General features: G+C 40.2%; 2 protein-coding genes across 3 annotated transcripts; both read right to left on the bottom strand.

Moving 5' to 3' along the window:
• Nucleotides 1–1,559: 1,559 nt before the first annotated feature.
• On the bottom strand, nt 1,560–47,877 carry LOC110988954 (adenosine deaminase 2-like). The gene is made up of 10 exons (XM_087130764.1): nt 47,786–47,877; nt 44,000–44,086; nt 43,191–43,428; nt 24,444–24,672; nt 22,571–22,784; nt 20,762–20,892; nt 17,582–17,781; nt 16,022–16,179; nt 12,086–12,288; nt 1,560–4,698 (listed from the first exon to the last, which is right to left on the bottom strand). The coding sequence occupies exons 1-10, from the start codon at nt 47,786–47,788 to the stop codon at nt 4,590–4,592; spliced, it is 1,572 nt and encodes a 523-aa protein (XP_086986890.1). The 5' UTR covers nt 47,789–47,877; the 3' UTR covers nt 1,560–4,589.
• Nucleotides 25,501–43,324, bottom strand: LOC147795854 (uncharacterized). 2 transcript variants are annotated; one of them, XM_022252971.2, is made up of 9 exons: nt 43,191–43,324; nt 38,103–39,030; nt 36,669–37,165; nt 35,408–35,730; nt 34,679–34,881; nt 34,226–34,567; nt 32,029–32,187; nt 31,646–31,829; nt 25,501–29,196 (listed from the first exon to the last, which is right to left on the bottom strand). In XM_022252971.2, exons 2-9 carry the CDS (start codon nt 39,018–39,020, stop codon nt 28,907–28,909), a joined length of 2,916 nt encoding a protein of 971 aa, XP_022108663.2. In that variant the 5' UTR covers nt 39,021–39,030; nt 43,191–43,324; the 3' UTR covers nt 25,501–28,906. The 2 variants fall into 2 exon arrangements, with proteins under 2 accessions (XP_022108663.2, XP_086986884.1); XM_087130758.1 differs by having other exon boundaries at nt 38,103–38,808; nt 43,191–43,313.
• Nucleotides 47,878–52,260: the final 4,383 nt, after the last annotated feature.

Consider the following 52,260-nt stretch of genomic DNA (forward strand, 5'->3'; position numbering starts at 1 on the left):
CCGGCCCATGCCAGCAGAGATGGAAGCTGAACTGATTTTACATACCCATTTTTTTTCCAGTGCTGGCCTAGTTACAGTAGATGGTTTGGTGGGCTTTTGGTGCCACATGGGTCGTCCATGAGCTGGTTGGGACATCTGAGAGCCCCAAGAAGATGCACGCCAGTAGTGCTTGTCTCTGTCGGAGATTCCGCCGTAGTATGGCGGACGATCCTTTGCCGATTTGTCTTTGGTGTTTATTATAAGGTGTGTAAAGGCAATATGAAAGTTTAGGTTTCTTCTCCTCCGAGGTCAGTTTTCTGCTGGCCTCGTAGGCTTCAACTACCTGTTTCATGGTATTATTCAGGTTTTTCCTGAACAACATATCAGAGACTTGCGGGAACATAGACCCTGATACATTGGATTGAGCACCTTTTTTAGTTCCTCTCTTTCTTTCATGCTTAGTTCATAAGAGGCATTCCCTGCAAGGGTTATGCCATCTAGGGCAAGTTCTTTGACCTTGTTGACATTTACAGGTTGGCCCAACTTAGCTGTGGTAAGCAGTTCGGTAAGTATGTTGCAGTAAGGGAGCAACCCTTTGACATGTTTCTGAATTTGCTGAAAGATCACATCTTTGGATCTGGCCATGACAGGAATTGTTCCCCACAGTTCACTTTCAATTCTGGGTGCCGTGACGGCGTGGGATATTGCTCTGCAATTTTTTCATATGTCTCTTTTTTGACAGGTAAAGTTACGGCTTTAACCACCCCTTCGGCTATATTCCCGATAATCTCAAGGCCTTTGGCTTCACTATCTGTGTAAATGTCTTTGCTCGGAAGAACATCAAAATCAGCATATGCTGCAGCTTCATTACCTGCCAGAACACTGGTCAGGTCAAACTCTGACCGAGCTGGGTTAAAAGCAGGACCCTTTTGGCTTAGCAATTCTTCCTGGAAGTCATCGTCATATAGGGCTGAAACTTCAAGATGAGGTGAGCCCTCGACAGGGTTGTCCTGGCCAGCGTGCTTCGCACGTCCGGCAGGAAGGACAGCATTTTGCACCAGAGATGTCAGCTTGTCCTGCATGGCACAGAAGCTGATAACTTCTGTATACCCTAAGCATTAGCCTGCAGTCGAGCATCGAAATCTCTGTGAGAACTAGGCTTACTTTGGCCTTGTTGAAGTAACCTGATGTCATCTTCCTCAGAGTCCATCATCATGGCTGCAATGTAGGAGCTCTTTTCACAATGCCTATCACACAAAGAAAAGATGCTGACTCCTTCCAGCATGGGTTTATATACCCATCCTGGGCCACCTCATTTGAATTACCATTGATCCTTTGAACCTATTGTGTGAATCGCATGCCTGACACATGGAAAGAAATGCAAACCCTCTGAAGACTTGTAGGAAGTGTTACATGTGTATGTAATAGAATGCTTGGTTGGCACCAATATAAAGACAATCAATTGGATAGGGAAAGAGTATGGTTGATTTATTTTTGTATTAGATGGAAATATGATAACACACTATTACAGTTAATGCAGGTCTCTTTTTTGCAACTTCACAAATTTTAGACAAAAGACATTTACAGTTTTTCGACTAATTTATTGCTTTATTAAGTACATCTTTCTGTAATCAGTCCTGAAACAATTCTAGAAGTTACTGGTACACAAATCGATGTATGTATACCGTACGTACATAATACAAGAAAACTTTCAGCCTGTGTCTTGCTTACGTACATGTACATGTAGGGCAAAATTGTTATCAGTTCCTTCAAGTTGCAGAAACCAACTACACTTAGTCTATTGCATTTCCAAGCCACCTTTTTCTAATTTCTTCTTTTATATTTAATTGTTGAATCCAAATGGAATATTCTTCCCACTTCACCCATGTGACAGGATTCCGCAACTGAGTCGTAAAAGCAAACTGAGTTACTGGTATGTTTTGATCACAAATTTTGGTATCCTGACAAAACTGGACAATATATATGTACGGGTGAACCATGTTGAAAGTTCCCATTGATTTACAATGTCAAATCTTCAAGATTCTCTTAAAGGCATTTCGCTCAAAGGTTGCTCTGGTGAATTACGACTCATTTTGTTAAGTTGGGTCACATATACATCGACAGTAAAAATCCGTCACCAGCACTTTCCCTTTTTATGAGTGAACGTGTTGAAAGTTTCAGTGTTTCCTTGGTGTCTTGTGCGATGACCATTTTAGACAAAATCTACTGGTAGTGCCACTGGTAGTTATGGATGTAGCCTCCTATTATATGACTGGCAAATGAATTGATTGTCCAACAATAACACTCCTATTATATGACTGGCAAATGAATTGATTGTCCAACAATAACACAAATGTCAAAGGTATTCTTGCTACCAGTACCAGTGGTTCAGTTTCATTTCTAACACAGGCACTTTTATTCAATGTGTTATAAAAGAACAGTTTAACACTTGAGTATATTGAGGCAGGGCTTAATTGCAAAGTATTATACATGTACATGTATGTAAACATTTGATCTGTCTGTCCTTTTTTTGTGTGTATAAATTTCAAGCTCACTACTTATCATTCAATGCCTGTGGACAATTGCCAAAGTATTTCTTCTGTATTTGTAATGGGTACAAATCTTCATTGCAGTGCTTTGCAACTTGCTACACGTGTTGTGACAAACTTGAGAATAAGTCACACACTAAGACATCCATGTATCACATATGGTTCAGTGCTACAGAAACATAGAAACACCACTCCTCTCCCTCCCTTGCCTGCTGTGTATTAATTCGGTTCATTTTCTTGAATGATCAGAACTCACAGTATCCAAAGTGTGAAATGTGAAAATTGCTAGTCTGGACAAGTTGAGAACATTTAACAGAGTTAAGTATATTGTCTGCAGTCATCTTTGACTGCAATTGTTTGCATATGCCGGTGCATTACTTGTGCTAGGGATTTAGAATTTGCATGTACATGTATTCCTCCAAGAATATTTCCTTGCCCCTGACTTGCAACTGCTACCACTACACACAGGGTATTAAGGTTCATTGTAAGTTAAAATAACCAAGTTTATGTTTTTAAAAGTACAAGTATTTACTTGAACCAAAATATTGCAATTTTAAAAAGTTATATACAATTATATAAAAAATTCTCATCCATTTTGCAAACTTTCCCTTGATTAAATACATGTACCTAACCCTATTGCTGGAATAGTATAACAGATAAATACCCACAAAGAAATGCATAATTATGTAGTACTTTTCAGTAGCAGATTGCTATGCTGGAGTACACTGTAAAATAATTAAAGTAGCAAATATTACTTGACATACATGTACTGTACTCTTGACAATGGAATTTTGGGATGAGGTGCGGTGATGACTATTGCTACGTCAACCATAGTTTAATAATGCTATGAACAGAAAGTAAAAATTGATATTATTGCTTAAGAGTTTGACTGTAATGTCTTAAGTATATGAAGCAAACATGTACACAAGAATGTATCCAGTACATTTCAAATATCAAGTAATACTGTTTATTTCTTTAATGATAAGAGTTTTCGGTATAAAAGGTTAAAATTTCAGGACTTTAAAAACACAAACTTTCAGGTAAACACATTTTCTGGGAAGCTGGGGATTATATGTTTAATTAGGCACTTTAAATATGAACTCACTTCACATTTAGGACATACTGGTGGATAATTTTACAAATCTGAAACCTGACCAGCCTCTAAAACAAGGCAAGTAACCACAGACAACACAGTCTCAAATGAGTATTGAGAATAATACTAAAGTGGTAAAATGCTGGGCATTCCACAAAATCAAACAGGTAAATAATTTGACACATCTGTAGATACTATTAATTTTCATTTCAGTGCAACTTAAAAATGCTTAACACCTGTAGATCCCTATTCTGATGACACTATATGTACACTTAGTACAGTATGTGTGCTTTCTTGAGGTGCTGAGTGGACCTGAATTGGGTCCCCACTGTCTCCACAGAAAAGTTTACATGTAAATACAGTGTGACATAATCAGTATGTGTCTATTGCTGCATTGGATGTACTTGTACATGTACATGTACTTTGTATCCTGTACAAACATTTCAATTAAGCAGAGCGTGATAACGTAACTATTGAAAAATTGCATATGATGCTATCGATATTTTGGCAAGGGAAATGGGTTGAATGACATAAATTACCTATTACTTTAAACTTTATGTCACTCTGAAAACTCAGCCTACATCATAATAAACAGTGGCTCCAGCAAGTTTCCAGGATGGGGCTAAATTCAAAACTTGAAATTTTCTCTGGTAAGCAAAACATTTACAGGCAACCACCGATGGGAAAATGCCTGTTTGCAAAAAATGAGCAAAGCAGGTGATTCCACAGAAGGTTGTATGCCTTTTCATGTATTTAGAGGGGGTTCAATAATAAAAGGAAATATCTTGTCCAAATTCATGAAAATCATTGCAACTATGCCCACTTCCACACCCTTTTTATTGCATAAGGATGGAGGATTTAAGTAAACCACAACCATTTTAAATAGCCCTATTGTGAATATATTGCAATGACACCACTCACTGTTTGTCTATGTGCTTCCCTGCTTGTACATTACTCTGCTTCACTTTTCACTTTCTACTTCCTATTTTAGCCAAAATTGTATCCAAGAAAGAATTCCACTTCTTTTGCCACAGAAGCATAGCTTCTTTTTTCTCCATCACTGACATTGCACTGTACCTGCAAATGAAATGTAATAGTTGTTACATTAGTGAACAGAAATTTACTAGTGCAAAAAAGGCAAATATATCAAATGTACATCCAAGATATCACTTGTATGACATAAAAACCAGTTTTAATCTTAGTGCTGTTGCTGTAGAGGGGTGCTGTATGGAGATTGTCTATTTTGACAGACTGGATACCAGCTATTGCCACTCACTATAGGTTCATCGGTGTACAGATTCACCTTTATTAGTTGTCACACTTGTGCTCAAGGCTCATGGTATACAGGCCACAGACATACTACATCCGTGTTCCATGAGTGCGAGCATGATAACGAGATTACATGTATCTTCAAGCAAACTTGACACGCAGTAAAGATGGTAAAGGGCCTTTGCACACTTTACATGACAAAAGAAGACAAAAGTTTCATGTACATGAATACGTGTGCACAGCAAAAGGAGGAACACTGATGTACCACAATTCCGTGATTTTAGTGGAAGTTTATGATTTTAGTGGAAGTTTATCGACAGTCCACTTTACGTACATCATCCTGAAAACAGCCAATAATTAAAAGCATTTAAACACATGACAATCAGCACAGGCAATGCAACACTTCTGAATTTACAGTCATGCAGATGTGCATCTGCCTTTGGTGTAAAAATAGCAGAGTGCGATGAGTCAGAACATGCAGTGTATTACATGGGGTTTGACATGGCCCATGCAACACAGTTATATGCCTTCTATATCTCACGACATAAAGAAAAGAGAACCGGAACATGTGCCCAGTACAAGAACTGACCAAGTACATAAACATGTTTTGAGCTTTACTTGAAAGTTATCACATGTAAATATATTTAGCAACTACATTTGAACGACAAAAAAAAGTGATATTCACTGGATTTTAAAGAGTCAGCAAATCAATCATATGTATTCTTTACATGTGTCTTACATGTCCTTGCCACCTTTTTAAAAACAAAATAAGGGTTAGAGGTCATATTACTTAAGAATCAGAGAGCTTTAAACTTCACGCCCTCCCCCAATAACTTTATCAACTAGACAGATCTGAAACACATGTAGATGTAAGAAATGACATAATACCTCAGACTTTATTTTCATTGATCCATGTAATGTGGTTTATTGCATTACATGTTATCCCTGTGGCAAACTGTACATCGGAGAGACCAAGCGTTGCAAAGTGTGCGCCAACAAACACCCGGCCTTACTGTTGCACAGTACTTTTGCATGCCATCACATACTCTCAGTGACATAAATGTCTGCATCCTGAGGAAAGTGTCAACTGATGTACAGCGTAAGGAACTGGAATCATTTTTTAACTTGGAACGCTGCATCCAGGAAGAATGAACGTGGATTTTTCTGCGTTCATTTAGAACTGAATCTGCTTCCCCTGAAGGAAGTACTCAGTTACCGAAAGCTTGGCAATTACATATTTCAAAGCACTGAAATATTATAATACATACATGTACATGTATATAGGTTTTCCCGGCCAATTTCGGCAAACAAGCAAGTCTCCATTTTTGCCAGTCATAAGATTATAACTTTTAACCCACTTTCACATATTACTACAGTCCATTCAAGATTTATCAAAGTGCAAAGAATTTTTTTTATCTTTGTGGTAACTATTTAACACTGTAAGTTTTCAATTTGGATGTGATGCATGGCTTGTTTGGTGTTGTGAATCTTTCACCATGTCTTCTGCTTTCAACCTACCCCAAACAGTCTCTACATATGCAAATTCCTTTGCATCTGATTTGATTGACTAAAACTTCTGATCAACCGTAGTGCACCCTCTAGTCCCATGATGTATAGTGGAATGGCCACTATGTTTGCCCTTCTTTTTCTTAACGTGATTCTAAACGGACGTGTCCTTTTGGTTGGAGGCAACAATGACAATTTTCTCGGAACTTCCACTTGACCGCTCATGCGTCAAGATGTTTAAAGTTCTCGCTGGTGCAAAACAATGGCGTCCATACCCAAAGCCAGGGAGGACTTTGACAACTTCCTCTCCATCCCTGAGATTCCAACTGAGGCTAAAGGTAAACTTTCTTCCGACGCTCACAAACCTACAGGAAAGTTTCCATTTAAAGACAAGGACAAGTATTCCGTTGAGTCTACCCTTGATAAACTCAACTAATCCTCATGATATGGTCTTTGCTGCACCGTGTTTACGACACTCCAATCCTCTCTGAGTATTTGGCCCGAGCGTGTGACAAAGTTACTCTAGACTTGGCAGCTGTCGCACATCGAGCGCATGATGAGAACGTCAACTCTATCTTTAAGTAGTTCGTTCGGATCTCCATTTTAGCCACTTCTGCACGCAGATCCAACACCTTAGACACCATGAACATACCCTATATGAGGGAGTCAAGTCATGACTTCAAGAACTTCCCCTTTACGGCAAAGACCTTGGAAGTTGGAAGTTAAGCGCATTGACACAACATATAAACTTAGCTTCCGTGAACCTGCACCACTGGCTTCACCTTGCCAATACCGTCCTGATGACCCCCGGGCTCGACCCTTCAGGCCTCTGCGTCAGGGCGATTCTCGTTCCTTTCGCCCCTTTCGTGTACCCAGTTACCAGATGAATCGTGGCTGTCCATCCTTCTCTTGACCTACCAAACCATCCCAGAGGAGCTTCAAGGGAAGAACTACCAAGTTGCGCTACCCCCGACCTCCCGGGGATAGACATCACTGACTATTCAGACCTGTCTCCGCCTGCTGATTCCGGACCTGTCGGTAGGCAAACTCTTCGCAGGGTCTTGGGAGAAAGTCACATCAGATAGCTGGGTGCTCGCGACCATTCATCATGGATATGCCCTCGAATTCACGAGCACCCCTCAGTCTGTACAGATCTATCCTCCGTCAGACTTCAATTCCTACAGACAGAAGCAAATGACAGCCACTGGAGTCCGAGATAGACTCTCTCCTTCGGAAACATACTATCCGCCTGGTTCTCAAATCTCAAGCGAACAGGGGCTTTATTTCAATGTTCTTCCTCACTCCAAAGAAGGAACTCAACAGCTGGTGACCTATTATCAACCTCACACCTCTGAACTGCTTTATCCGCCTGAAGAAATTTCGCATGGGAATCCTTCAGACGGTCACCCAATCTGTTCAGATTCCATGTTGGGTCTCTTCCATAGACTTGAAAGATGCCTACCTTCACATCCCGATTCACCCACGAAGGTACGAATACCTACGCTTCCTATACAACGGGAACCTCTTCGAATTCACAGCTCTCCCCTTCGGCTTCTCCACTTCACCCAAGAGTATTCTTGAGGGTTGTAAAGATTGTCGCCGCTCACCCTCGAAAGGGAGACATCATGCTGTTCCAGTACCTGGACGACTGGCTGATCATCGGCAGATCGTTCAATGAAACAGAGGTTTCTACCCCCTTACTTGCAACGTCACAAATCGCCTGGGCTTCATTCAACCACGAGAAGTCGAATCTCACCCCAATGCAATACCCAACGTATCTAGGGGCATCTATCAACCTTCAACGAGGTATAATCTCACCAACGACTGAATGCATCGACAACCTTCTTGACTGCGTAAAAGTCTTTTCTACCAAGCAGTCGGCTTTGGCCTGCACCTGGCTCCACCTCCGTGGCTTGATGGCCAGTATGATGGACCTCAGTCCCCTCTGCAGGCTGTATATGCATCCACTACAACTTCATCTTTTAGCTCTCAACAAGCCAAAATGGGACTCAATCAATCTTCAGATCCCCATTTCGGACTTCATCTGCCCCCATCTCCAGTGTTGGTTAGTGAAGAGACACCTTTCTCGGAGTTCCTTTCCCAAGGTGACCCCGCAAATAACTATAACCTCGGACGCTTCTCATCTGGGCTGGGAGCCTCCCTACCACCGCTTCAAGCATCGGAAACATGGGAACTCCAGCTCCAAGGGAGTCACATCAATATATTGGAACTTCAGGCCATATTCAACGCACTGAAAGCTTTTTGCCCGAGCATCATTGGCAAACGAGGCTTCATCCGCTCGGACAACTCCACAGTGGTGTCATACATCAATCGCAAGGGAGGCATGCATTCTTCCCACCTATGCCTCCTGACGAGACAGATATTCCTTTGGGCCCAGGATCAAGGCATCGACCTCCAGGTGACCCACATTCCTGGTGTCGACAACTCCATCGCAGATGCTCTATCCCGGGGAAAAGTACATTCCACGGAGAGGACTCTGCACACCAGTATAGTAGAACAGATCTTCGTCAAAGTAAAGAAACTGAACATCTATCTTTTCGCCTCAGCAGAGAATGCCCAACTGCCAGTATTCTGCACCAGATTTTTCCACCCATAAGCCTTGGCAACGAACAATTTTCAAATCAGCTGGGAAGGGATATTGGCCTACACTTTCCCTCCAATATCCCTAATACCGGCAGTTCTCTCCAAGATCGAACGGCAACGCTGTTGTGTCCTCATCGCCCTCTTCTGGCCACGCCAGCCATGGTTTCCGCGTCTGACCAGACTTCTCGTCCGGGTACCGCTGATCCTTCCCGACAGACCGGATCTGCTACATCAGCCAAAGTCGGGCGTGCTTCACCCTCATCCGATATCACTAAACCTCAAGATGTATTTTTGCTTTGGGGAGATGTTATTTTCAAGATGTATTTTTGCGTTGGGGAGATGTTAATTATATATAACGGTTTTGCCCTTGCCCAACGTATATTAATAAGCACTGTATGCTCAGTGCTTGTCCGAGAGCTTGCGAAAAAACCTCACAAGCTTACTCGGGTGGGACTCGAACCCACGACCTCCTGCTTACTAGTGCAGATGTCTTAACCACTCGACCACCGAGCTTGCCGGGGTCAGCTGGCCGGTCCGAGTCAAATGAAGCAGCGGGCACCGCGAACAATTTTCAAGATGCTCAGTGCTTGTCCGAGAGCTTGCGAAAAAACCTCACAAGCTTACTCGGGTGGGACTCGAACCCACGACCTCCTGCTTACTGGTACAGATGTCTTAACCACTCGACCACCAAGCTTGCCAAGGTCGGCTGGTCGGTCCGAGTCAAATGGGTAAGGGCAAAAACCGTTATATTTAATTAACATCTCCCCAACGCAAAAATACATCTTGAAAATAGTTTGCGGTACCTGCTGCTTCATTTGACTCGGACCGGCCAGCCGACCCCGGCTAGCTCGATGGTCGAGTGGTTAAGACATCTGCACTAGTAAGCAGGAGGTTGTGGGTTCGAGTCCCACCCGAGTAAGCTTGTGAGGTTTTTTCGCAAGCTCTCGGACAAGCACTGAGCATACAGTGCTTATTAATATACATTGGGTAAGGGCAAAAACCGTTATATTTAATCACTAAACCTGACCTGTTGGCTATTGTCAAACAGTCCTTCAGAGCAGCAGGACTTTCTGATGAAGCTGCCGAAATGGCCTCAAAGAGTCAACCCCAGTCTACACGCAGCATCTATGACCTCAGATTATGACATTTTACTTCCTGGGGTTCAGAGCGTGGTCTTGCTCCGACTGAAGTTTCTGTGACTACTATAGCTGATTTCTTCATGCACCTGTTCAAATCAGATCTACAGGTTTCAACTATCCGTAACTACTAGTCAGCCATTGCAGCTATACACGATGGCTAGAATGCGTCTGACAATACTGCCCTTAAACATCTACTCTTGGGAATGTTTCTTGAGCATCCCCGACTAGGAGACTAATCTCTTCAACGGACTTGTCAGCTGTTCTACAACTGCTTGCTGGTCCTCCCTTTGAGCCTCTCAGCGACGCATCGTTGATCAACCTATCAGTGAAACTGACATTCCTACTAGCAGTTACTACCTCACGTCATGGCAGTGAACTGAAAGCATTGTCCATCACAGATGGCCACAGTCGATGGGAACCCCATGGTGTTCGTCTCACCCCAAAACTTGGGTTTCCCACCAAGAACTAGTCAGTTTCCTTCAATCCTCCTGACATTTTTGGACCAGACATTACCAAACACACTGGCACTACCGACGACAAACCATGGTGCCCAGTGTGAACTCTTAAATGGTACTTAGCCAAAACCAGAAAACTCAGAGTACAACTTTGCAGCTTTTCATCACTACAATAAAACCTGAACGAGCTGCGACCAGCGACACTATAGCCAGATGGACAGTTTCAGCTATCAAGTTTGGCAACCCAGACTGGCCGAACTCTGAGGGCAATAAAACACTACACCTCATCAGAGCTCATGATATCCCAGCAGTTTCCACATCATGGGCCTGCTTCAGGGGCATACTGATGGAGGAAATATGAAAGGCAGCACGCTGGAATACCCATCCACTTTCACCACATGCTATCTCACCGATGTTCTGCAAAAGGACTCCGCACATGGCAGAGCGGTCTTAACATTAGCCACATCAATGCAGAGGGGTTCCTCATTAAAGTGGCCCACCACTGGAACGTCATAACAACTTCATTACTTGGTGAGTCCGCAATAAATTTTGGATAATTTCATACTCCTCTGGCACATATGTTATGTAGTGAGTCCTTGCCGCACCCCCCACCGGAAAAGGACAAACATGGCGGCCATTCTGCTATGTATCATGAGACTAGAGGGCACACTGCTGTTAATCAGAAGTTTTAGCCAATTGAATCGAGAGGCAAAGGAATTTGCACATTTAGCGACTGTTTGGGGTACAATAGCAGACCCCACCCCCCTTTCTGTGGGACGGAATACACGGTATGCTCTCAAGGGATAGGGTTAATAATATACCTGTTCCACAAACACTGTTTTTATCTTGACATTTTTTTGTGTATTGCCACGCAATACAGTATCTTTTTCAATTTTTTGACATATACACATACATTACATTTGAAGATGTGTAAAAATGAGCAATCACAACAGTTTTAAAAGGTTGTGTTCCTATAAGAACTGTCTGAAGGTTTCAAGAGAACTGTCCATTTGAAAAGTGTTTCCATATGTGAATATCACGTTCTACTTCAGAGATGGATAACTGTAACCAGACATCGTCTCATCTTCATACTAAGTCGCTCCCTCTAAGTTTGACAGAGAGTAAATGCAGCATTTATTATTTTAAATTAAAACAAAATACTGTTTTGACTGTTTACTATGCATGCAGGTGAGTTTATGTTATTTTTCAAAGTCTATTCTATTCAATTGTTATACTGGTACCTGTCAAAGTGAATTATATTCCTGCTTCCAATGTTGTAAGCAGGGTATCCAACTACAAGGAGTGTGACATTTGGAGGCACATTTACAAAGTTTACTAGCAGACTGGGTCAAACCATCACAATTATTTTGTTATGCAAAGTCTACAGTGATTGTACTCCTCAGGACAAAAGGGTGAAAATGGTCTGCTGTGAGGCCATGTAGGCTCCCTACCCCAAAGGACCAGATTATCCCCCAAAAAAACTATGCATACCTGATTGAGTCTTGTGCAAGTTGTTTTAATGTTGCTAAATTAGCGTGTTGCCCAGCAAGTCCCATAAATGCCTCGTAGAAATCATAGGACAGAGGTCCCGCATTCCAAGTAGCTGGATCATCAGAACTTATGACCAATGGGAAGCCTTGAGAGATGAGTGTAGCTGCTGGGTGGTTGCGAAGATCATCAACTAAACCAAGGACCTTCAAGGCAAGACAAACAGAAAGACATTACAGTAGTTTGGCATTGCATTCATTAACATACCAGTACATGCAAACAATTTCCTTGAAAAAGTTAGATTCTTGAAATACATCCTAACAAACCCATTGTATAAATTTCACAAACCAGAATATATATAATTTGTTTCCCAATAGATGTTCTACAGTAGATTTTAAGCACTTTTGTGATTAACTGACAGTTATTTGATTAAATGTGAATTTGCAGAATAACACATTCGTCTCGAAAAACATTGGCATTATACTTGCAGGGCTTACAAACTAACTGAACGGTATTATGGTGATTGCAGCCGATTTGAAACAACATTTGAATAATACATTTAAAACCACCATCTAAAAGGTTACACTTAAGTGAAATCGGCGTAATTAAAAAGGTTCTACATGTACGTTCTATTCATCAAGTTCGCATCCATGCATCAAAAGCATGGGTCTTTTACCTAGCACTGCTTAATGCTAAGTAGAAAAGTTGTACTTATTATGGCAAAAAATTTGCTTATCATAAGCATTATTTCAAGGATTGTGTTAACAGTTGTGCGTACACAGAGATTTCCAGTGTTTTGTCACTATGTTAAAAAAAGTTTTCCTCGAAGGTACGTGTGTCTTTTGCCATGCTTACTGCTTTTAGGTTCAAAAATCCATATAAATTCAATGCTGAGATACCTCATACTGTTGTTTGCAGCAAGCGCTACTTTAAATTTAGGTCCTGATTTTTTGTGTAGATAAAAATCATGTGACCCTTGCTTCCGGTTGAAACCAAAAGTGCCTTATTTGAAATTGACAAAGATATGAACTTCCTTTCCATGATGTTAGTTTCCAGTAAGATAGTTATGTTCAAAACTTGGACAGATAATGACGTCATGCAATACTCAAGAGCCCCCTAACAGCACGTCCAAAAATATTTTTTAAATGTATTTTTAGTTAATGTTTGTGGCAATTTGAGTAAAAAAATAACATGACATTCATTTTCTTTAATTGTTAAAAATCAATTCTGAAAGATACCACCTTGATTTGCCCAGAAATAATAGTCTTGGTTGCAAGGTGTCCTTTAAACGCGAACTTCATTGCTCAGTATAGCAAAGTGGCATGGGTACCCTGTTTGTATGTACATACAACAGTATATAGACAGCTGTAGAGACAGGAAACGCAAGAGGGATGTACGAGGGTATCAAGAAAGCGACAGGCCCAGCCCCTACGAAGGCTGCTCCCCTTAAGTCCAAGACAGGTGAAGTGATAAAAGATCAAGGGAAGCAACTGTAGTGCTGGGTCCAGCACTACCTCAAGTTGTATGCAACTCGGAACGTTATCTCTGTCTCTGCCCTTGCTGCCATCCCTGACCAGCCAGTGATGGAAGAGCTCAACACACCACCAACACCTTGTCAACAGGAAGGCCCCAGGGAGCCACGGCATCCCTGCAGAAGTTCTGAAGAGTTCAAAGGCTGTGCTGCTCCAGCCCTTTCATGAACTCCTCTGCCAATGCTGGGAGAAGGGTCATATCCCCCCCCGGACATGTGAGATTCTAGTATATTCACCCTATACAAGAACAAGGGAGACAGAAGCAACTACAACAACTACCGAGGAATCTACCTTCTCAGCATCGTAGGAAAGGCCTTTGCTCAAGTCACCCTGATGCGAACCTGCAAATTCTTGCCTCCAGTGTTTACCCAGAGTCCCAGTGTGGCTTCCGTGCTGGCCAGTCAACAGTGGATATGGTGTTCTCACTGTGCCAACTGTAGGAAAAGTGTCGGGAATAACAGATGCCTCTCTACCTCGCCTTCATCGACCTGGCGAAGGCATTTTACCTGGTCAGCAGGAGCGGACTGTTCAGACTTCTCCAGAAACTTGGCTTCCCCCACACCTGTTTGCTGTTGTCACTTTGTTCCATGAGAATATGCACGACACAGTCTGCTTCAACAGTGCTGCGTCACAGGCCTTCCCAGTCGACAGTGGCGTGAAGCAGGGTTGTGTCATTGCACCAACACTTTTTGTATGCTCCTTCAGTATGCCTTCAAGGACAGCAGTGAGGGACAGTACACGTATATCCACACTAGGGCTGACGGCAAGCTATTTAATATCATCCATCTCTGCGCTAAGACCAAAGTGATAGAGGTCCTCATCCACGAGATGCTATTCACTGATGATGCAGCCTTGACGTTGCACATGGAAGAGGGTCTACAGCATCTTGTCAGTTGCCTTGCCCATGCCTGCAAGGAGTTTGGATTGACCATTACCCTAAAAATACAAATGTCATGGCACAGGGCACAGAGCACCCCCCTACCATCAACATCAACGGGCACATGCTGGAAGCTGTAGAAAACTTTACCTACCTCGGGTCCCAAATCTCAAGCTTGCTTACCCTGGAGGCAGAAGTGAACAGCAGGATCGCCAGGCAGGCTGCAGTAGTTATGGCCAGGTTAGACCAGAGAGTCTGAAACAACCCCAGCCTCACGGAGATGACCAAGCTGGGCGTCTACCAGGCCTGTGTGCTTAGCACACTCCCCTACAGCAGTGAGACTTGGACCACTTATGCCAGACAGGAGAAGAAACTCAACAGTTTCCACCTGAGGTGTCTCCGGTGCATCCTGCACATCCACTGGCAGGACAAGGTGCCAAATACGGAGGTCCTGAACTAAGCCAGGATGAACAGTATGTTCACCATTCTCAGGGAGAGACGCCTGCACTGGATTGGCCATGTCAGAAGGATGGAACCTGGCCGCATCCCAAAGGACCTCCTGTACGGCAAACTGGCAAAAGGCAAACCACCACTTGGGCATCCACGACTCTGGTACAGGAATGTCTGCAAAAGGGATTTCAAGCTGTGCCGCATCAACACTGCATCTTGGGAGAGCCTCGCTGGAGACCACCCATCTTGGCGCTTGACTGTGAGGGAGGGCGTGCAATCAGCTGAGGAAGCAAGGATCATAGCCTTAGCTGAAAAGAGATCCAGACTGAAGGAAATACACCAGCTGCAGCAGCCAACAACATATGTGTGCACTAAGTGCAAAAGAGACTGTCACTCTCGGGTTATGCAGTACAGTCACATTCGAAGTGCAACTAGATGCTCTTGGAGCTACTCCATCGTCTCGCGAAGACGGACAGATGCCAACAACAACACAAATACACGTACAATTGCACAAAGTGTGCATACATGTACATGCATAATTCAACAGGCAGCTGATGCACTACATGGCATCATGTTTCAGTAGTAAGTTGGCCAGTCATGCAGTTGTTGCATGACATACACTCTCACGGCCATAGACAACCACTGCAACGTATTTTCCTTCCTCCATGATATAATGGATCAGAAAAACAGTCATTAGGAGATGTTGCCCAACACTATGTCTCATTTGCCTTCAGGAGCATGTATTTTGTTCAAGAAATTAAAAAACATTGGAAATGCATGGAAATTCACATTCTTACCAAATTCATCGAAAAAATTGTGGCAATGCATGTACACTTTGATGAAAAATACTGAGTTTTTTTCCGTAGATTTTAAAAATTGATCACTTTCTGCACACTGGTCTGACATAATTTCACCAAATACCAAACACGACCCCCTGCTTTATGCAAACTGTAGTGATATAAACATGTTAGTTAGAACATGCAGGAAGGAAAACATGATTGAAAATAGCATGTATTAAACACATGAAGCAACTTGGTCCAGTAGATCATGGATATTTAGCTTTACAATTAACAATCCTACCTGGTTGGAGATGGGATTGACCTCTACTGCAGTTTGTTGTGATACCGCCATTTCCATAGCAACTGGATGTTTGGTGATAGCATATCCATGGCCAATTCTGGATGTATTTAGTAGAAGCGCATCTATTACATTTTCATCAACAGACGTACCTTCCCAATCTGAGTATTAAACAAATTACAAAAACACAAATTGAGATATGCAGGTATGTTGCAATACATGCATACACTGCCATCATGTGATAAATAACTGTAGCCAACACCTTACGAGAATTAGAGCTCTGCCTGATCCAACCCATTTAACCTTCCAAGAGCCAGGGGAGGAGGGTGCCAGAATCCACAATTGTTTTTCCACTGTACCTTCCAAAGTCTTTTGAGCAACTTGTTATACTAATTTTGACATCAATTTTTATAAAATTGGTCCTCTCACCATACTTTTTTCATTGCCGTGCTTGATGAATCTGGGCTAACATGAGTGTGGCCTTGAATTTCATAACAAAACCATAACAAAATGATTTGATTGAGTTGAAACTTCTCATCTGTACTGAGTGTCTTTACATACACGCAATTTTTTTTGTAATTTGGCAAGCGACAACCAAGTTCTTGGGAAGGGAATCACATAATCTCCCTCCCCCATGGAAAAAGGGAGGGTGTCAAAAAAGCTCTTTCAGGTTTTTGTAGGCACCTCTGAAAATAATTACCCACAGAAATTCAGTGCCTATTTTGCACATCAAACAATTATGACTGACATCACATCTGTGGGTATACTAGCGGCAAGCGCTTCATTCTGTAGAGTTTAATGCAGAGTTAAACAGCAGGATCATGAAAAACTGAATAAAGGTTCTCAAGTTGTACCTAAGGCCCAAACAGTTTCTGTTTTCTGGTCAGGGCTTGGCTCAAAAAGAGGTGTGGTGACGTAGGGCTTTTCCCCCCCTCACTTTTTTCTTAGATATGATGTGTATTTATGTGTCTTTAGAATAATAGACTGGCCCCTCACGTTGTACTGTTTCAAAGCATTTTCAGTTGCAGATGTACACAGGACACAAGACTATTTTTTTGTCTAGTTATCTGGCATCCAAATGAGAAATAACAATGCAACTGAAAAGAGTGCTAAACAAAATATCACACAAATTATATGTGGCCTAAAGGTACTTACTCAATCATCCCACTCAAAAAATATTAAAATTACCACACATGAGGACTCCATGCACAAGTAAGTTAAGCAGATTTAGGGCATCACGTTATATCAAATAAAGACTTCTTTTTTTGCCAATGTGCAGGTCTATGGTGACACGTGTGCTGACCAGAAACTTTTGGGGGCCAAATTTGCCTTTTCCACCTCATTTGTTCTGACATTTTACTCACACACACATATATAAGACAAGAACCTTTGGACCCTGCAGCATTACACTCAAAGAATGATTAAAATGCCCTGATTATAGCAAAAGCAGCATGTATTTATTATTGATAAAATTAGACACTTTTCCCCCTGCTATTCTAAGAACATGTTCAAGTACATGTTTGAGTGTACAGCCAATATATGCACAAACTGTATAATACTCACCAGTCTCTCCTGCATGGAAGAAGTAAGGTAGACTGCGATTCATTTGAGAGGGGAGCAGAAGTTCATTAATGAAGTGAATGAGAGGATATCCGGCATCTTCTTGGCCAACCAGATCATATCCAGCAAAATGATCCGGATAGGCATCACGCAAGGAAAGAGCTAAGTTTATGTCACCCTTCACAACATTCTCAGCAATGTGTCTGCAGGTATAATAACATTTCACATTGTGTCATTCACAGTCTTTTCACAAAAATGCACAATATTTTTTTTATTCAATACCACAAAGCAACATGAAAAATAAACCAGTTCACCACCTGTAAACCAGTTCATGCCAGAGTTATTGAGTATATATAAAAACAGGGCAGCAGACAGGCTATATTGCAAACTTTCCTAAAGTCTGAGCATTTCCCATTACGGGTAGTTTTTTAACAAATATAGCCACATTTCAATATTTAAAAAAACAGTTGTCACACAGTACATTAAAACTGAAAGTTAACACTGTGTACAGGAATGTGCAATTGTCTGAAAAGAACTCACATTCATGCACATTAACATTCGCATAAAACATAAAATTATTTTCCTACTTGTGCAAAAAGCCATGTAAATGTTTTTCCGCATGTTTAAAAAGGGCATGAAAATGTATTCTCACTTGTGTGAAAAAAAGACATGAAATTGTTTTCCAATCATTTCAAAGGTGTGAAAATGTTTCAGATTTCCTGCTTTTGTGAAAAGGCATGAAAATATCTTATCTAAAGTGTGAAAACATGTTCCCACGGTTAGAACTTGCTTTTATATTCGTGAAATGAAAATGAATTATCTAAGTTAACATTCAATTGTTGTGTGCTGGGTTTATCATCCTACAAGTGGTAATTCCTTTGATTGTTGCAAAAGATATCAAGTACTTTTTCTGAAGTGTTTTTTTTCTGGGATGTTTGGTTTATTTTAAAAGGTTGGCCCAGGTTTAAGGGGTTTGTTGCATAGGTAAATACAATGAAAATATGCACATAATCAGTATTAAACCTAAAATTCAGCTTTTGGTTGCAATACCCTCTACCATGTCTACATATTGAAACTATTAATCAGTTGTAGCATCCTCTTTTAATGACAGGTGTTACAAATAATCCTGATAGTGTTTAAAATCTGCTGGTCATTGACAAGCAGAAGTGGCAGCAAGTCATTTTGTGCAAGTCCAAGTCAAGTCACAAAAATTGTGACTCGAGCCTGACTTGAGTCCAAGTCACATGACTCAAGTCAGCAACTCCGTTAACAAGTTGGGGAACAGACAAAATTTTTAAAACAAGGAAATGGGGATGAAAATCACCCATTTGACTGAAAATACCCCAGAATCACCCCCCCTCCACTGTTGGTTTTCATTTTGGTGCTAATGAGAGCTTTTCCTCCCCCCCACCTGAAAGACCTTTGCCAGATACAGTGAATGTACTGTACATGGGACTTTTAAACTGTTCCAATACATCTACATGATCTACAGTTAACAACAAAATTATTGATACCCCTTATAAATTTGAGGTTTTTATAGTGTTTTTGTGAAGAATGAATGGTGGGCACATAATATTTGGGCCATCATTGAATACTTTTAGCTGTCAGGTATAAATGACTGATGGCATTGGTTTTACCTTATTTGCATCCCCATGGGATTCAGGTCTGGGCTTTGGCTTGACCATGGTAGCACCTCCACGCTGTTATCCTGGAACTATTTCTTGACTGCCTTTGCCGTATGTTTAGGATTATTGTCCTGTTGGTACCAGTACATTACACGTACATGTATGTCCAACTGGGGCCAAGATGGAGATTTTTTGCAGACTACTTGACATTGTCCTGCAGAATCTGGATATAATACTCCTTCATAATTCCTTCCACTTTTATGAGACTGCCAGGCTTACTTGCAGAGAAACAACCCCACAACATAATATTCCCACCTCCAAACTTCATGATCGGCACAGTGATCTTTGGGTTGAATGTTTCATCTTTCTTGCACTAAATGAAGGAAACAGCCCTGTGGCCAAACAGCTCCATTTTCATCTCGTCTGACTATAGAACTGATGACCAGAAACTTTGGTCCTTATCTCGGTGCCCTCTGGCAAATGTACGTCAAGCTTTTCGATGCCTGTGAGTGAGGAGAGGGGTCTTTCTTGAACGACGCCCATGTAGCCCTTCCTTGTGCAGTGTACAGCAGATTTCTGCGTTGAAACCTTGGTGCCCATCTCACCCAAGTCTGTTGTCATGAAGTGCCTTCATTGTTGTTCTGGGGATGGAAAGGGCCTCGCAGCACACTTTCCTAATCAGACGAGGAGATATCTTCGGCTTCCGTCAATGCTTGCCGATGTTTTCACACAACTGAACTTCTTGTACTTCTAGACAATGGACTGTACAGTGGAAATTGGTACTCTGAAGAGCTTGGAAATGGCTTTATAGCCTTTCTCATCTTTGTGGGCATTGACAATGGTTATGCGGAGATCCTTGCTGATCCTTGCTAAAGTTTTCACCATGTTCACAACAAGTTTCTGGGTTTTTAACGGGGACAGTTCCCACGCTTGAGACCTGCACCTTGGTCAGTTGGTGGGCTGGCAGGCACAGCAACATGGCTCCTTGTGGGATAACCTAAGCCCTAAATTTTCGTTGGCTTTAGGGTTCATACCAATTTGGGCAAATTTTTAGACGTTAGGGTAAGAGAATTTATGATTCTACAGAGACATTTCGTAGTGTGAATTTATCATGGACATAGCGAATGTAACGTTTATTACGATGTACATGTAAGCCATCACTCATTAATCGTAGGTCCTCTGTCTTTCTTTAGGGTTTTTTTTCCTTGGCTTCGTTTTGGTTACAATTTCAGGTGATGGACACCTGGGGATAAATCGAAGGGAATCAAGCCACAGTTGCTTCGAGTCCATTGTTTTGCCTGGTTTTGCGCCTCCTATCCTCCTTAATTGGCGGACGGATCTCCACCCTCCTGACAACTGCAGAAGGACCGGACCGCTACAAAAACAACGTAGCATTCTCTTTGTTATGCACGAGATAAAACCGAAGCCAGTCATTTATACCTGACAGCTGAAAGTATGTCCCAAACAGTTTATGCCCACCTTTCAGTCTTTAGAAAAATTCTAAGATATAATAGGGGTATGAATAATCTTGTTATGAACTGTACCTCCATCACGTTACCTTCTAGAAGAAAGAATGAACTTTGCACCAGAGAAGTTTCCTGGATTTGCAGACACAAACTTGCCGAAGACCATTGCATATTTCTGCATTGTGTAGTTTCTTGGCAAGTGGGTTCCATTGGATGTTTTCAACTATGAGAAAAAAGTCAAATGAAATAAATGTAGCATATCAGTGTGAGGGAAAACCTGTAATTAAATCAACATCTCACCAATGCAAAGTACATCTTGAAATAAGTTCGCTGTTCCCGCTGCTATGTCTGACTCACACCGGCAAGCTGACCCTTGCAAGCTCAGTAGTTGAGTGGTTAAGACGTAAATGTATGTATTAGTAAGCAGCAGGTTGTGGGTTCGAGTCACAGCTGAGTAAGCTTGTAAATTTCTCTGCATGCTCTTGAACAAGCACTAATTATACAGTGTTTAATATACGTGGGGAAAGGGTAAAACCCATAATTAAACTATTTTTGTTTCTGGAATAACTACTTATTTTTTTGAATGGGTAAATACTGTGTGGCGATTCACTTTTGTGATAACCTGGAAAAGGTAAAGATAAACAAACAGGCTTCCATTTTACATCACTCTAAACCAAACTCACAGGAGATTTATGTCATAAAGATCTCTCCAAACTCCAAAACAGGGTAGCACAACTAACTTAAATTCTGTCTCTGCTGAAGTATGGACTATCAGCTTGTCAGATGTCAACAATACCAGTGTTAAAAAATGAACCACTATTTATTTATTTATATTTGAATTTTTCAAAGTATATGTGCATGTATGCAAATTGAAAAAAAAGTAAATACTGATTTTTCTCCATCTCTTCAAGGCGAATATTCTCAATAATTTATAAAGATCAGACTAGTGCTTGCGTCTACTTTTGTGCAAGTAGCCCACTTCTGGATAGCTTTTTCCATTTTTCAAATCTCACTGGGAAGTGTGGAGGGAATGACTTGCCTGGCCTTGGAAATTTCAAAAAAATGGGGGGATTATTGACACCATATGGGGATTAATGTTCATGATACAAATGGACATCAGTAATATGTATGTGCATTACATTCCTGCAGAATTTTACAGCAAAATGGCATCTTTACATGAATGGCTCTTTTTATCATTCTCCCTTTTCAAGTGCTATCGAATACAGTTGTTGGGAAAGTAAAAAAAAATTAGGATCCACCTTAATTTGTTTTTCTCACCACAAAAAGTGAGGAAATAATTCAAAAGAGAAAATAAATCAAAGATTATCCTTTCAATGACTTCAGATAGACTCGAATACAACACTGTCAGTATCTTTGCCTGCATTTCACAAATTTGCTAACAGGTGAAGTGGAATGACCCAAATTGTGCAGATGAAGGCTACAGTGAGTTTGAATGCCAGTTTGAATGGGCACTGTTCATTTGAATGGTACATTTTTAAAATTTAATGACGGCTGAATTTTGAAATCGCATGCTTTCAAAAAAATTGAACAATTGTGTTGAATTAACGAATACTGATCTGCACATCCATTCATATTTGCACAAAAAAGAGTGATGTTTCATTAATTTGGCAGCCAAATCCTATTTAACTGGGTGGGAAAACCTGTTGCAACTTGCTACATTTTGTCCATCATGGTTGGCTCTAGCTGTCCCACATTAGGATAAACAAAATTACCAAAACAAAAAAAATACTCCTCCGTGCAAGCAGAAGTATAAAAATATTTGCTAATGTCACTTAATCTGAATGCCAGTACAACCAAAGGAAAGCGTTTCTATCTGTGTAATGAAATCAACCCAAAATGATGTCAAGCATCAGCAAGTATGTATATTCAGATGGACTTACTTGCGGCAGCAAACCTCGTATCTCCATGTACTGCACATTATCGTGAAGGAACTCTGTCATAGCTTGCCAAAGGTAAGCATCAAAAACATCAACATGGAATATTAAATCATTCACTGGCTTAAGGCAAGATTCAAATTTCTGCCATGCAATGGTAGAATTGGGATACATCTTCCTTGGATCATCCTCTGTCCACATGGACATCTTCCTGAAAATCCTGTAAGTAAAAAGCAAACTCTATGGCAATAAAATTACATGTGCTTGAAAAAACGGTACCAGCTCAACTGATGTTTCATACATTCTTACAAATACATAAATCTTAATGTTTAAATTGGCTATAAAAAGACTGTAAAGATGTGCATCAGAAACTCAATTCAATGTGACAGTTTCAGGCAAATCTCCAAATCTGATCTGAATTGAATAGCCTTGGCTCTCATCCGACTGCCTTCATGCATGGCACAATTCAAATCCTATCCAAAATTGACAAGAAGTCCTGAATCCAGTCTCAATCCTCAAAATCCAAACTTACATGTACATGACAGTGACTCTGTGTAATTTCCAGTATAGTACCAAATTGGTTACAACAATCAAAATTTTAAGAGGTTATAGTGTTCTCTCATGATGTAAATAGTGAAAACCAACTCGAAAGCTGAATCTAGGTAAACTACACGCCTCACTCATGCATGTCTATGCCTCCTTCCTTTTGACTTATAACCAGGGTTCTACTGTATTTCTCCACGCTGAAGGACAAGGTCACTCACCATCCATTCAACAGTGACATCATTGCCAGTGGTAATGTGTATAATGGCAGGACAATCCCAAACTGTGCTTTAGTCTTGGGAGTATTATAAACATTACTGGATTGTGGCAATGCCTTGTCAAGTGCCCTACCCGCAGGGTTATAATAGACAAATGCAGAAGAATTGCAAAATATCATGCCAAGTTTTGGTTACTACGAGTGAAAAAACTCACAAAGTTACCACAGCAACATTTAATAACAGTTTCACGTTTCTATACATCAGTTAGCAAAAAGTGGAGACATTCAAAAATGTTTACGTTCAGATTACTGTTGGATTTTCATGAGCGTATATGCAGCTCTGATATGAAACAATATATCATAAAAATGACTGGTGTGGTATAACCAACTGTTAATGCCAATTGGACAGTTGCATCTATTTTGAAATGTGTGGGACACATCTACAATAGTTGGTCAACTCCACAGAGTCACACATTGTTGTAGGGATGGGATCTGCCTATTAAAAAAAAATAACAAAACCAGCAAACAGAGTGAATTGGTTTATTAATCTTTTTGCAATTATTCCAATTGCAAAACATGAACTAGCTAGTGAGGTGCAAACATCTGTACAACTCTCATGGGAAGTAGATGGTCCAAAGAAAGATGGGACAAATATCACAATGGCTTTGGCTGCTCAGCAGTAAATAATACACATATTGAGTGAAATACTTTATAGTGTCAAGTACGTGCCATTTAAAATACTCCCAGAGCTTACAAATCTACACCAATGGGTTCTGGTGGATTTGCAATGGCAACAATGGGGTAGCACATTATAGACCAACTGGAAAAACGAAAACAGCATGCATGAGCTTTTATACATGAGCAAGAACCACATATACTTCATCAGATGCACTGAGTAGGGACGCTTATGGATTTTGCAATATTTCAGCAAGGTAATTATAAATCTTATATAGGAAGGTAGCTCCAATATGGGCTACATGAAATTATTCTAATGGGTTTCACAAATATACATGTATGTTTATAGGGGGAGGCTTCCTGTGTAATTATGTAAAAGTTATTTTGGAGAAATAATGGAAGATCCCTAAGAAAAATGCCCAACAAAACAGAAGTCAGCCTTACCATTTATCAAAAACATTTGCCCCATACTTTTCCCGAGCAAGAGCAATACTTTGCCACAAATCACAGCATGAAGGATCTTTTACTTTCGGGGGTACACTGAAGAACTCCAACTGCAAGGTTTCACTGGCATCAGTTGAAACACAGAAGTACAAGTTTTCCAAGTAGGTAGCATTCTTTATAACCCAGCTCAGACTAGTGATTGAAGCGTCATGCACATGCAAAGCTGCACCTGAGGAAAGAGACAAATTGGCCTGTTATCAATATTAAATCATGTGGTATGTAAATATCAAGTGAATTTTGGTAGGGCTACAAAAGATAGGCTGCCAAAATGTGATGTGGCAATGATATGTACTGGTTGCCAGATTTAGGGGAATTCATATACCACTAAGTGATACAATTGTCAGAAATGCAAATTGTTAGGTCAGCAGAAGTTTGAGTTTTTTAATCTTTAAAAATGCATATAGTTATAATTAACCATGAGTTCCCTCATCTTCGTTTTGGTGGCAGGTGACAGAGTGGCAGGTGACAGAGTAAATTCAGGACTTCATTTGAACATTTGTGTACATAGAAATCATGTAAAAAGAAAAACAGAAGTGCCTCATTATTCAAAATTAGTAACGGCGACCTTTTTAAATTCTATGGTTCTCACTTCCGACGGACCGTATTTTTCGCTCCAAACCTAAAAATAACCCAATTTTTCCACCGACCCTGCTGAGAGGACCATGCCAATAAAAAATAGCTTATGAGGACCTGTATAAAAACAGCACTGAAAATATACATGTACGATACAATTTTGCCCAAACATGAACGCAGTGAGTCAAAATGCATGGTACAACATCACCACCAGATTGAGTGGTACCGTACCACACCCAATGTACTGCATGTATGGATCAAGCGCCAAAAATCAAAACATACATGCACCATGTACATAAGCACTGCACACACGAAACGTGTACTGTGTCTTGTTGCTCAGACCAATGAAGTACATGTATAGTGTTGGGAACAAATAAAAATATTTCTCTGCACTCAGAAACAAAGATGCTCATGGTACTCAATATAATAGTTACAAGCACACATGGTGCACTTTGCCTGGTTTATTCAGTCATCTGTATGGCAGCAGCATAGAATTTTTTTTATGAATTACATTTTTTGGACCGATCGACCCTCCCTCAAATGAAAACAGGTATGAGAAAAAGAATATAAAAAGGGTAGTTAAATTGATGTGAACTTGGTTTCAACATTCTTGGTCTTCATGTCTTTCAAAACCTGGACCAATGATGTCAGGTTTGCTGTAATCACTTGAAAAATTAGTAGACATGATGACACTCAAGCAAACAATGCAAGTTCCAGGCTGTTGTTGTCGGACAGGAAGGTACAATAAAAAGACGTTTAATTTTCAAAAATCACTAAAAGTCATGAAAGATATAATCTTGACTTTCCATTAGGTGATAGAATAAACATTGCATCGATTGTCCAAGTTATTTGGCTAGCCAGCATGACCCACCAATAATAAAATATACACTAACAGTAGTCTGTTACTCAAAAAAAGATATCTGCCTGCCTGGACTGCTATATAACTGTCCTTTTCCTTGGCATGCAACAACACTGGCAAACTCTGACGCTGCACTCAAAAAAAAGTATCAAACACAACTGCTACCAACTGAAGTGTTTTGAATTTCAATTCAAGCAATTAAACTAAAACTGGATAATACAAGAACTTACAAATTTGAATAAGACAAACAAGATACATACACCCCAAACAAAACAACAGAATAATATGTAAAATCTTGAAATAAAAATAGGGCTTATTTATATTCACCAGTACCATTATCTGAAAATCTCCAACAGCCACATTTAACTTAACATTAAAACATCTTTGTCAAGCCATGGAGGAAGGACACAGGAGTTACAACTCTAGCACATCAAAGTGCTCAATGATCATTGCCACTCGGTCAGATGAACAATAGTAAACATTCCAAAAATGCCTGATTGCCTGCAATGTTGGTGATGTTTTCTTGCAATTAACTACAACTTATTGCAGTGACAGGAAATAGAAAGAAAAAATACCTGTCATTAAAGTTACTTTTACCATCATAAATAATCTTTTTTTTTTTTTTGGATTTTGATGCACTTTTTGTTTGTAATTTGATTTTGTCACTCCAAAACATCAGTTTTCAAAGTCTTTGTACGAATTTGGTTAAGACTGGCCAACAACATGTTGACCACCACAGGACAGCTGAGTTCACAGGAAACAAAATGCTTTATTTAATCAGGAGTTATGAGATTTCATAAAATGCCTTTTTGTGTAAATTTGTGTAAAAATGATTCGAATAAAACACAAAATCTTGTAAACAACTTGGCTATTCATTTCCAAAATGAGTCCAGAAGAAAGCGTTCGATAAGGGCAATAACTACACATGAACACTTCGGGTACACAGCCCAATAAAAGCAACTGCGCATGCATTAAATTTGTCAGATCATACCATGCACCAATAAGGACATGAATATTCAACTTCCTATACTGCAGTACACATTTTAAGGATGCAGATTACCAGTGAAAAATTGTGGCTATGATCATGGGGTACAAAAGGGGCTTACGGTTGCAAAACAGGTGGTGCATAGCAAGCATTCACTGGGCTCTTGCTACGGTCATACTGGGCATGCCAGAAAGTGGTAATTGGCCAGATGCTATAGCCCGGGCAGTTCTAACTCCTTCGGTATCCTTCCTCCACGGTCAAGCCAAGTCTTCTGATAAAGACTGTAGACAAAGGACAGTACATCTGAAAGCGGCTATTTATCACTTACATCAAAAACTGATTAATTTAATGTGTACAGAGTGCAATGATTCAACAGTAAATCACAGCATGTAAACTTTACACAAAAACAGAAGTCTGAATGCCTTCATAATTCAAAGCAACTGAGAGCTAGCATATTCACAGAGACTTACTTGTCAATGAGGGACATACGTGTATACCAAAAGGCATTGCCACATATCTTGCATCTTAAATTTTAAAATACTCATCTGGGAAATGCTGTTAAGCTCACAAGTTAAATTTGCTGTTAATCATCAAACTAGTTTTGCCAACTTTAGAAAATGTTGAGTAAAGACATAGGTCATTTTTCAGTGCCATCAATGGAGCCCTTACGCAGCATACTGAGGCCAATTGGGTCATTGACTAATACCAGGAACAGTGAACAGAGTGTTAGGCACTGCTGAGGATAGCATGATAACAGGTTTCCACTTAGATCATCAGTCGAGTTATGGCACTGATATGTTTATTCCTTTATGCGATGCACCTACCATGTCCAATCTTGGCTGAAAACTGGATATTGATTTTACATACATTTCCTCAACATGCGTATACACACCTGACCTTTACAACTTAACCATAGCAACAAGGAAGGGCGCTATGAAGCAGCTGAACGGTGAACCAACAAATCCGGTCTCTGTGACTCCCACAGCCTAACTCCGAAACTCAGCATACCTCATGTGATCAGATGGACACACAGCACCAAATGATTTAACTTTTTTGTCTTTTGTAACACGAGCACACAATTGTCTTCATCAGCTTTGTGTTAGCAAGGGGCCAGGTAGCCTTCATCACTGAGTTACACAATAGTAAATTACTTTCTAAAATATTTACTGAAAATAATAAAATTTCTTAATGAAGATTATACTTTAATGTGTTAAAGCAATTTATCACCAACGCACACATTCCCAGTAAACAACAAAGTGCTGCAAAAACGGAATGAAGAGACCATTTAATATGCAAATACAATATACATACCCAATTATAAAGCATCTGTCTGAAAAAAGATGCCACTGTCTGGAGCCCTAAATCACTATGTTGTACTACAATAGTAGGCACTATTTATCTTAAAACGTATAAACTGAATTCATGCTAAATGCATTTGTGACTTGATATGGTCTTATTATAAGACATGATAAAGCATGTACAATTTCAAATGTTAAAAAAGTGCACTGTTCGGTAAGATTATCGTTTAGTTTTCATGCACTTAGAAGTAGAAAGGTGCTCAAAAAATGTTCCCAAGTAAATTTATGTCATGCCAACTTAAGGCTACCATCCAATTTTATTAATATCTGTTCACTTGTCCAAATGTCACACAGCATACCCCAACCTCATAAGACGGACCCAAGTACATGTATAATGTGATACAAGGGCTACTGATTTGATTTCCTTTCAGATATAGTGTAACTATGTTATCTATTCACCCACATTTATAGTTTCAGTAGCTACTGACAGATTTTAAGAGACAGATTTTTAGGGAAAGCTCTAACATTTCACAGTACATTCCCAACAAGTGAAGACTGCCTTGCCATATTTCAAGCTACTTATACGTAAGAAACTACTCAACCCTACAGTGCTGTACTTTACATGTAATGTACATAGTACACTAAGGCAATTTAGGGTGGGACATGTGGAGTACATTTAACTAACCCCTCATTGAAAGACAGTATGTGGTGCATGAGCAGGACTGGTCAGAGTCCAGTGAGACCTAACAACAGACTTCAAAATATCCACTTCATCACGTATTCCTCGCACATCACGGCGCAGGCAGTTGAAATGGCTGTGCACGGACTCTGCCCCTTGTTCACCATGAAATCCAAGACCAAAGTGCCATTTCCTTATCCATGGGACTACATGTTCCTCTAGTATGTGCATTTTAGGCGTTATTGTTTCCAATGGAAACTCTGCCCGGAAGAATTTCAAATACTCCTTAACTGCCTGATCTAGATATATAAAAATTGAAAATAGGAAAGTTAATGAATTGAATTGCATTATGATTGTTTACAATTGGCTAAGTTTAATCTTTAAGTAACACAATTATGCACTTTTTCATCCAAGTGTAAAACTTTGCACCAATATTTATATTCATGACAATGGAGCCATTGCAAACTCGCCCTTTTAGGGACATGGCAGCCACTTAAGAGTTGAGAGCTCATTATCAAATTTCTAAGACACTTAAATTGAGAACACTTTTGGGGTGTGGGGGCCATTTAAAAAATGGGGGCCCTCATTAAACCAGTGTGCCCACCATACCACATTGTGACCCCCTAAACCCACCTTCTTCTTTTTAGGGGTGTGGCTGTCATTTAAAACTTTTTGAGAGGAGCACTAAAACAGTGTTGGAGCAAATTCCATGTCATCAAAGGTTCATGCCAAGGTTTTGAACCTCCCGGTCTAGATTCTATATGCAACGTTAAATACTGAGGTTAATAGTCGTCGATGATCATCACAAATCACTTGTATGAAGAACTGTGTCTCCATCTGCAAATCAGAACATTCATTTGCAGAGTATTGTGACTGCCTAGCACTGAAATACAAGTTCCAATGTGACAACAAATTTTGATTGCGGTCTAGAAATGTTTAAAGATTGGTTGTCTTCCATAATGGCACACACATCAGTACAAATCTAAACAGTTCAACTTAAAAGAGGGATTTCTGAACCCGTTTGGCTGCAAAATGCCTTTGGGATCAACTGGTGTTATTTAATTGGTTGACAATTGTGAAAATGTTATCAAGCATTTAAAGGCAAGTACCTCAAATGGAGGTGAAAAAGAATACAAGTGGAGGTGAAACTAAATATTAGTATATTAGTAAATATATATATAATCACACCCTGAAACTGAGAACTCTCTAAAAGCATTTTATCATTATTCCTTTAATTTTGGGGTAAACCAATCCCATTCAAATGAAGCTTTAAGGCCATAAGAATCCTGATAGATACAATGCAGCTGTTCTTATTATGGGAGTAAAGCTGCCTTTGTATGTGTAAATGGACAATGCGGCTTAGCCATTGAAGCCCTCCCCTAAATCCAGTATGACTGATAAAAGAGTACCCTGACCGTCTTTCTACAGGTTTATAGTTGCAGGGGGGTGGAGGACACCTACTGATCAATTGAAATTCCTTTAGATGGGAACGTGGGGTCTACACCACAATAATCATGACCAGTGTCCCCAGGTGATACAATGCCCCACTGTCATGCAGGGAAAATGGCCGCTATGCCCCTTAAGAGATGAGTTTATGATGGCTCCACATTTCCAAAATATTTTCTCATACACATAGAGCAAAGTTTCATGCTTTTATGAAAAGGTGAACAATTGATCACTCTGATAGTACATACCGTACCAGCTGGACACCATGTTAGGCATAAAGTATTGTAGTGGAAAGTTTACCAACTTTCGCAACTTTGAGCATAATCATAAGGATTGCATTACTAGCGTAGTGTGTACATGTCCTGTGACATACGCAGAATGGGCAGAGCGTAGCACTCTGTGTATGTACGTGTAGTAAGCTTGTTGGTTTGTGCATGATCTTTACAAGTGCATAAGTGGGTGGAGCTTGCTCTGAGTTCTGCCAGTGTCAACAAAGCTGTAATGACGCAAGTTCTGGGTGCTCTCACTGTGGCATGTGTTGCCATAGACATGACAGAGCACTGTGTACATTGCTATATGCTAGGTGAAGGCAGACTGTCTCCATGTACATGTAGCAGTGCACAGATTGTGCGGTCCAGCTGTTCACTTGCAGGTGCATTGTAGTAGATTTGGGCGATGTTTTTAGACTGTGAACATTGAGATGTGCAGTGTGACTTGGGTCTAGCATTGGTAATTGGACAACATTGGACATGCATTGCTGATAACGTTCATGAGATGCGACATTGCTTTGTGCATTGCATATAGGAGTTGCACAAGGTGACATTAGTCAGTGCGTTGCTAATTGGCATGATGCAGTGCGATGTTAGCTGTGTATTGCTAGTAGCCTCTCTTCAAGACTACACAAAGCAATAGAGGTTGTAATAAAGCTTTACCCAATACACATTATCCCTAATGACTTAATCAATTACTTATTTATTAATGTCTGAATAAATCACACTGTTGTTTGAGGTTACCAGCAATCTAATTCTCAGGTGTTCTTGTGTACATGTTTTGTCAAACTGGCAGAGAGCATCACAGTCATCATAATTGGTGGTACATGTATATTTCCACCAAAACGGATCTGCTCGCATAGCCTTAAGTCGCTCTGAGTGATCTCTGGACCAAGCAGGAACCCAAGTTTAGGCTAAAGTCAAGACCCGAAATGGTTTAGACTTGACTCCTCAACTTAGGGTAGGCCCAGGGATACCTGGCCTACCCACCACAGCACCTAAAGTCTTCTAGTATTCCCTCTCATTCATTTACCTAATGCATCGATAGCCGAGTCCTCTAAAACCTCTGAGCTGTTGTACATACGGTGACATGTACTAAACAGACGAAATAGTTGTGCATACTTGGCAGCAATTGATGTAGCAGATGGCACTAGAGATGGACATACTTGCTGGGTCTTGGTTACCAATGCATTAGTCAAAAGCTCAATGTTTTCTTCCTGTTAATAAAATTATACAAATACATGAAATATTTTCTTCATATTATCTACAAAGGCAAAGATTACCAAAGTGGTGTGGTGGACATAACTGAAAACAAACCACTCTACACAAAGATGTATTTTCCTATTGCTTCATATAAAATATCCAAGGTATAGATGGCATCTTTCATATTTAATATGTTCACAATAAATAATTCACCTTGCAGCATTTATGTACATGATTTCCAACAAAGCTCTTGCCATCATATGCCTGTCGCTTTACTCGGAACTGTTGAAGTGTGATATCGAGTTGCCCAGCTAGTGGTCCTTGTCCAGGCTTGAGAGCTGCACTGTCACGCAAAGCTTTTGCCTTTTCAAACTGGAAAAAATATAAAAAATGAAAAACAAACATTTCAGACAATGGTTAAGCATTCATTGCTTCATAAGCTGAATTTTCAATAAATCAAAATATCATCAGGCTCATCTAGTTACTAAAACGGGAACTCTAGTCTTTACAACTCATTCACTGAACTGCTGACATTTTGTTAAGGAGTTCAATTTGTTTGCGACAGTCAACAGGCCTGTGTCCTGATGACAGATGCTTAAGTACACATCAGTAGAGCTTTAAATGTGTAATATTATACAAATAATGAAGGTTTTCGAGTGCAATAGTGATAATAATAGAGCCTGCAAGTTGACCCCTGATGGCGACCTTCTTGAACCCTTTGGATAGGAAAGATAACGAGCAGATTTTAGAATTCGTAATATTTTTCTTTCAGTTACTTCTTCAGAAATCCAACTCGGAAAAAGGGCTTTGGAAAATATTTGCTGGTACATGTATATCAGTTTATAGAAACTGAAATATAAACTGACCTAAAAGATCTTGCCAAAAATTGACCAATCACTTCCGAAAATTTACAATACATGCACACCTGTCCAATGAGGCGGCCTCATACACATATGAACTATTTACGGTTTGAAATTTATGGTAGTCTGTTGGTAAAAGCCAATAAATAAAACAGATCAAAATATTTTTTTAATTTATAAGGAAACAAACTTAAAGCAATAATCTACTTTATGTTAAATCAACGGAACATGGAACCCATTGACTACAGTTAGATAAATCTTTGCAATGTTTTACAATCTCGTTTTCACATAAGCATGGGGAGTGAAAACAAACATGCATTAAGGAGACCTAGGTACATGTACGTTATTGCCAGACGTAAAAGGTCGTTAATCAAATTAGTTTTTTACCCATCTCCAGGTGACTCTTCCCAAACATTACTTTAGGAAGACAAAGAGAAAATTCCAACATGAGTGTTTCATGGGGTGGATTCAGTTTGGAATTATTCTTCCAAAAATTATCACGGCACAGTGTAAAATCCCAAAAGGCGGAGAGCGCGAGGGTTCCGGAAGTTTGCTGCATGACCTTTTACTTTCAGGCTCTATTGCATGAGGTGACAGATGAAATGCTTATTTCACGAGGCGAATGCAATTATTCTTACCATTGCACGAATGCAAAATATTCATTATTTGTTTTATAATACACCTGTATGAATCCTCGTCTTCTGAGTACAGCTTGACTGATTAAAACTGAAAGTTGTCCAGTTGTGAATTTGTTAATTTTTAAAGATGATATTCCAAGCTCGTTTAATCATTTGGCAGCATTTCATCGTATTCTTATGTTGGCAGCATCAGCATTATTTACAAAAACAAGTTCTTATAATTATTCGTAGAAATGTGAACAGTGGAGCTTGATCATTCATCATTTTGCTATAAAGAAACGTGTACCACTAGAGGCTGCAGTGCAAACAATCTGGAAGTGTTTGTTATTCTTTTCTACAGCTGTTATAAATTTTTTACACTCTGTATGTACTTCAAGTGCAAGTCCTGTGCATGCTATGTGTTGGTACAAATAATTTAATGCCATGTGATCAACGATCCACTAATCAGATGACAGGGATTTATGCAGGTGTTGTATAACATAAGAAAGCACATACAGAAACAATGTGTGGCATCATTAGTATACTACTACTTGTATATCCTGTAATGATCTTCACTTCCTTGCCATTTTGGGAAAAACTGTCCACAAATTTTCTTTTGTAACAGTGTATTTATTGTGCTAGAAGAGAATAAACTTTGGCATAAAACAGTGCATGAATAAAAGGTTGAAGAGCAGTTAGTATTGAATTCATCACTTCATGCAAACCAGTTGAATTAGTTGTGTATTGGTAGCTTGGCTTTGTCGGGTAATCAGTAACCCATCAGCCTTTTTGTGACTTAACATGCTTCTTCAGATGAACCAGAATCCCCCCTCTTAAAAAAAAAAACACTGGCATGCCCAGAGCAACAAATGCAACAAACTTGTAAACTGTGATTAATACTTTCAATGTAAAATCAACCAAGAAGCATTTTACCAGTTGCTGTTGCTTGTGTACGAGTTCACTCGTTGCAGAGATGTAATCCTCCATGTCAGTACTTTCTTCCTCCGCTGTCAAGATGGTGTCAGTCAGTTGCTCTTCCATCAGTTTGAACTCCTCATCTAAGGCTTTAGCCTTCTGTTCAAAGTGTCTAGCTTGCTTCAAGTCAGATATGAGTGTTTGATACTTTCTACCAAATACCTTTGGATCTCCATCTCCTTTGTCATTTTCAGCAAGCACTGCTGCTGCTTCCATGTCCAGGTCATGACATGCTCCCTCAAAGCTGTTAAAATGTTTAAGGTATAAACCTAGACTGATATGAAGCCCTGGTGGACAAACCTATTGGGAAAGAAACATCAGAAAACCATGACATACATTCAAAGTTAACCATAGCAATGAACAGAAACCAGAGTAAAAGTTTAAAAATGTAATAACTAAGTTCAAACTTGCCTGAGTCAATGGAACAGCAAACATTGGCTCATCAATCACATTGTTGAAGTCTTTTGCTTTAGTAAGATGAGCACCATGAGCTCTGAATCTGTGAAGGTCAAGGCTCAAAGTTTCTAGAGATCTCTGTTCTACAGGTGATCTTTCTTCAAAGGCCTGCTGCATGTTGTCCTTGGTGATGTTACAGTAGAGGCAGCAGTGACGTCCTGTCAACAGGGTGACATACCCACACACTAAAACTCACGTATTGTCAATGGACCAGAGACTATTTAACAGTGCATCAGTATGCTTTGACACTACACTACAAAGAAGTACAACCAAATGAAATCAATGAAAATAAAAGTGTTGATAAAATCTCTTCAGATCCAGACCCAGATTTAGGGGTGAGGAAGGCAAACCTTTCAGGAATTTCTCTTTGTAACCTTTTATGGCCTTAGTGATGCATGAGGCTAAATTTAGCACTTTTACTTTCCTTTGGGAGAAAAATCCCCAAAATTATTCTTTGCATTAAAAATTGCCATTTTCTTATGGGGGGGTTCTCTCAGCCAACCCACCAATATGCACGACTACTGCCGATGACCAAAAAACAACCTCTCTACATGTACTGCTGGAGACAGGTTGAGTACATGTAGCTTCCAATAATAATCAGTTTCCAGTTTCCTCAACATCACAGAATGTCAGTTCTATTTCTACCTTCATAAAGCAAAATAACCTCATCAAACCTGAAGTTACCATTAGCTCCAGTGATTCCATAAACTCTACAGAGATACTCATAGTCCCCAAACATGAACAGCCTCATGTTGTAGCCCCGCCAAAAGGCCGAGTGAAGTTCAGGAACTTGTATGCGAAAGCGCTGTAGTCCAGTTTTGAGGTTATCCCTTGTGTCTTCTGCTGCAAAGATATTTGTTATGATGGTATGACGCAGCGAGTTTGGATGCTGGACATTGGCTATTTGAATCATTTGCTTGAATGTGCCACCTCCCTTATCACCTCCAATTTTCACCCAAATCTCATCATGTGGTATGTTGCCGTCATGCCATGTCAGCTGTTGATGCCTGTAAAGTATATGTTGAAACAAGATTTCACTGTTTAAAAACAATTCACTTCACGATCCCTAAGTGTTTTTAAATCTTGACTTTCAAAAAAGCAGATCTAATGAATTTGAAAATTGAAACATTCAATTGCTTTGCACCAGAAATGTAGTCTGTATACACTGTGGTATTGAAGACGCTGCTTAGAGCCTACATGCAAACAGATGTACATGTAGGGGCAACACTGCATGCATGTTATGCTGCTGAAATGCAACTGACATGTAAATTTATGGAACATGATCATGCAAGTATTTGTACTTTCTAATTACTAAACCTGTAAACTAAAAAGGTATGCCAAACACAAGGAACAGTGATATCGCTTGTCATGAATCCCTCAACCAGCAACTTGTCAAGAGACAGTTGAACATTAACAATTTGTTAAACCATGACTTACATGTATTTTGGCATTTTTCAAATATCAGATTTTAAAGCCGTTCACACGATCATTATATACCATTTATCTTTCAAGAGATATGAAGTTGATCTTTGTCAAAATGTAAAATGCAACTGTATTTCAGATTACAGGAACAATGTGATTTTGTAAAGGGTCATTATTAAATCTGGGGTCCAGTTTTCTTCAAGTTAACGACAAATTCTACAGCCAAAAGTGACTGCATAAGCAATTTTCATGCCGAACAAATATAGTTCAAAAGTAATTACAATATTTCCATGTTAAATTACACAGGTCACGTATAACAGGGACACAAAAATGTCTCCTTCAGACAACAAATTTGCAGAATGACCCTAAAAATACATATTCCAAGTACATGTACAAATTTCAGCAAATATCAATTGTGCATTGAACAGATTACCCAGAACTTATGCATCCGACTGGCCTAAATACACGTAAATAACATTTACTGAGAACAAATTTCCAGGTTTCATTGATGAAATTTACTTACTTTTGATATTGATCCAGTTGTTGTTTGACCTTGGTGACAAGACACTTCACACCAACATAGGGAGCTTGTTTAATGATAACTCCTCCATTGATTTCATCCGGGAAGGAAAGAAGCAAGTTTTCAGTGAGGATGTTTTCGGCAATGACTTCTTTCTGTTGGTTGCGCAAAGCTTGTTCACCTTCAGTCAAAATGTTATAACCTTTTAACCATTTCTTTAAAACTCTGATACGTGTCCAAGAGATTCCAAGATGTGTTTTGACAGCAAGGAGCTTCATTGGTGGAATTCTAATAGTGTTCAACTTCAAGTCTTTCAAGATACTCTGTAGTTCATCTTTCATGCTGGAAAGCTTTAGCTCATCCTGTTGCTGCATCTCTTTAGCATCCATACTAAGAAGACAACGGATCTTATCTAGAATTTTAGAGCGCTGCCGAACACAACCAGAGGAGGCATCTTGACTACTTTTCCGAGGCTGGGGAACACAAACTGCTGTCAGAGGCTGGAATATAAGAAAGAGATTACTTCAAACTGCAACATCAAAAATTGCAACAGGGTTTGAACTAACCCAACACCTTGGTGCTGTTAGCACTGGGGTCCCAACGAACAGTCCCTGGATGCTGTCTGTTGAATACATTCTTGGCACAAAAAATAACCCCTGGACCATTCTCTCACTCCTCTTATTGAAAGAGACCATTTGGGATAGTTAAATTGGGAAATGAAACGGAGAAATACTCTACTCTGAAAACTCAGGCAGTCAGATTTTATTCTTTTCAGTTGTTCTAAGCTTCCCTGAAGCATTTGGCACCAGTATAGTACACTGGTATTCACTGCGGAAAATGTAATACTGTGAACAATAATGCAATAAGGCTTATAAGCAGGAAATAAGTAACTCCCCAAGCACTATTTGAATCACAGAGAGGATGAATGGATCCCTTGATGACAAAGCACATCCGGGTGTAAAGTTGTCATGCAGGCATCAATGGAAATTATCTTGAACATCTCTTAATCTCTTGAATTATCTCTTGAACAACTTTTTTCCATTTTTTGAGATCGATTTTGAGTGCTGTGCTCGTCACTCATCAAAGGGTGATTTACCGTATGAGCACGGCTGGGTTATGGATGCATTTGCCAGCAAACATGCCGGCAGTTCACGCCCATGTGCGCGGTTTCCTCTTTCCAAGCAGCACCCTAGAGGGTATAAATTTCTCATGCTTCTCCAACACTTGAATTATTTTCTCTGACACAAAATCCTTATATGATCCCCAAATTCCCATCAATAGCCCATGGCCCCTGGTCCCTAACGTTAGACATGGTGGTCCAGCATCTACATACATTTGTATTTCTATCCCTGTTACATAAATTATATACATGTATGTACATTTCATCTATTCAGGGATAAACATAAAAAAATACCATATAAGCTGAAAAAGACTTACCAGACCTCCAGTCTTATATTTGACTGTGAAACCATCTTCAGATTGGGCTAGCTTTGTTCTCAATATGTGTGTGCCCAACTCTTCCATTTGGGAGGTCACAGGAGCATTCAGGGACCGGTGTAAGATGCGAACTACCTCACTAGGTGGCTTAGACATTGATGCATATCCATGATCATGCAGAAAAACAGAAGGATTTAACTGTAGAGGTGGCATACCTCTACAAACATGTGACTTTGTATTTCCTAAACTAACAAGTACATTGCACACAGTGCATTGCATTGGTAGTGATGAGTATAAGGAAGCAAAGTAGTTTCTTGGGGAAGTGACACTCTTGTAGTTCACTGGTGCTTGACAGGTTGGGCAAGGAACAACAGATAGACCTGCTGTTTCAAAGTGTACAATCAAGCACTTACAACAAAATAAATGCATACAGGAAGTTTCCAAAGCATTGTCGAGCAACTGGTTGCAAAGTCTGCATTCTACATTAGCAGTATCTGATAATGCCACAAACTGGCCAATTTTATCCCTGTCGACTGAAGGGGAAGGCGGAAGGCTGTTGAGATATTCTGAATAGGCTGGAGGTACTCTTGGCCGACCAGACCTTGTCACACACTTTTTCCTTCGTCCAGGTCTTGACTGCTGACTGAATTTTGTACACACAAAGCAACTACCAGTCCTAGGATGCTTTGGCCAATTAGTGGCAGTTCTAGTATTTGAATGAAACAGGAAGCAGTAGCATGAATGACACATATTTGGTGGGTGAATGTTGCCTTCATCTTCGTGGACATTCACCTGAAATATCTGCAATATTTTCAGGGCATAGTCACTACATCTTTTAGGAGGTTTAACTGATGATGTACATCTTTCACCACATAATCTACATAATTTTTCAAGGACTTTGGTGTGCTGGTCCATCATAGAAGATATCCTGTAAACAGAAAGGGGAAAAATATTATTTTTCTGGTATGGTAAGGAAACCAAAACCCTTAACATCAGGTAAAACTTTCTATAAACATTCAATAAAGGTCTCAAATATATAAACCATTAACATTCCGGCTGGAATTTCCAAAGATTTCAGATTTTATTTCCTTGTCATGGTTGGTAATTACATGTCAAATGTATCCCTTCCTCATATTCAACATGTACTTACTACCAGCATGACCAGTAGCATTCACATGAACATGTGTTTAATAGACCATTGCACCACTTCTTAAAACTAACACAATACATGTACTTATAAGATAAACAAGGTTTTGACATTTAATCACATGTACATTTAATACTTACGGGTGTATCTACATGACGATTTCCTTTCCGGTAAGTTTTTGTATTAACTTTAATTTCAGGTCACTTTTTTAGGCTTAAATGTTTAAACTAGATTGGCAAAGCCACCACGGCTTGCTGCTTGTTATGAATTTGAATTTCTTTCCTGTAACAACAGCTTATGTTAAGAGACATCCAAATTTTTTTCAAAATTGGTTGACATACGACTTCAATACAGATGTACAAGATATTTTATCGACCTTAGCAATAAAATTCATTATACTCTAGCAGAAAAAACCTAGTTAGTGCTGTGTACAGAAAGTGTGTTGAAAGGTGCCTGTCGTTTAAAGTAAATCAACAAAGACCACCAACAAGGGAGATATGGGTGCAAAGGCTTCACAGTTCTTTCCAGGAGAGAGGAATGCTATCATCCCATCCATCTCCTACTCCACCCCTCCCCATCATTCTCTTCACTTCTTACTCTGGCTGTCCCATCATCCCACTAATCCAGCCCAACCATTACGCCAACCTCATCCAGCATTTCATCCATGTGTACATGTACCTTGTCCCCATGATCCTCCTTTTACAGGTACACCTCCCCCAACAAACATCCGAATCTGTCATTTGGAGTCCCCCCCATCCCCTACAATTGACCACATACTGTGCATGTACAACGTACATAAACGTTTGTATGTGTCTGAACACTGTCTATACATACATACATGTACATAACAGGAGTGCTCAGTACATGTACATATGTACTGTACATGTATGTACTACAGAGCAAGTACGCAATTCAACTCAAAACATTAACATTCAACTTTTATAATTTTTTCATTAAATTCATAAGTTCCTAAGCATTAATCCATATAAGACTATTTAAACACTGATGGAATTCCAAGAGGAAGCAAACAAGCACTCAATGGCACATTTGAACACCTGTGGACCTGCAAGGAAAAACTTTAACATTTGAGAACGGCCAGACACAATGATGGATGGACGGACAGAAGACAGAAATGGGTATTACATACATTGTAAGCTCGCATTTGCTTCGCAGCTTGCCAAAAATGGAAGATACTGAGAAGTTTTGAATTTCTAAATCACTGGTTTTGGAGTATGGAGTACATCAATAAATCTCAAGTAGCTACAAGAATTCAAACCCACACCTACATGTGAAACAATGCATGTAATTCCATTATTTTTAATGTTATCTGGTCATGTCTAACGTGTATGCACAAATACAAGTTCTTTACCCATTCAATTACCAAAGTTACCACAGACGATCAACATTTTAATGTTTACGAAAAGATTTTCACAAGCCCAATCTTGCATATGTATATATGGACAACTGTGCATGTATTACAATGTACCTACATTAGACGTTTTTCTAAAGATACAAGTTTACATCCGATTTGACTGACTTCAAATATGTATATCTGTTACTACATGTAATTCAAATCATTGTGTTGGAAAAATACTGTACACAAAGGTTTTTACTAGTCACCCACCCCCATCTCCATAAAAAGAGGATTTGTTACTCTCAGAAATACCGGTATTGAAATAAAGACTTCTGAAGGCAGTCTCAAAAGTATGTTTATTTTGAGGGATGGATAAAGAAAACAATTCCTTAGAATGGTCAAACTGTACAAGATCTACACCACTGAGAAGTTCATTGGTTTATTTTGTCACCATTTGCATTCCTACTGAATACATGCATATGAAATGACCCTGTGTGAACGCACATAAAGCACTATAAATACTGATTCACCAAGTTAATCAAGATTTACACACAAGTGAAATACATACATGTACATGTACCGGTACATTTATACACCTGGTTGATATATTAGCATTAGGTCCAGAAACATGGGTACAGTACAGTTTACTATAAAATTGTTCATACCCCTTATAAATTTTAGCTTTTTTTTTTTTTTAATGACAGGAGGGCACATAATATTTAGGCCATACTTTTAGCTGTCATGGTTTTACCTCATTCGCACAACAAATAGAATACTTTACTGTTTAAATTCTGACATGCTCAGAATTATTCACACCATTCTGCATGTCATGATATTTGGCCACATTCATCCGAAATACACATGCCCCAGACATTCCTAAGATTCTGCATATTGTTTTGACTATATGCAACAATGCATCCATCCTCTAGGAATATTGTATGTCATCTTTTGCAATTAATTTGTGGGCTGTCATTGTCAATACTCTGCTTCTAAAGTATAAATTGAAGTGCAATCGTGGGGTTTTCCTCAGTTGTTGTGAACATGGTGACAACTACACAACTTAACAAGGATCTCCGCATGAGCACTGTAAAGTGCTGTAAAGCAAATATCCGCCCTGCTCTCAGGTTCAAATTGGCAGTGCTGCCCAGCACGGATTTTCAATGAAAATGAATTGAAATAATACTGAAAATGTACCAATTTGATCGTATTTCAAGCATCAGAAAGCGCTGAGAATGTCTAGCTAGCATTGTTACGAGACCTGGAGGTGAAATTATGGGATATAATGTAGTCTGCCCCGAGGCAGTGTGCACATGTTCGTAGTCTTGGCTCAAGACCAGCCGAACAGCGGTATCAATAGAAGGTGCAAATCCAGTCTGGCTATGAGCAGCGACAGCTCCACTCATTGCAATCCAAAAATTTACCCGGCACTAAAACCACATGTAGCTAGAAGATTGCCCATCACAAAAGGCAAATTTTGTTTTGTTAAACCACGGTTATACATCACACTAGAATGGTCTTATATGTCTAATACACGTATATGCATACGTGTATTTTATTGCAAGATTAATTACAACACTCTAACAAACTGAAACACTTGAACAGTCAAATAGATATTAAATTACAAGGAAAATTATTGATTGTGATGTTCTTCATTGACGTGTGTTTTTGTTTTTGGGGGTGGGGAAGGAGAAATCTAGGATTTACAATAAACTGGTTTTCAGAGAAACCTTGGATTCGTAAAGCAACTGGTTGAATTTCAAGACATTATTTGAACTATTCCATTGAAAAGTACTGAAAAGATTAAAGAGAAGATGAGAGTAGACAACGGCATGAGAATTTTACGATTGCAGCAGAAACAGCTATCAGAGTATACATGTGTTCCGTGAGCATAGTTGGGTGCACGAACAGAAGTTTAATAACCCACAGGTCTCTGTCATGGTCAGAGTGAAGAGAGTAGCACATACGAACAGACACAGTGCGTAAATGTTCCCCACAAAGTGCACATCTCTGACAATAACTGGCTTGTAATACCACCACAGCTTTCCACCCTCGTAGCCAAGATTACACAATTACAATTCAGTACACAAAACACGATAGGAAAGATGATCGTAATCCATCAGTTTTTGTAGGTCGGTAACCTCACCAGTGCGCTCAACACGTGAATGATACATGTGCGCTTGTAGCATATCACATGATTAATTCGTGACCAATAAAAATTCACCATCGATGACCACAGTATGCCACATCTACATGTACATACATATACATGAATTTGTGTCACCTTTAGGTATACAGGGGTGACCTTAATTTTGGGTGGGGGGTCAAAATCACAATATTTCAGTGACTGACGACTGCTTAAATGTAGCTCTTTTTCAGCAGAGAGTTCCCTTTGAATTTACATGTAAGTGTTTATTCTTAAGTGCAAGAGTTTTCTCGTGATTAAAAACTAGTTAAGTATTAAATGATGTACATGGCAGCATACTTGTAATGTACATTTATCACAGATGGTTACTGTAACTATACAACACATGTACAATGTACATGTATTTATGTCAAGTGTGGACAAATGTGCCTGTGAAATTCCTACCTTTTGGCAACAGCTTGATCAGTTGAAACACCTGGCTCTTTTCGATCCAGTCTTTGGACTGGAAGAAATGTTGTGCTGGAGGAAACGGAGCACCATGCAAAGCAGCAGCATATTCCTTGTCTTTTTCGGTCATGAGATACTCATTCACTCTGAACTCTTTAGCACTGAGTGACAGATTGCCTCCAGTTCGCTGATTGCCCTCTTTTTGTAGAACTGCTCGCCTTTTAACAAGAAATGTCTTGGAAGAGATGTGATACAAATACATGTACATGTATATATCCCAGTACAAATGTATGCTTGACCATGTTGACCCTACAGTCCTCATACAGACCATAGGTACATGTACACGTGCATACATGGAATACTCAAATATCAACCCTAAGTTGTACCAATTCCATGCATACATGTACATGTACCTCAGTGGATACACATGAATCTAGTAACAATTCACTAGAAATTTCCAACAGCCCCCTTTAACAGTAGAAAGTATTGTGTACGGTTTGGTGCACAGCAACTGTCATGGAACATTGGCCCCACAGTAGTTATCACCAGGTACCAGGAGGGGCCACTGCAAATGACCAGTTTTGTCTTGATACATGTATCACCTTACTTCCAAAAAAATGATTACAAGTTTGTGCGCAATAACCATACCGGTAATTCTATAGCCATGTATCATATTAAATGTGAACTACCACAAAATTAGTCAGAATGCATAGCACAGAGTTCCTTTGAATTCAAAGTCAAAATTTATGTAAATTTATTAATTTATTTAAAAACTGTTTTCAATACCCAAAACAAATTCTTTGTACCTGCAATGATTCTTGTGAAGAATATGTCATCGCTGACAGACAACAAATCAAAGACATCCATCTCTTCAGAGGCATTGTTAAACAGACCTGCAAGGTGAAGATAGGTATTGAAAAGGCTGGTCGTAATTCAAACCTCTTAACGTCAAAATAAAAGTTATACATTTTGGGGGGTCACAAACATTTTGAATGCTCAAGGCAAACTTTAGGGTGGTTAAGCTTAACCCATTATGTTAGACTTTTGAACTTATGCTTTGAAACTGGTACTGTTGTGCTGATTCATTTTGGCTATATAAATGTATACGCTGTAAGTTGTACAGTGTACCTGTAGCACACAGTACAGTATGAGGAGGCATTGTCCGGATATCCAGTCAAGTGGTACCATTCAAAATTTGATATAATTTCTTAAATTGGTAATCATTTTTTCACAAAAATAAATTACATGTACTAAAATAATCCAACCGGGAGGTACATGTACATGTACGTGAGATTTTATAGTACATACATTAATGACTGTTACAAAAGATTTCTCAACACGTTTACCAATCTGCTGCCCTGAGACATGTGAGAGAGACACAACAGAAATGTCAGCATCAACTTGAAATTCAAGTATTATCTGAAGATTTCCTTCTGTGTTTTAAGTCAAAATCCTGAGCACTTGACTGACTTCAGAGAAATTGTTTAGAGACTTGAATCTTTAAAATGAGGTAAATAAACAAACAGATGTACAAGCTCTTATTCAATTCAATGCAAGCACACACTCACACAAGTGTGTATTTGCCTGCAACCAGGGACCTCCTATTGTTCCTCTTTTGTTTGTACTTTAACTTTCTTTAGAAGACCACCCATATGTTTTGTACACAGTTGTCAATCAGGGACCCTCTGTCAATCGGGGACCTTATTGTCCTCTATTGTTCAGGGTCCCAAATTGAATGCAGAAACAAACTCACAGACACAGATGCTTCTGCTTGTATGCAGTAATGTATCCTTTATTTGGGGATTTGTTTTGCTACATGTATGTGTATCATTCAAAAGGCTTGTTTAATTTTTTTAGTTTACTGCTTGGAGATATTTTTTTTAAAAGCCAAAAAGTCTATTCAATTTTAACACTCAAACTAAAGCACAGCTGGTATACATAATAGGATGTTCCAGAGTGCCTGGATATTAAATGCACAAGCGAGGTTGATTTGCAGATCAAAATGTGGACCTCCCAAAAAGCCTTTTCTTGTCTTCAAATAGTGCTGGTGGTCTAGTTTATTAAAAATACGTATCTGTGCCAGCACATTCTGGAATTTAAGTTCTCCATCTCTAAAAAAAGTATTCAGTTTATCCTAAAATTGGACAAATCAACAGATATGAGTAAAGTGCTAGCAAAAGAAATGTGCCAAAGCCATGCTGGATAATACCCCTCTCCTCTCGACACGGAATTGCCAGGAGTCCCTTAACTTTTATCTAATTTGTGGACACCCTTTGTCCGTCTACTTTTAGTCCACCTGTTAACACATAATACATTCTACAAAAAATAGACGGGAACAAACTGCTGCAAATTTTAGAAGAGCCCATTGGTACATACAGTATCTTATTGCTCTGTCCGTGTATTAGATATGTCTTGACACGAAACAGCCGTTGAGACAATAAGGGGTCAAGTGATGTAATGTTCAACGACCTTATGGCGACTGTGAGAGCGAGCCTGTGAGATTGAATGGGTGAAAGCAAAAAGACTGGAAAATACCAGAACCATGTGAGTGAAATCTTTCAATAAATGGCGCTCGGAAAGCGGAGAGGCTAAGGATATTCTCTGTGTGCAAAAGAAATTGTGCCCACGATGATAAGTGGGTGCACTGAAAATTTTCAGTATGCCGACACGAAATTGCGTATGTATACGGATGCGTGGCTAAGGATGGAGCGGGAGTGAGCCCATGCCACACTAGTGGGGCTACGCCCTGGGGATCTACAAAATAACGTTGCGGGGTTCCCAAACCAAACAGATCCCAACCGTGTTTGGCATTAGCCAGCAATCGGGAGTTAATTGCTGTAGCCTCGTAAGTAGAGTAATAAATGAATGGCCAAAATCAAAACCAAAATTTCACAGACTTCTACGAATTGGAAATCATCCAAAGTAATACATCGGTGATTTGATGGGGTGAGTGATTCATACACGCAAAAGGGATTTTTGCCCCACTTATTGAATGGACCCCTGTGGGGCTGGGCCTAGGATTCGGAGGGAGTCCAGTAGACTGGCCCCCAGTCGGGGGGGGGGGTTGTTCATTACCATTAGCACCCTGTTCCTATAATAAGGAAACAAAGTCCAGTAGTCCACTTTCTCAAACTAACATTTTTACTTTAAGGAACCATTAGTCAATCCTAATAGGCCTAGTTTAGGTAAATTTTGACAATATTTAAGCAAAAAAACTTCAAATTTCTAACCTGAGTTTGGCAATTAAGACAACTATTCGGTCGAATCACACCATTTTGTTTTTTGTCTGGTTACCTGACTCAGGCCCTTGGGATTCATAAAAAAATCTCCATCCAAGTCAAGGAACCAGATTACATTCGCTTATTTTTTGATAACAGCTCTCCTCGAAGAGGTCATAAATGCTGCTGTTTTACCCAAAAATTTCCCTCAAAAACCACGAGCACTGTTCTCTTTTCTCTCTAATATAAGAGGATATCACCAACAACTTGTTTAGATAAGATGTTTTGAAAAAGTAGAACTTGTTCTCTTACATGTATATCAGGAAGAGGGTGCTAAAGGTAATGAACCCAGTCTGGGGCTAGAGCTAACCTAGCCCCACATACAGGGCTGTGATGGCTCTCTTTTACAATCTGTCTCTTATCTTGAAGCCCTACTTCAGGCTCTCTTTTACAATCTGTCTCTTATCTTGAAGCCCTACTTCAAGGCATGTCTTAAATGCCTGAAATCCAAACTGCAGGATTGTCACAAACTTTGAATCCTAATATCTTCCGAAATGAGAATGACTTTACAATTTTACTTACACCGGCGTATTCCTCAAATTTTGGACTTTCATACGAGCACCCTTAAGCTTTCCAAAGTTGTAAATTTTCTGATGTATGGCACCTTGAAAAACCTGGCCTGTAGTATTACATGCTGACCACAGGTGGCGCCATTTAAAAAAAACGAAGGCAGCGCTTTGTGCGTCGGATTTCAAGGCACCCGACAGGCCCTCTGGTATACGTTGTACCAATACCACCACACAACACTGGTTCCCCGACATACCTTGCGTAACAGACAAAAAAGGAACCGGAGAAATTAAATTTGAATAACAGTCTGTATAATGCTCCACACACGTGCTGTGGGCGTACTGTACACTAGGCAAAGTGCGCATGCAACTTATTACTAAGCAATACTGTGACAACATGAATTATGCATCTACGGCACCTGTCGGGTGCCTTGACTTCTGACGCACAAATTGCTGCCTTCATTTTTCAAAATGGCACCGCCTGTGGTCAACATCTAATACTACAGGCCAGGTTTTTCAAGGTGCCATAGGCCTACATCAGAAAATTTACGATTTTGGAAAGCTTTAGCATGTTTAGGGTGCTCGTATGAAAGTCCAAACTCTGAGGAATACGCTGGTGTAAGTAAAATTGCAAAGTCATTCTCATTTCGGAAGATATTAGGATTCAAAGTTTGTGACAATCCTGCAGTTTGGATTTCAGGCATTTAAGACATGCCTTGAAGTAGGGCTGTGGTGGCGACCTATAACTTATAAGAGACAGATTGTAACAGAGAGCCACTACAGCCTTATTCGTGAGGCAAGAGCTGACCATGCACCATCGGTCATTTCGGTTCTTCTCGGAACCACACACTTCCTTGTAAATGCTGCATCCCACTTTAGTGCTTCTACCATGCACAGCTCCAAGTCATATCTAGATCTTATATCTATAAAGTTATAGAATATTGAGTCCACCCTCATTGCTGAGATTACCTCACCTCTCATCCCTCGACGATGCACAGCTCTATGCCCCGTACGTCATGTGACCAAAACAGGAGCAGCGCGCAAAATCATACCACTGATCTCTACCCGCGCCGCCCATATAGGGGTGCAGTGTCCCAATTCAAGGAAAATTCTCCGCCAGGCCGAGGCGCAGAAAAAGTACCCCCAGAGATTGTTTCGAAAAGAGGGGTCTGTTTGGGCCAGGAAATGGTGGAATTGTGTCAGTATGGCCCAGAATCATCTCTGTAGATTCAGGGGCACCCATCTGGGGGCAAAGCAGACAAAAATGGGATTGAAAATTAGTCAGAAGAGCCCCAGGAAGGTGAGGGATGTCATTTGAAAAATGGCCGCTGGGAGGGCTTGGCAACATTCACTTTTTGGGGGGTGAGTTTGTTTTGGGCGGATAATTAAAAAATTCATTGGTTAACCTACTAAAAATTGAAAATCAAATGAAATCTGAAGGACCAAACAACACATTGATTTTTGTTTGAGAGGCCTCAGGGACTTCAGTTGCCTGCCATGGGGCTCCAAACTTGGTTGATTTTACACTATTTTCAATGGAGCTTGAATTAGTTCAGTGCACCCTATATTGCCAAGATGGCGGCGTCCTGGATGTCATGACGGTTGGATTGAAAAATCATTTCTCACGTTTGCGATAGTTACACCAGTGGTGAAAAGACCGGAACAAGCCAGGGATAGGAGTTTTATGAATTGTGAGACATGAGAAACATTTGATTGTTGGCAGCAACACTCCACTGGTAAATACCCGTGCAATCATGTGGAAATTCTGAAAAACAATTAACTCTGTCACTGTTCATGCTGTTTTGCGTGTAATTTTCAAGAAATCAGCAGTGACCGAAGGACTTGATGGTTTCCGTGGGCCAACCCTAACCGAGCTTAACCCTAACGGAGGCCAACCCTAATGACGGCTAACCCTAACGGAGGCCAACCCTAATTATGAAGGGTAACCCTAACAGGGCCCTAACCAAGGGTGGGGGTACTTCCTCGATGGTCAAGTACAGCCCGCGCACCAACTGACCAAGCTGTGGATATATGCACAGGTGACTGAAAGTTCTCGAAACACTCTCCTTGGTGGTTTGTTCCACTCTTGTGTTGGAAGTGCCCTATTTTGGGCTCAGGTTTTCAACTCTTGGGCTGGAGCGTGTCAACGGGAATAAATTCTACGTAGAGCTTTCATGTCAAAGCATGGCTGAAGTTTCATAATTTTCTTGTATTTGATCTCTGCTGTTGCTAGTGTATGGCCAAAGCGGTAACCCTTCCTTGTCAGTAGGACATGCTAGTTGAAGCTATTCATGGGGAAAGGTGCAATTTTCAAATGCTGATTGCACATTCTTCTGTTTGCACTATAGTAGAAGTGTACATGTATAGTGTATGTATAGGCAGTTTGTGCACATTTGCTATTGGCTGACCTTGATGATTTACTCCCCATAGCACAGCCAGTGGACTTTTTTTTCCAATTTATTTTCAAAAATTGAGTTTTCTGGAACATTCTCAATCATTCAGCATTGTTTCTGTGTCAGACTGTGAAAAAGGGGTGTATATAAAGGGTGCAGTGTCCCAATTCAAGGAAAATTCTCCGCCAGGCCGAGGCGCAGAAAAAGTACCCCCAGAGATTGTTTCGAAAAGAGGGGTCTGTTTGGGCCAGGAAATGGTGGAATTGTGTCAGTATGGCCCAGAATCATCTCTGTAGATTCAGGGGCACCCATCTGGGGGCAAAGCAGACAAAAATGGGATTGAAAATTAGTCAGAAGAGCCCCAGGAAGGTGAGGGATGTCATTTGAAAAATGGCCGCTGGGAGGGCTTGGCAACATTCACTTTTTGGGGGGTGAGTTTGTTTTGGGCGGATAATTAAAAAATTCATTGGTTAACCTACTAAAAATTGAAAATCAAATGAAATCTGAAGGACCAAACAACACATTGATTTTTGTTTGAGAGGCCTCAGGGACTTCAGTTGCCTGCCATGGGGCTCCAAACTTGGTTGATTTTACACTATTTTCAATGGAGCTTGAATTAGTTCAGTGCACCCATAGAGCGGACCGAAACAGCGCCGCCTGTTGACTCTCGTGATGAGGTTCGCCTCCGGTTTTCCACTGGAAATTCAAGATTATGGCCAGAAGATCACTTCTTGTTTCAATTTCATGGGGGTAAGCCACGAAATTATTTATTCTCCTTTCAAGGAATATACCCCCAAAATAGCGTTAAAACTAAGCGTTCATTTCTGAATGTAGCCGCCTGCCTCTATCCAAAACAGGCCCTCAATTTGGGGGTTTTTTTGGTGAAAGAACTACCCCGAACTGGAAAATATATCAGTCCCAAATTCGGGCTTTATAGAAATGATCCCTATGATCCCTCCTGATTACGGTCTGTCTTATTGGAAAATCCCTGTGGGATCACAAAATATTAATGAGCTTGCGCGCAGACATACAACCATTCTGGTGGAATGCACCCTTTAATATCATCTCGGGCCCGGTTTTGCAGTAAAAATTTATCAAAACGAAGAAAAATATAGAAACCAATTCCAATACGCTTCCTTTTTTTTCTGAAGAAGGATCATACGGTTTGTCTGTTGCCACTGAATGCGGCAGTGTTTTTTTTTTGTTTGTTTTTTTTCGCAATGACAGTCTTGTTCTGTAAACAAACGGAGAAACCAAACATCTTCTACAACTTCAAAACTGCGGGACACAGAAAAGAAAACTACCAGAAAGAGGACAAGCAGACGGAATTGTTGATTGGGGGAGCTTTTTTGGAAGAAACAAATAAGGGAATTTCTGGCCCTCTTTCAGTTATAGGACAGAATAGTCATTAGCCCCTCCGAGAGACACGGTGTAAATTCCTCTGATCTTTGGGGATAGTCCTTATTGTTTTGACAACTTCCAAAGACAAAACTGCTCATTTTATTCGCCCGTAAATAAAAAAATGTAATTGTCGAGCTTTCGCTAACTGAGTACCTTCTTCAGGGCAAGCAGCTTCAGTTCTGAATGAACGCAGAAAACACGTGCATTCCCCAATCAGGGTGCTACGCAGCCCTTCCATAATTTCTCTGAGCTGTTATCTGCTGTGGATTTTGTCGATCACCGATATCCAAGCTTCACATTTGTCGGCGATTGTTAAACAGCTTGCCAACTTCATCACCTGCAGCTGTGGAGACTTTGCTGGAACTTGCCATGGCTATATTTACGAAGACACGCTTCTGTAGTCAGGTAAGTTTCATTAAGTCTTACTTCCAGCACAAGATTATCCCCAATGGGTTTGAGTTGAAATTCAAGCCTTCTGGTCTCAACCCGGGTGAGAGTACTTATCGTGACACTATCCATCGCATTTTACACTCCACCTCACGTAAGATCATGACGTGCACACTATGCGTGAGCGCATCGATACTCGAGCAACACCATTGATCGGTGCTTACGACATTGTCATGATGTCACCGATGACCGTACGGCTTACATCGGGGCATAATTCACGACCCAAATCACGAACTTCATGCGGCTTTCGAAGCAACCAAACTCAACAAAATCAAATCTAAGTAGGCCTACCCCAAGCTAAAATCAGACAAATCTCATTTTACGCCCATGTCAACGAACAACGCTAACCAGGAGATTTCAGACCAGTGGTGTTGCTATGGGCACACTGTTGGGAGCAAGTTATGCATGTCTATTTGTTGGCCACATCGAGGAGCAGATGCTGACCCAGTATCAGGGCGTGCAGCCATTACGTACCGGTGATACATTGATTGTCGGTGCTATCACCGGTACGTGTGATGACGTTGAGAATTTCGTTTGCGGATGCTTTTCATCCAGCGCTGCGCTACACATCTGATGTGTCGCAGCACTCGGTTACCTTCCTCGACGTGCGCGTCCAGATCTGAGCGCGGAAACTTGGCACAATCGTGCATTACAAATCCACAGATTTCCACAGCTACCTGCAGTACCAATCGTCTCACGGCAAGTGCAAGAACTCTATCCCTTACTCTCAGTTTCTTCGACTGCGTAGGATTTGTAGTAGTGATGCAGAGTTCTCTGTGCGTGGGAAGGAAATGATAGGTGTCTTTCATCAGCGCGGCTATCACAGACGCTGCCTTCAATGCCGTATCTTCAATCCCGCGCAAAAACGGCCCTGAAATCCACCGGGGCCAAGCGAAGTGATCGCGTCCCCCTCGTACTCACATACCACCCCCAAAACATCCCGGTAAGTAATGTTCTTCTCAAACATTTCGTACACTCGGAAATGCGGCCACAGCTTTTTCATTTCCATTTTCACCGAACCCCCGATTTGCGCGTTTAGGTG

The sequence above is a fragment of the Acanthaster planci genome, linkage group LG20 (genome assembly GCF_054643075.1).
Source record: "Acanthaster planci isolate LZ-2023a linkage group LG20, COTS_SCS, whole genome shotgun sequence".
Classification (NCBI taxonomy): Eukaryota; Metazoa; Echinodermata; class Asteroidea; order Valvatida; family Acanthasteridae; genus Acanthaster; species Acanthaster planci.

Bases quoted from the DNA above. Each gene is read 5' to 3' on its own strand.
- LOC147795854 (XM_022252971.2), bottom strand. From the start codon at position 39,020: ATGATGGACCAGCACACCAAAGTCCTTGAAAAATTATGTAGATTATGT. The intron at 35,731-36,668 runs GTAAGTAAATTT...TATACTTTACAG, and splicing joins CAACTGGATCAATATCAAAA to GCATCAACAGCTGACATGGC. The intron at 32,188-34,225 runs GTAAAATGCTTC...TATTTTTTCCAG, and splicing joins TACACAAGCAACAGCAACTG to TTTGAAAAGGCAAAAGCTTT.
- LOC110988954 (XM_087130764.1), bottom strand. The intron at 43,429-43,999 runs GTACAAAGAATT...ATCTCTTCCAAG, and splicing joins CTTCACAAGAATCATTGCAG to ACATTTCTTGTTAAAAGGCG. The intron at 4,699-12,085 runs GTATGCATAGTT...TTTCATTTGCAG, and splicing joins CTTGCACAAGACTCAATCAG to GTACAGTGCAATGTCAGTGA.